We start from the raw sequence: 72,089 nt of genomic DNA on the forward strand, positions 1-72,089 counted from the left end.
ATTATACAAATACACATTAAATATGCATGCTGGCTGCTGCTGGTGACCAGCCTTGAAGTCATCTCTTGATTCTGTTCGTCATGTCTTACTCTCTCTCTCTCTCTCTCTCTCTCTCTCTCTCTCTCTCTCTCTCTTATATATGATGGCCAAGACATAGGAATCCTAAGATTATCTTTTTCTGCTGATAAAAGGTTGCCCTATGTTTCGGAATCTTACTTGGTGACGAAAATTTTCGATACATGGTTGGTGGATTCTCTAAAAGCTAAACAATCTAGTATTGGCATGGTACATATCATGCCAAGCAATTTTAGTGCTTGTCATGCTTGGTAAGCAGTTGCCACGTAAAATGCCAGGTACTAGCATGCGGTGGCAGTGGCACGCCACTAAGGGACGACATAGCAGGTATCTGTCATGCTATCTTGATTGATGCTCGAGTCTACCATAGCAAGAGGTAGGATGCCCTGCTTGTGCTTTTTCATGGTTCCCTTAGTATCTGTCATAATCCTATGTTAGGATTTATACGAGTTTCTCGTTTACTAAGTTTGTAACCCACAAACTTAGTAAACGAAAGGGTGATAACAGTTCACCATATTGGCTTTCGTTCTAATCACAGCTACAGATAAAGTTAAACCGGTTAGCTAATAATTTTAAACAGAAAAGATTTAACTAATGATCATATACTGTATTTAGATCAGAGGTGGCAATCGGGATGGATCGAGCAAGATCTGAATCAGATCGGATACATGATAGATCAATCATTTGTCGATTCGAACCCGATTTGTTTAATAAACGAATCAAAAATTCATATCCGAACTAGACCATTTTTTTTTTATTTTTTATTTTTTGGAAATAATTTGACTATTTTATCAAACTGATAATCTGGTTCGATTTATAATGGATTGAAATAAGTTAAGCGGGGCTGGTAATTTTCCCGAAAAGTAAAGCTCCTGGACGTCCAGAACTGCCGTTCGTTATTAGCATCATTGCTGCAATTTTTTTTTGGCAACCTCGCAGCTCGAGTTTGAATAGAAATATGGTCACAGCACAGGTAAGAAGGCACGGGGATTTACTAAATTATGCATTAGCGTGATGCTGCTATCAAATGATTAATTTTTGATACAACATAGAAAGCATGCTTGTGCTTCGCATAATTTTTGGGGGCTTCAACAACGACTCCACATCCTCCGAGAATCCACTAACCCCGAGTAGTTCCAAGGATGCGGTGGATCGCGCTTAGCAATAATTTTTGGCTTCTAGGGGGGAGGATTCTTCCTATAATTTCCACGAGGGTGACCGGTCACTGGGGGACACAATCGATAAACTTGAAGCAGATGGGTGACAGGTTACCAGACACATGCATGCCTCTCGGCCTCATGCAGCCAGACGCATGCAGCCCGGAAAATCCCCGGTCCCATCATTTTGACCGTCTTCTTCGAGCAAACTCGAGTCAAACAATACTCGTGTTTTGCTGTGGATTTATATTCTCTCTTTCACTGCCTTTCTCCTGGTAAGTTTTAATCGAACAGTGCTCGTTCGCTGCTGCAAATTCTCAACCCTACGTGATTGGTAGTCCTGTTACAGTTCAAGATTTGTTTAGTGATCAATCATCAAGTCCCATGCATTCATTACCGAGTGTACTTTGTAGAGTGGAATAAAAAAATCTATCCTGAGATATTAAAGTACTGATTGAGAAACTTGTATAGAATCTAACCATCATACGAATGATTTATGCTTTGAATAAAGAAATATTGAAAGAAGATATAAAGAAATCAACTTCAGAATGAGAGTCTACTACTCATGTCCCCTTGGAGGTGGCTTTTCGTTTCCCACGACACTTGATTAATGTGCTCTTGCATGCTCAACGCTGGTGGTTGGTGGATTGCTCAATTGTTTTAATAGACCACCGGATTTGCTGGAGTGTAGAGTCGCAGTTTCTTATATATCTATTGGTAGGTGCTGATGAGAACTTGTTGAGGAGATGATGGCGGATGTAAATTTTCTGATATCAACGACATGACAACGAATGCTGGTGTCGAGTCATGCAAATGACCAAAAAGAAGTGAAGAGGAGTCATATTTTTGGCGAACACATTTTTTCTGCTTGCATTATAATGAGAACAGCAACTACTGCAATAGGAGGAGATGTCTGGCCCTGTAATAAAGTAGAGCTAACAAGAAAAAAAAAAGACCTGAAGTCATTGCTACTGTAGGATATTGCAGTCCAACCAGAAGAACTAAAGCAAGAAGAAATTAGTATTCTAAAAGAGCAAACCGCGATTATCTCATACTCTACCCTTTTAATTGAGTGATGGTCTTGAAGCTACCACATGATTGGAAATATCAATATTCCAAGACTTTTATCATGTTGGAGACTACATATTTAGATGGATTCGAGAATCCTAGAAATATTAAAATTGGAAAAGCAATATATCTTTCCTCCCTCTTCTCTTTATGTCACTCAGCAATTCACAAGCGAGCTGGAGTTCCACCTCCACAATGGATATCTCCATCAAATTACCTCCTATATCTTGAGATCCACCATTTACCAAGATTCTTGTACAAGTCATGGGATCACTTCTCCACAGCAACCTTTCTTCCATCAAATCAAAATGTAGATGAACAATAACAAGTAGGCCCATACACCACCATCAATAATGTACTACATTATGGTGATCATCCCATGCCAACCACCCCTCTCTCTTTCTCTCTCTCTCTCTCTCTCTCTCTCTCTCTCTCACACACACACACACACACACACACACACACTATAAACGTTATGTCACCATCACAACCCATAATCACCCATTTGGACCTTTAATCACTTCTTCCCTTGCATTTGAAACAGCCAGTTCAACCCCCTCCAAAGGCATTGACGTAAGAGTAAGAGAACCGCTTGCCCGGCAATTCATTTATTAGCCGTTTGGTGTGAGTTAAACCACCACATATACCAACCTCACCTCCTTCCCTTCCTCCCCAGGTCGAAACGTCTCTCACATTTGGGCCAGTCTGTACCTATCCGGCTTCCCTTTTCCGGCCGCTACACCAAGAAAATCCTCCTCTCACAAAGCCTTTCGACCCCAATCGCACGGCTCCTGGCTCCTCGGCAGCAGAAGAATCCATCTCTGATGGCTCTATGCAACCAAACTGTCACTGCTATTGCATCTAAATCATTAGCCATTCGTGGATTGCAAAATGATGTATTGTTGAATGGACAACTCCAACCCCATTAGAGACCAGAGTAATTTCATAGTATATGGTTGATTAAGATCTATGTTTCCTGCAGCTCAACTCTGATATCTATATTTTTAATAATGCCCATGTTCTTAATTTGTTATAAATCTATCTAAAAAATAAAACTCAGATATATATTCAGTTCCACGTCGATTATTCGTTCGAAAGATGTTGAATACTCATACAGGACTAAAAAATTTCAATACTAGTTTTAAATAATAATAGTTATAATATTTTAAGTGCATCATGCTATTGTAATAAGTTTTTTTGGAAAATGTGTTCTATTTTATATATTAATAATTAAAGTCTAAATAATTATCATTATTTAGCAGTTTTTTATGAGTTAAAGTAAAATAACAATTGCAAGATTTTTAAAACATAATTTTTAATAAACATAGTATATAATTTTTTTTTTCCATCATCTTGTCATAGTCACAAATAGCGAGAGTTATAACTATAATTACCCTACTCAATTAACCTAAGTCTAAGCAAGTTAAAGCGAAAAACCGGCATCACAACAGTTATAACGGCGAATAAAGATTTATTTAATTTTTTCCCATTCCTCAAATACAGCAAATTTTCTTCTCGCAGCTTCGACCCTTCAAGTAAAGGGCAATTTAGTAATTTCATGTAAAATACATAGGAGAGAGGGAAGAAAGAGACAATTCCACGTGGCGGGATGTCACGTCTCATCCAGATGTATGACGTGGACGGCGTGATAAATAGCTCGTGGCATCACCCCCCATACGAATTACCTCCGGAGTTGATATTCCTACCCTGATATTTTTGTGAGATTATCCTCCACCCATTTGACCTTCATAGAAGTAAGGAAATTTCCGTACACGTTCCCCACCGACAACATGTCCTGATGTCGGGACTTTCTGATGCGAGACTCCACCAAATCCTTCCACGTATTTATTTTTCTAATTACCTCCACGTGGACGGCGAGATGCTGATCTTGCCGGTTAGTCTAAAAAATATTTAAAATTTTTCATATTAATCCTTCAAAAAATGATCAGCTCTCTCTCTCAAAAAAAAAAAAAAAAAATTGCACCAACACTGCTCTACAAATTTAATATTTACATACAGAATTTTCCAATAAGTGGTTTATATATTTGACTGTTTTTCATAAAATACAAACGCGATTGGTTCTTTTCAAAGATGAAAAAAATAATTAAATTCTTTCAAAATTTGTATATTCCATATTTATTCTTTGAGGTTTATAAAAAAATATAAAATGATATTTTCTCCTAATATTTTACTTTAAATTTTGCAAAGCCCATTACTATTTTGACTTGTATTATATATGTATCAACTATTGGGATATCTATATGACTACGATAAGTAAATACATCTGCTTAAGAATAAATATGATAATGAAAAACTTTTTTGCAAGTATTTTTTAATTATTTATTCATATGTAAGAAAGTTTATTATCTAAATGGAACTTTTTTTGCAAATGCAATTTTTCTTCAAAAAATAATAAATTATATATCATTTAAATTTAAGTATCTTTGATATAAAATTATAATATATTTTTCATAAAGTAAAAAGTGAATAAAGTAGCCGAATTATATTTATGATGAACTATATATATATTTTTTTTGACCGATATAGTTTCTTTTTAATGCATGGGTTTTTGTCTGTGAAAATATGTTTAAGCATATAATTTTAAGTTTTTTTTATGACGTACATATTTTTTTTCAAGAGGGGAATATGGAATATGTCCATGAGAAAGTCAAAAGGTTTTTTTTAGAAAAGAGAAAAAAATTCTGAGGGTAACGTGAGCAAAATTCCTGAAAAAGTACTCCGAGCAATGACAAGTGAGAGGAATACGAAGGCAATAAAAAGAAAGAGTGAAAATATCAGTCCCTACCATATCTCTCCTCTTTCCCTCGCTCTTTCTCCCCTCGTCCCCTTCCATTCGGATCGCCGTTGCGTCTCTTCTCCCTTCACTCTCACGAGAAAAACAGCAGCATCAAAGAATTCCGCCTTCCAATAAAAAAAGAAAAAATCCCCTTCTATTTCTATAACACCATCTCCTCCGTTTATTTCCTTCCGATCCCAGGGTTTCGGTCATCAAGAAATCGAACGCCACCATAGGTCTAGGGTTTCGATCGCGGCCATGCCCCTCTTCTAGGGTTTCGATCCGGCGATCGTTCAAGAAGCGCAAAAAAATGACGGACTTCCTGCAGAAGGACGCCGATCTGGAGTTCCGGCGGGGACTGGAGGAGCTGGTCCGCGGACACCTCGACGGCTGCATGACCGCCCTCTCTTCTTCCTGTGGAGGAGAGGAGGAGGACGACACATCCGCCGACGGAGGCCCCGACCAGCTCGCCCGCCGCCGCCGGCGCTCGGATTTGGAGGGAGACGACCTTGCCGAGTCCTCGGCCGCCGCCCGCCGGCACTCCCGGATCCTCAGCCGCTGGGTCGCCCGCCAGGCCGAGGAGATGATCACCACCATCGAGCGGAGGAATCGGGAGTCGGAGCTCATGGCCCTTGCGGGGCTGCACACGGTTTCCATGCTTGATTCGTCATTCCTCCGGGAGTCCCGGCGGTCGCCTTCGTCGGTGGAGCGGCCGGTGGCGGCGCGGGCGTCGTCGATTCTCCAGATGTGGAGGGAGCTCGAGGATATGTCTTCCACCAGGGAACGGAGGAGTGCCTCCGCCACCCCTGCGGCGGGTAACCGGAACCGCGTTGAGAGCCGGGAGCAGGAGCGGGAGCTCCGCGGGAGCTCGGAGGATGCGAGCGAGAGCGACTATAATGGCTACGATCGATGGGCTCATGGAACTGTGGGTTTGCCAGGAAGACCGGGCGAGGAGGAGGAGGATCGGGGGTCTAGCAGGGAGCAGTCGCCTGATCTGGGGGACGGGGAGAGAGCGAGGGTGAGGCAGATCTTTCGTGGGTGGATGACGGAGAATGGGATGGGGGACACAGAGTCGAGAGTCACCCCGCGGAATGAAAGCCCGAGGGCGGAGTGGCTTGGTGAGATTGAAAGGGAGAGAGTGAGGCTGGTGAGGGAGTGGGTGCAGATGGCGAGCCAGCAGAGGGATGCCCGGGCTAGCAGGAGGGTCGAGAGGGAGAGGGAGAGGGATGGATCAGTCACAGATCTTGAGGAAGGGCAGCCGGAGCATGTGAGGAGGGACTTGCTGAGGCCCCGAGGGCGGCAAGCTCGCCTTGAACTGATTATGAGGATGGCGAGGGAGAGACAGAGGGAGCTTCAGAGCTTGTCAGGCCTTCGGACAGTTTCAGATTTTGCTCACCGCAATCGGATACAGGTTAGCAGATGATCTTGTCAAATTTTTTCTTTTATAAAGATTAATTCTATGCTTAATAATATAGCAATCGACCTGAAATCGATACAATGTATGTTTTGTTGGAAAGATTCCATGTGTCCCCGAGGACCTCAACTTTGCATTTTTGTTTGATATAAAGATTAATTCTATGCTTAATAACATAGCAATCGACCTGAAATCGATACAATGTATGTTTTGTTGGAAAGACTCCATGTGTCCCCAAGGACCTCAACTTTGCATTTTTGTTTGATAGACAAATTTTCAGTGCCACAGGTTAGGTAAACCATTGTTATGTATGTTTGAGTGTTCAAGCTCAACATGATGCATGCATTTATTCGAGATAAGATGCTAAAAGGGCTTTTATGCAAGAAATATGTACAAATTTATTTTATATGATGTGAAGGAAAGCAATAGTCCATTGTTTATTTCACAAATTCTTGTGATGATCATATGAGCATCAATATGTATAATTTAATGTTTTTGATATGTAAGAGCGAGATAAAAACGTCACAACTATAATAGCAATTTATGTAGAAGCTACTACACTGAATGATTGGCAGAAACCTTGTCTTTTGTAAAATTTGAAATCTGACTTGCTCTATTTACATTGTTGAAGCAACATCGTAGAACCTGCAACATGTTCTTGAATTAAGACACCTTGATGTATCTATTCTATTGGTTTAGCCTAATGAACAATGTGATGAATTTTGTCGTTCTTGGTTTCCAAGGGCTGATGCTTTTATTTGGTGCAAAGTTGAGTCAAGTGAATGATACTGGGGATGCATGGCATTTGGAAGTTGGGAACCCAACATTTTTATTAGTTTAGGGATGGGGCCTTCTTTCATGTAGGATATGCCTCTTTGCAAATGTAATGCTTAAAATATTGGAATCATTCTCCAAATTTGGATCAAATTTTCACATTAAATGAAGTGAATCTTTTAAATTTGATGCCTGTCCTCAGATATTTGTGTGTTCCACTGAGGATCTAGATTTGTGTTGACACATCTCCTTGCTCTTTGATATCGTATTTTAAAGAGATAAATTATTAGACTACTATATTCTGTTTATTTCAGCATTCAATGTTGTCATAGTATGGAATTGTATTAATGTTTACCTCTCTTTTATTTTCCAATGAGAATTACTAGCTTCTCAAAAAAGATATATTAGCGTTTGTTTATGACTAGGGCATTTTCAAAATAAATTTCTTTGCATTTGTTTATTATCATCTTATACATGATGAGGCATTTGTCTTTATGATTATTTTATTGCATTCTAACTATATGCATCTTGCAGTCATTACTCAGAGGTAGATTCTTAAGAAATGGAGGACCTAGTGAGGAGAGGCCACCTTCAGTGGCAGCAAGAGAATTAGGTCAGCTAAGACAACGCCATCCTGTCTCTGGTTTAAGGTAACCATTTTTTTTTTCTGCTGCAAGTTTATTGGATGCCCTGAAGATGGGCTATATGAAAGTCCATTTTTTTATGCTCGATTTTTGTGGGCACAGCTGGGCATATATAAACGAGGATCAGCCAATTGATGTGCTTGGTCATGTGTGTAGGCTAAAGATATTTGTTAACGAGTTGGTTTAGATTTAAGGGTCAAGGCAAACGAGAGTGTGAGACAAGTAGTCCATTTTAAATGACTTCTTGTTAAAATTGAGATGAAACCAATGGGAGGGTGACATATCCCGATGATTTAATGTTTTTTGTTGCATGTTTAAAAATCAAGAGTGTTGATGTTCTGATCTAATAGTCCAACATTAATCATTATCTTTATTCTCATGTTTTTTATAGTCTTTTCAATCAATTGGTTACTTATATTAAAGGTGAGGTTATTTAGTGCAATATGTGCTTGTGATATATATTTAGACAAACTAGATTCTTATATGCTGCTAGGTATATGTCTTTGGTGTACAAAATTTAGTTGTCATCTTTGGATTTTTGTCCATAGATCCAGCACTTTTTGGTTTTGAAAGTCACCAGTCAATATTATGTTTTTGCATATCCAAATGAGAAATCTGACAGGACAATATGAGCAGGTGGGTGGATTGATCAGAAAATGTCCACAGAATTTTCTGACTTAAGGATAAGATTCTAAAAATAATTATTTAAGAAATGGATGCTGGAGATTGCTGTAATTTGTGAGAATGTTTACTATTAGCCCTGCAAATTGCTACAACTTATAGGAAACCTTGCCATTAGATGCCTATGAAAGTTAGAGGACACTGTGGGGTTTATACAGAATAATATATGTTACCATATGAGTCATGTTTGGTATAATGATTACATGATTAACGAATGAGATACATGATCCCCTTGCAAAAAATGATAAGAAGATACCAGCATAATATGTTGTTCATCGGTCATGTTACTTCTTTCTTTTGAAATCTTCCTGATCTTGCAAATATCTATGATTCAATCTAATTTCTTTCCAAAAAAGTATGGTGGTCACTCTGCAGAATGATGGAAACCTACCTACATTGCATATTTTAGTGCCCCCCTATAGAGATAGAGTATTAGTCCGTTCTTCACTTGTTAAATATATATATAGAGTAGTATGTACACACAATAAAATCAAGATCAATTTTACGGCATATTCTACATGATAGGCTTTTTTGTTATGTGATTCCATTGCACGTAGACAATGAAACATGTAATGTATCTGTAAAACACCCGCATCACTCCCACCTATTTGGTTGACTATAATCCTTTTTCGCATTCATTTCAAGCGAGCATAATCATACAATTCTTCAAAATATTAGAGAAATTCTTGGCATATTTTAAATTTTTTTCCATGGGCATATAGTACTTTTTTCAAGTAATTGATTAAATCATGAACTATTTGATTATTGAGAAGTAAATCAAGAAATATTTGTGAGTTACAAATTAGTTATGCTATATGCTGCTGCTGGTGGTGTTTTTGCTATTTTATATTGTTGTCTCTTGTATACAATTTTTACATTATATACATATCAATTATTTTACATTCTTCATATCCGTTGAAAGTCAAAAACTTCTTAGCTTTAGTGATCTGAATTCTTTCTGAAATTTGACGGTTTGTCCAGATCGTTTTCCAGATCTCAGATCTTTGCCCCTTGCTGAATTCTTCTTAGAATGCCAAACTTGGACAATTCTCATCCAGTTTTTGATACATATCCTCCGTCTTCTTTTCTCCAGCTTTAGGATTAATATAGGCCCTGCCTTATTGAGGCTTCTGTAGGTTTCGTTCAATGTGATTGTGCCATCATGGTTGATTCTTCATCACATCGCTCTATTAGTGCAAGTTAAGCTTCCTTCACGAAACTTATTTATATTTCTAGCCTTCTTTGGTTTCATACTAGCTCAAATCTGTGTGCTTATATGCACAAGCGTCACCAACATACTGACTTAAAATACATTTTAGTGTAATACTACCTTATTGGATATAACCATAACTCTCTTTATAAGAGGATTACCGAGCACCATTATCTTATTTCATCAGTCCCACTGTAGTATACTGGGCATAGGTGTTAAAACATAGCCACAATAATAGGACTTAAATGCAAATTTCGTGATTTGCACTAATACTTTTTGCTTGTTTATACCATTGAATGTATTGTGATAGTGAGGCAAATGCAATTCTTTAATATAAATTAACAACGTGTAAGATGTAGATATGTTTAGAATTTATTGTTCATTAGCTGAAGATAGAACAAATTTTGCATGGAGATTGGCAGAGTTCAGATTCAGATACATATCCATGTCTTTGATTTGGCTGAAAAAAGAGGTAGTTGCAACACACAGGGGGGAAATCAATTTTAACATTTAAATTATGTTTCATTGATGTCTAAAAATACCATAAGATAACATTTATAAGGTGTCAGCTTTTGTATATGACAGTGTATAAGGGAAGCGCTAAATATTAACAATTTATTAATTCATTATGTAAATATTGAAAATGTAATATGCATATCTAACTTGTTGATACATTTGCATGCAGATTCTTTTAGCTGGATGCAAGAGTCTGGGTAACACTAGATGTTACAAATTATCTAGTCTATCCATTTTCTTAGACATGCTAAATTAGATTATCCATGTGATTATTTCATCATCTCTTGAACTCAACCGTCCATAATTCTCATAAAACCCATATCATATTTGTATATGTGGTGTTAATACATGCAGCATCAATTCTTTTATGTTTCACTAGTTCATGTTGTCTCTGTCTGTTGTATACTCTCTCTTTCTCTCTCATTTTGTTGTGGTGATTAATTTCTTTAAAATTGATTTCACGATTGTTGTTCATAAACTGAAACTGGTTTTGAAGAAAACTTCTAACGAACATCATAGTTTTTACCTGTTCGAGTATGTTTGTGAGTTTATTGGATAGAAATCTGTGCAGAACTAGTTCAAGTAATAATTTGAACTATTGCTTGTAAGCAGAGAGGGATTTCGCTTCAGATTAGAGAATATTGTTCGTGGTCAAGCAATCAGTCAATCTGATAATTCCGCTAGTCAAAACGTCAATGTTTCTGGAAATAATCAATCTCAACTAAGCACTGAGGTGGAGCTACCTGATGATAACCATGAACAATCTCAACTTATGAGTGAGAACATTGATATGCATCAATCAGCAGAGACACATGAAACAGCTGGGCTGGAAAACAGTATCCTTAACGAAAATATGGACGTGCAAGAATCGACAAATCAAGTGGAGAATTGGCAGGAAGAAAATGTGGACCATGAGAGAAGAGACTGGCAGCAGTCTACTGAAGGTGGTTACAGTGATTGGCATGAAGAGACTGGAGAAGAATCTGATGAGAACTGGCATGAAAATGTAGAACAGGAATGGCTGCATGAAGCACCAGAAGATGAAGATGGAGAAAGCAGTCATCTCCCAGAAGTGCATGAGGAGTGGCATGAGGATGAATCTCATGTTACTGCTGAAAACTGGCATGATGAACATTCAGATCCTCCAAGAGGTCCACGGCCCATTCCCATTAGAAGAGTCAATAGATTCATTCCTCCTGATGACAACAATGTTTACAGTATGGAACTCAGGGAACTCTTAAGCAGGTAGCTGTATATCTGCAACATAAGGGTTTTTTCTTACTATCATTAACAATCACTTCATTTATTTAGTTATTATGAGTTGAAATGGTTATGCTTGTTTTGCAGGAGAAGTGTTTCTAATCTTCTTCGCAGTGGCTTTCGTGATAGTTTAGACCAGTTGATACAATCCTATGTTCAGCGGCAGGGCCATGCTCCACTTGATTGGGATCTGCAAAGAACCTTGGCTAACCCCACTTCACCAGAGGAAGATCAGGACCGGCACAGGGATGATGCAGACCAGGATCTTCAGGATTCTGTTCCCAGGCCACCTCCTCCTGTGCGACCACCTCCACCTTTCCCACCTAGACAACCACTATGGCACTCAGAACTGCATCATAGTAATTGGACCAGACAGAATATGCATCGTTCAGAAATTGTGCGCCACCTTTCCCGTAATGTTTAAATTTGGCATCTGAAACTCCAGCAGAATTTATTTCTTCCCTTCTCGATTAATAATTTATAAAGCTTCATTTTGTAATATAAGATAAGAAATAATATAATAATTTATACATGTTAAGGATGCCAGAATGGAAATTGGTTTTCTGCTTTTTTGAAGCTGCATCTTGTATAGCTTTCAATGTCTGTCATATTTTTTCTATTTGTTTATTGACCTGTGAATGAATCACTCGCTCTCCTGCCTTAGTAATTAGAACATTGATGCATTTTGGTTTATTAATGCCATGCCTGATGCTGCTGCTGAGGCTGTCATCAGAATCATAGTTCATGTGCCATGAGTGTATTTGTTGTTTTGGCATTTAAAACTGTTGTTATTGTTTTGGTGCAGGAATGGGATATTATTAATGATTTAAGGGCAGACATGGCTAGGCTTCAGCAAGGGATGAGTCACATGCAAAGAATGTTGGAGGCTTGCATGGATATGCAACTAGAATTGCAACGTTCAGTCAGACAGGAAGTTTCTGCAGCTTTGAATCGTTCTGCTGGAGGACAAGGTGAGTAGTAGTTTGTCTTTGATTTTACTATTCACAGTTTTAAGTAATAAAAAAAAATTATGGTTAGGAAGTGGAAATTGCTGTAGATATTATTATAGACTATGGTTTCTTTTACCTTTGCATGGCTCTTTTACACTTAAAAGATTTAATACCTCCTGCAAATTCTGTTCCAAGGTCCATAGCATGCATGACGAGTCAATTAATACCTTAAACTCATATTTTCTATTTTGATCTTTAAGTGCTCTTATTTCTCTTAGGCCATTTTTTGAATGACGGGTCAGCTTATACTTGTAATTGGTGGGAAGGTCTAAATATATGAGATGCAAGGATGAGGAAGTCAGTGGGATGATGGGAGTCCAAGACCCCCACAAGTCAAACATTTTCAGAAAACAGGAAGTCACCTTTCTTAAATGAAATCTGGCATTTTTAAAACATGAGATTGTTGGAGCAGTGGCCTCCACAGATTTTCTCCCCATGTCTATTTTTCCCCTTTCTCTATTGCAACTCCTTATGTACATCAGAAAGGTCTTGTGGATGGCGTGGGCATCCAGTAAGTTCCAAATGCCTATGGCAGATTCTAGAAATGCTTGGCTGATTAAATGCAAGACCAGTCTCAAATCTTCTAGCAAGGCATACAACTTACAAATGAATGTGTTTATCCACTAGTTCACAAGGACAAACTATTTCTTGAAGGTCTACTGCCCTGTGGTCATGCCATTACCAATTTACTCCAAGGCCATAATCATGCTTACTGTCCCAGTGGTGATAAGATGTTTCATATTTCCTAGCACGCGATGGACGACATAACTCCATATGAACCTCTCTCTGGTGCCAATAGATATATTTTATCTATAGTTTATAAATCGATTAGAAGCACTATTTCTTTTTTCTAAAATTGTGACTAGATACTTATTTATTCTGCTATTCTATTAAGGCATTATATCATTATTATTGATGAATTAAAGTAACCTCCTCAGGTGTGGGTTAGATTACCTTGAAAGGGCTAGTGGCAGCCCGGATCTTTGCCAGTGTTTCATGGCTGTCTCTGACCTTTCAGTTGAGAGTTGAGACTACTGATACATATGTGCATCAGGTTAAAGCATCTTTTCAAACATACGCATTTCAAAGTTAGTCTTCTGCAGGAAGAACCCTAACTTTCATAATATGTAGCCTCCAAATATGCTCTCAAAAAAAGTGGGGTTGCTCTGGGACCTAGTCTCATGGATTTCCAGGCATGCTTTTTCTTCTTTTTGATCATTGTCACATGCGAAACTTCATGTAGTGCAAGATGAAATGCCTGCTTGACTCTTAAGCCCTCTAGTCCTTACGAGATCAACATGGACTATATTTTGTTCTTTTCAGGGATGAGCCAGGAAATATCTGAGGACGGAGCCAAATGGAGCCAAGTGAGGAAAGGGACCTGCTGTATCTGCTGTGACAGTCATATTGATTCCCTTCTATACAGGTGTATAGCTTTACTTGAGATGCATAACTAGGTTCGCATTTACTTTTGTTGTGATGCTCATATATGCTCTTTTGCTGCCTCAGATGTGGTCACATGTGTACTTGTTCAAAATGTGCTAATGAGTTAGTTCGTGGTGGAGGCAAGTGCCCGCTATGCCGTGCACCCATCATCGAGGTGATCCGAGCATATGCTATACTGTAAAATAAAACAAATTCGACAGAACAAAAGGTAATAAGCTGCTGGATCCTCGAGTTTTGTCGGTGGGAACTATTCTAGGGGCACCTGCACCATGTCTATATAATTGTTCATTTTTTTCATTGCCGCCGTTGTTCTTGATGTTCTTGGAGCATTAACATGTTTCGAGTGGAATGACAAATGGCAGCTTATGTTCATCATTGATGTTACAGATAAATATCTAATGAAATTCTTTCCCTTGTATCTATTTCGTGGAAGATATTGAAAGCCACCTTGTGATGCTCATTCTGAGTGCCCAAGTGTGGGCTAGGAATTATGATTTATCTGACATCGTCAATATTCCAGCCAACTGTAGAGGTACAACCTCCTTGTTGCTTTAGTATGTATTCATCAATGATTATTTGATTTCTGATCTCTGGTGATCATTCCTTTATCGTGCTGCAGTAGAGGCCTCATCTTGGGTGCACATGGTTCAGGGTTGGTCCAGGTTCACCTTATCCTTGATCCAAGATGACCCATCTATTTAACAGGTACGAAGTTAGGGCCAGCTTTGTTTGGGTCGGTTGGGTTCCCTCGCCAGACCAATCGAGTTGAACCGCCATCTGGATCTTAGATTCAGGTAAATTCCTTGTAGATTGGCTTTGTGTAGGCCCAAGTCTTACACAACCACAAAGTGACGACCATCGTCGTCCATGGTAACGATCCCGGTGCTCGGTCTTGCAAAGCTTGGCTGGTCTTCTTCCATCTAACTACTACTGTATTGACAGCCTAAGTCCGGTGAATTAGAGACAATTTGGGGGTCCTAAGGTTCCCCCAGTTAGCTGAGCACAAATTGATCTTGGGAATCGTCTGTCCATTGTTGCGGTCTCTTTTACGGCTCCACTGGGAGACTATCATACGCTTTTCGACGTTGACGTGCTCATCCTTTTTTTTATATAAATCCCTCATGTTAAACTTGAGAAAGTGATCGTCGTCCATATCTAGCCGTCCATCCATTGCAAGTGGCTTCCGGTGGCAGCCCCTGTTTCAGATTACAGCGCATGAAGGGGCTGCCCATCGAAGAATCCACTTGGGTAACCTTTCAGTGATTTGGACTGGCAGGTGGGAATGTCCCACCAGGAACGAGGAAGGTGGGACAGGTCACCTTCCTAAGTCAATCGACCCAAAGGAGGAGATAATAATAGGCACATGAACCACCACTAAGTTTATAATGCAAAAATAATCAAGGCAAGAAAAAGGAAGGACAGCAGGATACGAGATTCTAGGAGCAGTACAACCTTTGCGACAAAATATCTTTGGGCACCAGGCGGCTTTTAGTAATGAGAAATTTTAGTTTGGATTATTCGCTGGAACATAAACGCGTTGTTACTTGAAATAGGTTGACTTCACCGAGTTTCGCCCACGGCAGTTCGACTCTTTAGCTCAACAAGCATGGTCCTGGCAAAATCAGAAACAGCAGCAACAGTTGTTCCACTAAGTTTCTACTACTTCTGTGTGAGATATTTTTAGCATCGCTGCTGGGCCCAACCCATGTTCCTAAAAGTCATACAGCAGAAAGCAAGGATTGGTGTTCCCTGTGACGCAATATAATTAAAAAAAAATCAAAAAAAAGAGTGCGATGATATGAACAAGCAATATCCTTGTGACGCAATAGTTGCTGGGAATATAGGAATTCCTTTTTTTTAACGGTAGAGCTGTAGGTGGCGAAAGCTTCGTGCATCTCAACTACGGGGCCGATTTCGATAGACTCCAGAAATAATCTGATCGACATCATCCAAAGTAAGCAGCTCGACAAAACAAACCAAATGCTAGCCTGAATGCAGAATTTTCGTTGGAAACTTCTGCCTGGGGATATTTACAGAATGAGAAGCCAACTGTTGCATGGGCGTACACTTGTTGAAGATAGATGCCTACCAACACAGACACGTACAGAATCTTCTCTCTCAAAAGCTGCAGGTGCGCCGCAGGAACACCACCCTCTCGCCTTGTACCCACAAACCAGAAGAACTGCTGCTCCTCCCCAACTCCAACACCTTCTCCCCCTCCCCTCCTCTCCCCCTCACCTCCTCTTCCCCTCCCCTCCCTGCCCCCACCTCCACATCCACTCCAAACTCTTCTCCACCATCTCCGACGACCAAATCCAACCTCACCGCTCCTCTCCCAGCACCCGTCGACCCGAACAGCTCGGAGCACCGGCAAATCGGGCACGACCATTTGGACATCAACCATGCATCTATGCATTGGGGGTGGAAGACGTGTCCGCACCCAGGAATCAGCTTCACCTTCTCCTTGTCTTGGAAATCCGCGAGGCAGACCACGCACCCTTCTTTCCCTCCCCCGCCGACGTACGACAGCACCGGCAGCTGCCGCACCGCCGCCGGGTCCAGGCCGCGCGCGGCGGCGGCGGGCCAGGAGCTCCCCCGGAACCGTCGCGGCGGCGAGGTCGCCGGCGGGCGGCGGTGGGGGGCGTCAGCGACGTGGATGCCGGAGAAGAAGCGGCGGGCGACGATGGCGAAGGAGCCGAGGAAGAAGAGCGCGACGAGGATGATAAACGCCGTGAAGGCCATGGAGGACGGGTTGGACTGGAGGAGCGACGGGGCGTCGGCGGCGGTGGCGTTGTGCATGTGCACGCCCGGCTGGAGGAGCGGGCCCGGGGCTTCCCCACTTCGGAGGAGCCTTCGATTGGTGGGTATCATAACTGGGCTACCGTTCTTGTGGGTGGCTCTAATTCTTCTTCGATGGCAGGGGATAAGAGATGAGAGGGAAGGGAAGAAGGGTTTCGGAGAAGGGGAGGAGGAATGGAGGAGGGGTCGAGCAGGGATAAGGGAGAGGTTGGTCCGTAAGATTTGAAGGGGGTGAAAGGAAATACAGATCGAGATCAGGCTGCCTAATATGTGGGCCCCTCTAAGGATTTATTTTATTGTTTTATTGCTGCGGTAAATCGTGGGATGGATCCTGCCGCTGTGAGCATAGCAACAGACAACAGTGTTCTCGAAATTAGATTAAAAAATATATAGTATTTTTTATTTATTTTTTGCACTTGGGTGTTTCTTGGAATTATTCTCGATAAATAATGAGTCAGTTGGTCACAAATTTTATAATTTATTATCGTTTCTTTTTACAACTATTCCACGTAATATGTTTTTTTTTTTTTGGGTACACCGGCTTCTTATACTAAAATATATATACAGTTAAAAAAATTAAAAAAAATAATTGGCTAAGTGAGTAAAAAATATTTGTCTGACTTATTCAAAAAAAATCTCCGGGTGACGCGTCTAATATTTGGCGTATCATTATGACGTTATGTATTATTCCCAGTTGGGTCCTGCTTATTATTGTTGTGGTCCCTTTTGGACTTATTGTAGGATCGAAAAACATCACTTTTTTTTATTATTAAGTGACCTTATATATATATATATATCTTTTTATTTTCTTAAACATTTCCAAGAATGGAAGTTACGGTGGTGCAAAGATACCAAAGGTACGGGCTAGAAGCAATTAAACCAAAATAGGACAGGTCAAAATGATGTATAATGGACGTAGACTACATAGAATTGATATTGTTTTGCGGAGGTTATAATAACACCTTCAAATGGCTCCAAGCCTCCGATTAAATAGTACGGTCGCTAGTATTTTATAATTCTTCGATAGCGTACGTCGTGCGGGTTCCAGCATAAGCCTTGGATGAAATCCAGGGGATGGTTTCTGGGAAGGCCCCAAAACCACCTTTGGGCCTCATCTTGATTCTTAAATAAGTAATAGAAAACAAAATAAATAAAGACACATAGGTGACAGGCACCTTTGACGGGGACATAGGGTTGTGTTGTGGAAATTTTAAATCCACGAATATATGTATATGATCTTCTTGGATGACCACAAGCCAACATCTCTAGCTGCATTTTGATAAAACACTCACAAGGAAGTCTAGAAAGTATTGCACGCAACCCTGCAATAAAACACTCGGGAGAGATCCTTTGGTCGTATTTTGTAGCCATTCCTTCATCTTTACGCCATCTTCTTTCCATTAACTCTATTGGCTGCACTCATTGTAGAACAGTGTAAGCAGCCGTTGTATCAAAAATAATAATAATGATAACAATGTTTTTGCTGTGAAAAATACTTTAAACTGAAACCCAGATACCCTGGTAATGAGGTTAGCTGCAAGACTAATGCTTGTAGAAAAATTAAGGTTGGGTTCCTGCCTATTTATCTTGGGATTCAGGCTTTAAACTTGAACTATACCTCACTTTTAAAACCAATTCAATGTAAAACTAACTCTTTAACAGCTCGAGTTGTTATGTAATGGACATTGATCCTTGTATAAATTAGAAGAAGATTAGATGCTTGTGTAGCTGATGGAGACTTAGTTGAGGATAAGCCACAGGAGCCAAACATATATGAAATCTAGAACTATGATTGTATTAGAAAATTGGACCCTTTTTTTTTCCCGGAGTTTACTTGCATGACGAGTTGGTCCCACTCGAGGGATTGGAGGTTCAGTTATCTATGGTGATGCTTTTTGTGAGGCTTAATAGTTCCATATCGAAAAGACTCGTTTCAGAGTCTAGGTATATGAGACGGGTATCTTCAAATCCTGCATACGCGTTTTGGGTGGAAAACAAAATCGGGAAGGAATGAAAAACGCTTATGTGAAGCCCCAAAATCGGACAATATCTGACAGGGAGCCCCGTGTTCCCCCTCATGTGGCCCCCATGTGGGCACTAGGTGCCTTATGTGCCCCGCGCAGGCGGGGGCGTGACATTTGGTATAAGAGCTGAGGACGGCTTTTGTCTAATGATGGAAAGGGTGTGAAGCCCAATAGTCCCACATCGGAAAGATTTGTTTCAGAGTCTGGGCATATGAGGCGGGTGTCTTCAAATCCTGTAGACACGTTTTGGATGGAAAACAAAATCGAGGAGGGATGAAGGACGCTTGCGTGAAGCTCTGAAAACCGGACAATATCTGACAGAGGAGATCCGTGTTCCCTCCTCATATGGCCCCCACATGGGCATTGGGTGCCTCACGTGCCCCATGCAGGCGGGGGCGTGATATTTTTACCTTACTCTTATTGGTGTACATGATTTGCTATTGGGGTCCCCTGTGGAAGTATCACGCTGCCACCAGGATCATCCGAAGCTATGCTTGCGAGTTGGAAGCAGTATTCCCATTAATGCAAAATATGGAGGTAGTATTTGCCTGCAGAGCTTTGGATAACGAAGCTATTTGATAACCATGTTTTTAAAATATTATGAAATATTAATATTTATTTAATAATTAAATTGAGAAAGTATTTTTAATATAAAAAGAATAATAAAGAATAACTATATAATTATTTATACTTTCAAAAATTATTATTTTAAAATATTCTTAATTTATAAAATTTATTTTTATATTTAACCAAAATAATATAAAATAAAAATTTTAACATTTATTATAAATATAATAGTATTTTTATAGTATTATCATAAAATAACACTAGCATTCTAATATTATTATTATTAGTTTAGTATATTATGGAACTTCTATATTTTAATATTATTATGCTATAATTATATCATATCACTATAATATGATTATTATATTTAATAGCGACAATAATATAATATTATTATATTATAGTATAATATTATAATATTTTTCATATTTTTTATTAAAAATTGGTACTGTGAAGTATTATCAACTCATAAATTCTTTTTAAATTATTCTTTAAAAAAATCATCATCAAAACTCGAATCTGCTTTTTTTTTTTCTTTAAAAAAAAAAGTTTTCTAGCTCATCTCAAATATAATTTTTGCCTAAAAACTCCAAATTAGTGCTCCTCTAGAAAATCTTTTTCAGCTTTAGGAGGAGGAGGAGGAGGAGTGAGAAAATTTTTTTATCAAATATTTTAAAATTATCCAGAAAAGCTTATGGTACTTCAAAAGGTGTGCTTTTGGGCCCTTGAAAGCAATGCCAACGGCCCAACGGGCTTGTCAACCCTGGAATCCCCTTGGTGTCGACTGTCGACCAGTGGGGGACAGCAATGCAGGTGTTTGACATGTAGATATCATAGACGCAAGCGAATCTCAATACCCAGAAAGATAGAGGGGCACTAATCTCAAAGCCCAAATGGAATGGTATATAGGAGGCCAGACCGCGGACACGACGAACCGGACCCAACGCCGCTGACGGTATTCATTTGCCGAACCCTCTTCCGGTTCTTCCTCCTTCGCTGCTATATTCCAAGGCGTCCCCAAAGAGAATGTAGACCGCCTCCACGAGAACGAGGAGCAGTCGTTACCCCCTGCTGTCGATCGTCCTCGCCGGAACCCTAGCGCCACCTGCCGCCTCCTCCTCGGCGCCGCTATTCGTACGCCGGCTTCTTCCGCAGGAGAGACCGAGTCCAATTCTAATCTTGTCGAGCGGTCGCGAGGCAGGTGGAGTTCTTTTTTTTTAATCCCGGTGCATCCGTTTCTTTCTCTTTCTTGATCCCTTGTTCGCTCTTTCTTGACTTCTATCTATTGTTTTCGATTTTCTTAATTTCTTTTCCCTTTATGGGGTCGTTTATTGGACTGGTATCGCGAAATCTTGTTCTTGGTTGGCTTGATCCATGTTTCCGATTTATTGCTTTTTTTTGTCCTGAAGACTTCTTGTGGTGGAATTACTCTTTCGGTTATAGGGTTTTTTTCTTTTCTTTTTTATTGCGTGATTTGAATCTTTGTTTCTCCATTTACCATGACGAATATTTTGTTTGGAGACTTTGACTCGTTTGTTTATGTAGTGCTTTGCAATATTGTCCCTGATTGAGATTCTTAAATGTTCATTTCCTTTTGGAGTCGATCAAGAGCCAAGCCACTTTTTGATGCCTTCTTTTTTTTTTTTTTGATGTCATGTAGATAAATCTCTGGATTACCACTGGCTTTGATTAGTAAGAGCAAAACATGTTAAAAGGTGGATATATAGTTTCTTGAAATGATAAAAAGTGTGAAACATAGTTTCTCTGCATTTTAATAATTTTCCAACATCTTATGAGGACATATAAAGAACATCGACTGCGTGTATTTACTTGGTACTTCAAGTTTCCGGCCTAGTATTTGTCGATTTGAAAGCATTATTTGTTTGTTTGTTTCTTGTTTGAGAAAGACTTTTAAGGCACTAATTGAGCTGAACCAATTAGATGTTGGCAAGACAGGGTGTTCTATGCATACTATTTACATTTGACAGTTGCTCAGCATTACATACTTTCTTAGTTGTGATTTCAGGTTATTGTGGGAAGTGAAAATTCCTGAAGTGTTTATAATATGTGTTTATATCGTGAATAGTGAAGGACTCTAAAGTGATGTTTCTTGTGTGAAGGCATTTGTATTCCATATAATCCATATGAAAATCATTTTTCTTCTTTTTTGGCTGTAATAAGGTGCTTTTTGACAAAAGCTAGTATATAAACCTGCTCGGCAGTATGCTAACTAATAAAAGCTTTGTTCCATCTTTTTTGCAGGTTCTGCACCATGACATTGGACCGTGCAGGTGGATTATTCCGAACATACATTTACCTTGCATTGTTGATTGATTTTGGAAGCATCGCTTGATTGACACTGATGAGTGTGCCACAAGTTTATAGTCTTGTTACTTCGAATTGTGCTTAGCATCATGTATCTTTGACAATCTTATGCTTGGTTTTTGCTCTGTTCTTTTTGGCATTTATTGTTCTAATTTCACATTGTAATTTTTAAGCCTATGTATCGTATGCCTTTTTTTGTCCCAATGATTGAACATGAAGGGGTCTGTTTGTTAAAAATAAAAGTACGTACAAAAGGCAAGAAACTCACATGGCTTCATGTGGAAACTCATGAGACATATTTTTCCCTTCTTATTTAGCTTTCACAGGTCCCAATTGGCAATGTTAAAGCATGGAAGAACTTGAAGTTCAGCATGGTGCTGGAGTCTGAGTATTTAGTTGGGGTCAGCAGGTTGTGCTAAGCTGGTCTAAAATAGAAAATGTTCTTTTGTTATATTGCATTTTAAAAGTGCATTGCAAAACATATATGAAAAACATAGTTGGCTGTGATAAATTGTAAATGTTAGCTCATATCAATGTACTTGGTCCTTAGTTTTGAAATATAACTCTAATATCATGTAAATATAACATATGCTTTGTTACATAATCTTTCTTTTTCTTTAAGATATTGCTATGAGCTTACATTTTATCATCAGATCAATGCTCTGATTATGAGACATTGCTAACGCAAGATGCTATGAAGTTTTAGTTTTTTAAGAGAAGAGGGATATATTATGAACTACTCTATCATTTTAGTAACACTAGATTACCAAGGTTTCATGCATAAGTCTATATATCATGTATAGTAGTGTAATGCGTAATGTTAATTTGGTGGTAAAACTCTGTCTCACTTAACGCCTTCTGGGTCCAAATCATAGGGGCAGGCTGTCAGGGATTGATGATATGTGGTGTCAGCCTGTTTCATTTGCTGTTCCCACTCCTGTTGTGACACATGCTTGGATTTTGGATGATTAGGGTAGGAAAGGAGTGGCTGAAGACAAGACCCTGGCATTCTTTAATTGAAATTTTTTATATAAATTCTGTTTAAGATTATTAGCATACAATTTTTGCAGGGGATATATGTATAGGAAGATTATTTTTCCCTTAAAAGGCTCAATGAGTTGTCTGTGGGATCTGAAAAACACTGACATGATTAACTATGTCTTGTTTATCTACTTTGGTTTGAAATGTTTATGAAGTGGCATCCTGTAGCTTAAACTTCTTCTTCTGTATCTTCTTCTAGTGCTGTGCAAGAATGCAGCAATTTTGGAGTCAAAGGAGCTCAAAAGGATTTCATTTGATTCTGTATTGGTTCCAACTCTCGAGGCATTGCTTCTTGATGTTTATGCCATTCTGTGTCCAAGGCCAATTGACTATGAGCAACGGAGACACCTAGTTCAAACCTTCAATTCGACCGCTATGGATATCTTTGGTAATATTGTAGTTTGATATCTTGAATATGCTGTTAATTGGAGGTATATTTTTGTTTTGTTCTGGATTGTGCGATATTAAAGTACATTATGCTATTGATTGGAGATAAAAACGTGCTGGTTTATTTTCTTTCCATTTATGTAGATCTTGGTTGGCTTAAACATTTCTCATTGATAACAATTACCACCTGAACATATAATTCCTACCACTGTGGGAAGTGTTTTAAGTTTAGATATGCTGTTCCAAAATTATATTCTGATGGGTTAATTAAGTGTGAAAGAAAACTGTTTCTCTGTGAAAGTTCTAATCTTTTTGTTGTTGTTGTTTCAGGTTAGTGAAAGTGTATGATATCCTGAAATATTGCTAAGTTCTTTAATCTTTTGCAGTCAACCTTTTGATTATTTTGAAGTACCATGGTTTTTAGTTGTTCATGTCTAAATAACCATCCAGGCTCCCCCACCTCCCTTGCTTACTCTCCCTCTAAAAACTATGTTCTTTAATTTTTGGTTTTGGTGGATGCCTTCTGTTTTTCTTTTCTCCATTTTTAAAAGAAAACCTCTTGCTGCTTTATGGTTTGTCATTTGATGGATAATGCCTTACTTGCTCAGGTTTAAGAATGTGAGGCTGTTACCTTTTAATCAAATATTTTAAAATTGTGGTAGACACCTGTAGAAATGTACCAGTCATTGGTTGGTATGGTACGCTTGTACTTCATCAACACGGGGCATGGGTTGGCACCTGTTGAGAGTTGTAGCTGGTGATACGAGGCAATATGATGCAATTTGCTTAGGAAATGGTGCCAAAGTGTGCCTAGTGTTGGTTTCTGGTCGGGACAGCACTTTACCAATTGGTACTGGCTAGTATGCTCGACTCCCCAATCCTTACTTTTAAGAGACTTACCAGGTATCATATGGTTGATGTAGGCATGGTGTCGTATGACAACACTTCATAGGTTCTCTGTCTCAAACATTGTAAATATCAAAAGGTACAAATGGGAAGATGTATCTTTTATAATACGGGCCTGTTTGGCAATATCCCACAACAAAGGCCCTACATCAGTTTCTGCATATGGTGAATATGTCCACATTATATTAAAAGAAACAAATGAGAGTTTTAAATGTCAAGTTTTATTTTTGGAAAGTCATTAAATTTTGTTAAGCCAACTTTGTTATAAAAGATAATTTCTGTTATATAAAACATAAGTATCTTAAAAACCTCCCTTCTTTCAATATTGCACGAGATCAACCTATATAAGCCTATCTTCTCTCACCAAACTGATAGTGTAATAGAGAATCCTATTTCCAAGCCTCACCAAATTTTGGAGCTGATGATAGAGACCACAGTCTGGATTAAGGTTTGTGGAATCGTCCTGAATCGTCTGGTTCGGAGCATCTTGGGCTGTACCGGCGGCGGACCGGGATGGTTCCACCATTGAAACCGAGACGCCTTGCTGGAGGAGAAGAAGGAGAAGAGGAAGAGATAGAGAGAGCGGGGAAGAGAGGGAGAGGGAGAGGGAGGAAGAGAGGCCGGCTGGGGAGCCTTTGCACGAAGGAGGCGGAGGCCGGGGAGCCTCCGCCTCCGGTCCTTGTTTCGTTCTAAATAGGGGCCCGAAGAGGGCCCCTTTTATTTTTGAGTTTTTTTAAGTTGAAGTCGGCAAATCCAAAAATTAAGTGAAGTCGGCAATAGGTTTGTTGACTTTAACTTAAAAAATTCACAAATAAAAAGGGCATGCTCCGGGCCCCTATTTTGAACGAAACAGGGGACCGAAGGTGGATTCCCACCTTCGCGCGGAGGCTCCCTGGCCTCCGCGGGCCGACCTCTCTTTTTCCTCCTCTCCCTCTTCCTCCCTCCCCTTCTCTCTCTTTCTCTCTATCTGTCACAAACACACACTCAAACACTTCACCAGTCAATGCTTTCATTATCCGTCAACCTTCTCCCAAATCGTGGTTTTAGGAACATTTGATGTTCTCAAATACCAGATCCATCTCATTATGATATAAAAAATGGCTGTTATCTGCTTGGTCAATCGTTAATTGGAGTTTTGGGAATAAGAAATGACTGTTATAACAGCTTTATTTGCACTATAGTAGAAATAAGGAACAATAAAATTGTTCATGCTACTGTTCATAAAATGATATATATATATATATTTGTTGAATTGTCTATATTAAAAGATTTTTTTTATATAAAAATGTCTAGATATTCGAATTTAGAACATATTATATTTGTTTGATGTATATGAATAAAGTAGATTGTGGCCATTATTTATGTTATATAACAGCTTCTATGATACATAAATGCTCAATAAAAGTTGTTACTTAAATCCCCAATATTAATATGCATCAATTTTTGGTTTCTTGTATTCTATACTAAACTTCAACTTCAGCATGCTCTCATGGGGTTGCATCATCGTAGCTTATCAAGCCAGTCTGAGGTGCATCATCACTAATGGTGTTTGGGGGGGAAAATTTAGTTCATTATTCATGCTCTTTTATAAATTCTCTCACTTTTTCTTGAAAGAGATAATTTGAAAGGCAAGTGAACCAAAGAGAGCATTTAACTATTCATATAAGTAATGAAGGCATAAAAAATTCAAATATATCAACAGTCAAAAAAAATTCAAATATATCGAGCAAGTTTCGCTGTCTCGGTACCGGACTCCGTACCGATACCACACTAGCATTGTGTTGGTACAGTACGGTATGGGATCTTTTCGGCGTACCGAGTGTCGGTACGCACCCGGTACGCCTGCCGTACCGGATATTCGGTATCGAATCGGTACAGTACGATACGCTCTATACTGGCCGGTTTGGGCCGTTACGATAAATTATCAAGAGTCCATGGGATTACATTTCTATGTCAAATATTCTTCATTATGTCATATTCTTAATTTTCTTCTTAACATTTTTATCTTGTTTTTGATTTTTTTTAGTTTATTTTTCATTATGTTTTATTTGTTTTTTTCTGTATTGCATTTTTTATTTTATTTTTTAATTTGTTTTATATATTTTATATTATTTTTTGTTATTCTTCTGTTTATCATCTTTCTTATGGCATTCATTTGACTTGCCAGTTTACTAACCTGTCATGTATATTGATGCCGATGTGTTGTTTGCAACTAAAAAAAGAGTTATTTGGAATGTTAGCTAGATTGGCATACCATATTAAATTAAAAACTTGATACGAAATATAATTCTGAACATATGATACAATTATTTAATAGGTTCAATTATCAAGTCAGAATATATCGTTGTAATAGACAATACCAAGATTAACTTGTGATCTAGAATTAAAATACTAATAGATACTGTATTTTAAGATATGAATTTTATTGCTGGCTCGTTGGCTAGATACTTGTAGAGTTCCATGCTATGAATTGTATCTTCTGCTGTTGCTTTGTATGAGTTGATAACACATATGACTGACAAACTGTGATAGGGCTCTATTGCTACATCTATTTCACGTTTCAGTTGATCTTGGACATTCTAGAGCTCTTTGAATGGCCAGACCAGTCTTTAGGGTGTGACAATGCTCTATCTTGGTTTGAGGCTGCAATAATTACATTGAGTTCATAAGCACTAACTTGAGTCTAGGTAGCAGTTGTTGAAGTACTAATAATCAAGCAGAGTTATTCTTCATACCTGGTATTGATTTTTATATCCATTTCACTGTTAAATGCATATATGAGTATAAATATGTATTGCAAATGCTTGCAGTATAGTATGTCAGAAGTGCATTTCAGTTCTCCCATAAATATTATTTGTTTACTATATTTTTTATCAAGTAGAAACCTATTGCTTTTTCTTGTTCTGGTTTTACATTAAATAGACTAATGAAAACTAGAAACTTTTGCTTGTTTCATTTTTTCCTTTCAGGTAATAAAAATGGATTTCCAGTTGTGGAGGCATTTGGTTCTTTCATAATGGACTTATTTACTGCTACAAGTGATCTGGATCTGTCTGTCAACTTTAGTGACAATGATATGATTGACTTCCCACGTGACAGGAAGATTTCTGTTCTTAAGAAGTTCTCCAGAGCCTTGTATGCTTGTCAAAGTAATATCTTAATGTTGAACAGTTTCTATTTCTCATTTTTCGTTGCACGTGTTTTTATAGTTTACATTCCATTTTGATCAAATAACTGGAGGCAGTAATCACCAAAAAGGGTAAGGGAAAAAAAGAGAGGAGGCAGTCAACAAAGAGGATGTGGATGGAATTAGTGAGAAGATACATCCACTTTCCATGTTAAAGGATTTGACATTTGATAGGAAGCAATATGGAGGAGAATTTAAACCAACCACAAATAGATGGAATTATATTTTTTATGTTTTCTACAAAAGAAACTCGTAGCATCTTTGGCTTATTATGCTTGTATTAACACATGCATAACATTGTCATATTTCACTCTTCACTCATATTATTTTCTAGTTGGATCTTTTGTTAGCCAGCAAAATGTACAAAATAATCCTTCATTAATTGCACAAAGATGAGAGCAAAGAAAAACTTAATACAAAATCTGACACTCATTGTTTTATGCCATTCAAATGTTACATAGAATTTCCATTTTACTGATTGGTAAGTTTGAATTTGTTATATTTTTGTAGATACTTTGAAAGAATATACATAATATAGGAATTTTTCTATTTTAATGTCCTTCTAATATGAAAATTTTGTGTATTATAATTATTAAATGTGCCTCCCCACTAATCTGAAACTAGAATATGCGTGCGTGCGCACACACATATATGTACATACATACAAACATATATGTATATATATAATATTGCAACAATTGCTTTCTGCTTAACTTTTGATGTTTCAGGGCAAGGACATGTATCTGGGGTACTGCCAGTATTGAAAGCTAGAGTTCCGGTTTTGAAAGTTGTGGATTGTCGAACCGGAATTGAATGTGATATTTCAGTTGAAAATAAGGACGGCATTTCAAGATCTGTATTTTTCTCTCTTGTTTCTTCAATTGATGAAAGGTTTCGAATATTAAGTTATCTGGTAATACGGATTAGTTTTGGCTTCACTAGTAATTTTTTTCACCCAATTTCTCTTATTGTTTTATTAGTTTTATACAATACATGTCAAAAAATTAGGTGTAGTAGAAAATTTAGAAAATTTGTTGACTAATATAGTAGGTTTCTTGCTTCTTTTGCAGATGAAGTTTTGGGCAAAGGTACATGACATTAATAGCTCAAAAGATCGCACTATGAACTCTTTATCCATAATATCGTTAGTTGCTTTTCATTTGCAGGCATGTGAATATCTTGCTTTCAATTGAATGTTACAATATGATGAATTTGTCATTTTTACTGTATAAGTTGATCCTTTTTTCAGAATAACCTTAAAATATGCTTACTTGCTCATCTGAAATTATCCATATATGTTTTTTGCTAAGATTGGTTATCCAATTTGCTTGGCCTAGGTCAATCATTATGATATGTCATCAGAATCACCGTTTTTATTTGTTCTAGAGCTTATATCCAAGTTGTCATATTCGATCTCTCCATTTGTAGTTTTTTTTGGTTTGCCTCTCCATGAGCAGTTTGAGGTTTATGCTTCTCTCTTCTATATCAAATTGCCGCAGTTTTGTATTAAACATTTTTAGGTAGATTAAACATATTTAAATGTAATTGTTATGAATTAAGGAATGCTAATCGAGTTATTGACAAATTCACAAGGAACCTAGGAGCACAGACTTTATAGGTATAGCGATTTCTTGTTTCAGCTAATGTTCAAATAATATTATCTATGATTGTCCATATCATTTTCACCAATGTTTGCATACTGCTAGTATTCGCATTATCATGCTAATTTTCATTCATTCAACATGTTAGTGTTATGCTTGTTGATGACAACAGCTACCCCAAAGTTCCATAATTCATCCAACATATGCTTGCTCAATGACTACATTATGGTTTTTTTGTTAATCTTTGTTTCTTGTATATATGAGAGACGTGTACTAAATGAAATTGATAGATTTAGGCTATTTTTTTATTACAAAATTAACCTTTTTAAACTTATAGCAAGATTAAAATTAGGGCTGGCAATTGGATTGGGTTAGGTTGGATATTGGTTTGGTCAAAAACCCGTTAACTCAAATCCGAGCCGTTTATTAAACAGGTCAAAAATACAAATCTGAATCTAATCTTTTTATTAAGGATTTTTTGCGTACATACTCTCCTAAATATTGAAATTTACATGAATAACCTCCTAAAATTGATATTTGCATGTGTACCCTTATAAAATACTTGTTTTGCGTGTATATTCTTTATTTTTTTTTCTTGCATATGTGTCCGCACCATCTAACACTGTCAAAAAATTAGCGGTTTAAAATTAAAAATGATTGAAATATCTTTAATAGGTAGATATGCAAAAAAAATTATTGATAAGGGTATATATGCAAATAATATTTTGCGAGGATATTCATGCAATTTCATATATTTAGGAGGGTTTACATGCCAAAAATTCTAATTTTATTTTTTTCTATTTCAGCCTATTTTAATTCTCAAATTTGTCTAGGATGGCCTTCTACTACATGGCCGTGGAGGTTGTTAATAAGTCTGAAGAGTTCAAAGTCCAATGATTTGCATATATACCTTTATAAATATTTTCTTTTGCATATCTACCTATTAAGAATATTTCAGTCATTTTCAATTGTAAACCGCTAATTTTTTGGTGGCGTTAGATGGTGTGGGCATATATACAAGAAAAAAATAAAAATAAAGGGTATACATGTAAAACAAGTATTTTATAAAGGTATACATGCAAATATTAATTTTAGGAGGATATTCATGCAAATTACAATATTTAGGAGGATATATGTGCAAAAAGCCCTTTTATTATATAGGTAACCTAGCCCGACTAGTATAACCTGTTTAATAAATAAATTGAATGAATTTGAACGGACTAAATGGATAAGTGGGTCTTACATGGGTTAAGTGGTTGTTAAATAGGTTTAGCAGGTCTTTCATGTTAAATGAGTTGAGTCTTCAACTGACCCAATAATTAAACGTGTCAAAACGGTTTAAATGGGTCCAAACCTGAATCCAACTTGTTTAATAGATGGGCCTAGAAGGTTCGACCCGTTAATGACTCGGACCTATTTATGTTAACCTAAACTTGCTTAAAGCAAGTCAGTCGTGGGCTCGGGTTGATGGGTCAGTTCTTAAATTGCCACCCCTAATTAAAATAATGTTATTGTGAGGGGTCATCAATTGATTGGGTCCAAGTCAAGCATATAAAAAATTTTATATAAGCTTGACGCCTTAGCCCAAAATTCGGCACAAAACTATACAAAATCTGGCCTGCAGGTTGGTTTGTTGACATTCATTGTGATTTCCGTACATGCAAGAGTTTGTTCATTAGGCGCATATGGTCAATGCTGGATAAATGAAATTCTAATTTCAAAATGATATTTATGCAAACCAAGAATGCATACTTTGATGCATTTTCCAAAAAGAGCCCAAAGGATCTTTATGGGTTGTCTTTAGGACATTTTACACTCTTTTAGACCAGGCCCAACGGTTAGCCCATGGATTTAAGTGTCTCTTGGCATGACATGACATGATATGTACTGCACCAATGCCTTACTGGTACACGACACCAGTATACATTTGGCTGTTGCAAGCACATGGAATGCTGCTGTGCCAGTGCATGCCAAGCAGTGGCATGGAAAAACATGATATAGCATTGGTCTCATATGATCAACTGATTTCTTGTCTTTTGGCTTGCGGTGCAATGGGGCAAACAACCATCAGATTGTCGAGATTTGACACTTGAGTAATTGATTGTTAAAATTGTTTTCATATAGATTTGATTGATGGAAATGCTTTATTAATGCTTGTAACTTGATAATGACAGAAGGTGTTGGATGCAACAGATGTAGGGTAGTTATCCAATAAATGGAGATTAACCTAACAACCAGAATGTGTTATATAGAACAATACTGTCTGCTCAGAGTTGTTAAACATATAGCTAAGCATAAGCATGCATGCTGAGAAGTTGTTTTCCAACTTGATGCATTATGACAGGAGAACAAAGTAAAGATGGTAAGAATGTGTTATTTCCAGCATTTGTATTTATCATTTCAGCACGAAGAAGTAACCAATATTCTGATTTACACATTTGTAATGTTGTCTTCCTCACATTGGCATTAATTTATGGCTAATGTTCAGCGATCACTTTTACATTTTCACCAAACTATTTAGATTAAGTCAAGGTCCAAAACAGTTAGCTTCACTTATATATATGTCCATTGTGAGGCAAAATATTAATGTAACCACCAATGCTTAGTTGCTGATTTAGTTCCTGTACTTCAGAATTTCATAATGTCTTCTAATTTCTTTTGGAATTGTATGAATGCAGCACAGACTCGGAATCCTCCCATATTGCCTCCTTTTTCTGTCATATTAAAAGGTAATTGGTCTTAAAGATACATACTGTAAGCTTTTTGAGAAAAAGTAAAAAAAGAATACATCCTTCCAGCCTTCTTGACAAGAATTAACTATGATGTTATTATACTTTTGTGATCTTCACTATTTTGTAGTTAGAGGTAGTGAGGTTCATTTTTTGAGATATTTGTATGGTCATGTGCCTTACCATCCCTTTTCCAGTGCATTCAGAAACTGTTGACATTGCTTGTATTTTAAGTAGACAATATAATGTAACAAATAGACTTGCTGACAAGAAGATAGACTTCTGCAAGTACATATTTAATGCTTCCTGTTTTGTTTTTAAGTTTTTTATTAAGTTTCCTATTTTGTTTTTTAAAAAGTTTCCTGTTCTCCTCATCCTTTTCCTGCTCCATTTTCTTCTTCTCTTTTCTTTTTTTATTTTCCCTTTTTCTTTTGAGAAAGACAGTGGGAGTTCTCACTTTCCCTAGTTGAACTCGAGACCTCTGCTAAGGAGAGAGGTGTCACCTGTCTGACATAAGTCTGGTTCGCTGGCGAACGCAATATAGTTTAAAGTCCTTTGCTATTGCTAGTTATTTGGTCTGTGAAAAGATTAGTTGTTTGCATCAATGAGTGCATAAAGACACAACAAGATTAGTCAATTAGATTCTTGTACAAGTTTAGATATTTTATAATATTCAAGAAAGGAAGTGAAGGGGCTTTGTTGACTTGCGGAGGAAGCCCTTGATAGGAGTAAATTGTTGTATATGAGTGCCCAAAGATACAGTAATGGTTTAGATTCTTGTACAGGTTATTTATTTTGAAAGATTCAAGAAAGGAAATGGAAGGGCTTTTTTTGACTGGGGACGTGCCCCTTGATAAGAATAAATTGTGAGACATAATAATGAATCTAGTGATATAAATGGATAAAGCTTGTTTGATTAGTTGGTCATTGAAAAGTAGCTGATTCCAGTAGTGAACTTATATTGGAGTAATTATTTCTCTGGTAGCATGGTCAAAGAGGCTTTGATTACACTGAGGTCCAATTCTTTTTGCTGTCCTACTCCCTGTTTTAGTAAATCTGTTACTCCATGACAAATTATGGAAAGTTGTAAGTTCATGCTTCTCCAATATCGCTGTACCCTCATGATCAAAATGACAAATAGTGAGATGGGAAAATATATGAATTCTCTGCTTGCAATCATCCAGATTTGTCATATAAATAGAATCACATTGAATTAATATACCACTCTTTATATGAGTTCTTCCCGTGATAACTTCTGCTACATGTGTCTCTTCTTTTTGTATCAGTTTTCCTCTTTTTACATGGAGTTGAATCATTATTCATTTAGTAGATTAATTTGTTAAAAGTTTCTTTTCTCTACAGATGGGACTGGTATCTCAAGAATACAGAACATTACCAATGGATTGAAACAGTTTGGTAGAAGAAATCGAGAATCTATAGCTGAACTATTTGTAGCATTATTGGGTAAAGTAAGTCATTTCTTTCGTTGATTTGAGATACTCCTGGTCCCAAGGTGGTGGGTTCATTATGAAGAATATATACTTAGAAAAAGTGTTAAGGAAATGAAAAACATCAGCCTAGAGTTTTTCCAGAATTTTTTAGCTAAAAAAAAGAGGAATAACTTGTGGAAGAACTATCGCTTTTCACTGTTTTTGATTTAACCAAATGCAATCTAATTGTATACCCTAATTGCATACTGGGGATTCCTCATTTTTTCCCTCTTCTCATTGGGAGTTTATAAGTAGTTCAGGCATTGAGAATGAAGTAAACATTAGGTTTAACTGGAATCGGACAATTGAAAATTTTTATCCATATTAGTTGACATTCTTTTTTATGCAGAAGGGTGTGTGTGTGTGTCTATACACACATACACATACATACACACAGACATACACAACATACATACATACATATATTATATATAGAATAAAGATAAAACTGAAATACTTTAACTCCAAGGTAAGATACGTATATTTTCTGGTGTTAAGATGTTTACAAATTTGCTTGATCAAATGCTAGCAACATTCCTTTTTCCTCTCTTTCTTTTTTGGCCTTCCCCTTCATCCTCACTTTGGAATTTCTACATCATGTCATGATCATGGAAGCCTGTAACGAAATCATCTGATAGCTGACGAGACCATATCCCTCGTCTTTGGTCAGGCAGTTATAGAAACTACCTATTCTAACTTACTTCTAGATTTCTTCATTGTCATTCCTTTTCTCCCCTCATAAATAAAGGCCCTTTTCTGTAAGGGATCAAATTGCAAGCTGGGATCAAATTGCAAGCTTATCGACATTCACTTGGTGATATTAATATCACATTTGCTTAGTGATATTAATGTCACATTCACTTGGTGATATTAATGCTACATACACTTGGTGATATTAATGTCACATTCACTTGGTCTTGATCAGTGATTATGAGCAGCCTTCTATAGCTTGGTAGGTTTACTGATTTCTTTTCTCCCCACTTTCTCCTCAGCTGTCATCAGTGGAGAATTTATGGCGGGATGGTCTCTGTGCCAGTACGTATGAAGGTTCATGGGTTTCAAAGACATGGGAATCAGGAACTGGCAATATGAATGTAAGATCTTAACTAATTGAATGTTGAATAATGTAATGTGTCCAACAGGTTTTCTGTTTCCACTTCTGGTTCAGGTTGAAGACTTTCTGGATCGATCTCAAAATTTTGCAAGATCAGTTGGAAAAATTGAGATGCAGAAGATCTACAGATGCATTCGGGGTTCCCTTGGTAATCTATCAAGTTTCTTGATGGGTCAAATTGAAGCATCCAAGTTGAAGACACTCTTGTTTGGTTCCATGCATCTGGATATTCCAAGTGATCAACTTCTTTATGGTGAAGGGATGAAGCATAAAAGGAGATATCCCTTCTCCGACTCTGCTGCTTCCCTCAACCCAATTACAACAAAGAAGATGAGATACACTGACCTTACCAGAGAACCATATGGTTATGAGATTCCAACTGCTCTACCTAATCCTTCCATTCCCCTGCTTCCTCTTCTTCCATCCCATCCTAATAATGGTGCATATCATGTAGGACCATCGGTTATTCCTTTTCACAAGGGTTATGGATTGGAGTATCACCCACAATATCTAACTGGCTCTTCTCAATTGGCTTATGGTTTACAACATCAGCAGCAACTTCCATTTGCTCAATTAGGTTGGGGATCAACCTTTCAGTTCCACCCTGGATCTCAGCTTCACCAGCATGAGCAAAATCTGATGCATCGTAGGAGATGAAATGGCAGTCATGGAAGTTGGTTCACATATAATGTGCTTGCAACATAGTCGATATATATTTCTATGTCATGTATGTAAGTTTTGATTATCATCATCCACAATTAATGTTCATCTGTGTAAGATCTCTTTTGAGAAAAACTGAGCACTCAATGGAGTCAAGCAATCTGGTTAACTGCCAGTAACAGCATTTCATCAGTTATAGCTGAGGGAAACATTAATTTGTATGACTTTATCGGGCAATTTTTCTTCTTTCATGTATTTAATTTTCATGATGTTCAATGAGCTTGAGATGGCATTTGTGATCTTTCTTGTTTTAAAGGAGAAGTTTAGTTCTACTGTTGGAAAATGCAGCAAGAAAACTCAGTTTATGGTTAACTAACTTGTACAGAGGTAATGTCTGAGGATCAAAGGTAATGTCTGTCTGGCAGCCTTTTGTACTGCATACTGTGAAGTAGGTTTTTCGTTTGATCAATGAGGGTGTCTACAATCTTCTGCTTGGGCTTCCTGGAGTGACGTTAAGAATTTTCATCCATGTTAAAGTTTTGCCCTGTAGGATGTGCCACATTAGTGTATTTATCAGTATCCATGGCAACATTGCCTTGTGATCTGGATGATTTTGTGTAGTGCTTCTTTTTTTCAAATATTAATTTTATTTTGCTTTGATTCAGTGTTTAACAATTTGATTTTGCAAATTATCTGTAGCCTTGAGGATAGGGCTTGCCATAACGGTAACTCTACTGCGATTTGAGTGTTATGGTTCAGTTTAATATGGAGACAACCTCCTTGCCCACCAAGGGACCTCTGGGATGCCCTTTTTTCGAAATTATGTGTAGCCATACTTTTAGAGCAGTTTCTACGGTAGAAGACGTGCCATCTGGTTAGAGCCGTAGCATTGTGCATTTAGCCATCTGGCGCTATCATGTATGTTTGACTTTGTAAAAATTTTCAGAACTAGAGTTTAGGCAGCCAGTTGGTATCATGTTCAAAACTTCAGTTATTTTTCCGTGCCTATCCTCCAAAAAAATGATAAAATTAGTCAGATTTTATTTTATTTTATTTTTGCTATAATGACAATGTTCTTAATTGGCATCAAGAGCCATGTGAATCTGCCAATACCTACATTCGGGGGTACAAGTTAACTTGAAAACAGGAAATTTCATTTTATAAAAATATTTTTAAATTTGGTTTTAATAAGTCTAGATTGGCTTGTGATTTTAAGGATATATTTTGAGATGCTTGACATGAATTATACTTTCTTATTTAAAGGATTTTAGAGAGATTTTGGTTTTTTGCTATTTTTGGCAAGTTTGTAAGAAAATGGCTGTGAAGGGGTAGGGACAAAGATGGGGAATTTCATTTAGGACTCCTTATTTTATTTTATTTTATCTTTTTTGCGCTTAGGAAAAGGAAAGAGGGGAGAGACGAAGACCTCACCCGCGTAGCAACACCCGCTGGGCTCTCTTTTTACTTGAGAATGTTCGATGCAGGTAAACAAGTTTTACTTATACCCTTCCCATTCGTGGGTTGTCCCACGTGTGAGTACATCACACCAGCACTACCTAAGTACCGGCAGACCAGATAGAAACTGTATCGGGCAAACCAGGCGGGGGGTATCTGGTCCCCGCATTTAATCGATGCCCGCACATTTCGAACCTGCGCCACTCCGGTGGAATCAAAGCTCCGTTCCCACCGTACTACCACCTTAGTGGTATTTAGGGCTCCTTTGGTTTGCAGAAAAAATGAGCAAAAATGTGTGGTTAATGGAAAAAAAAGAAAAGAAAATGAATTGATTGGAGATTTCAAAGGAGAAAAAAAAAGCAGTGGCCTTTTTATGGGAATAATTTTTTTAAAAAAAAATCCTTGTAGGGTATAGAAAGTTATTTTCCTACGGGCTGACAATTATGGTAAATTTTTTATTTTTTAAAAATAATTTTAAACCATCATATTAAAATGGACTGAATTTGGCCTTTTCAAATAATTTATGCAGACTAGTCTTCTTCCACCTATCTGGTCGATTCATGTGTTCCTTCCTTTTCTCTTAACAAATCATTCGTCATGTAGTTGCACCATTTTATAAAAGAAAATAATGGTCAACTAAAAGATTTTCCAAATATTTGTTAATCATTTTTAATACTACAAAAACCCAAATTTAAAAATCTTATTTAACGTTATAAATAGTACTAGATGCAAATTATAATGTCCATAAATGAAACTTCATTATGTGCCTACGTGCAACAATCTGTGGTATAATTTGTTACTGGTTCGGAGCAGCATAAATATGTACGTTATGGCCATAGTAGGCAACCAGGCGCTACACTGGATTCATATTGGACCCGCAATCTGTTAAACAATGCTGAATACCAATTTTTCGTTGAATTATGAAAAACAACACCGACCCTGACTCTCAGGTGAGCTACGGTGGCCGCTGGTCCTCATTCTAAATATCTGCATTCTCAGCTTTTATTTTTATTTTTATTTTTATTTATTTATTTATTTTGGTGCTAGATCGGATGATTCATACAATACGTGTACGGATGCACCCAATAACAGCATCACTTGCTAGTTTATTTGACTTCCAGGACATTACCTTTTTCTTTTTTTTTTTTTTAAATCTTGCAATGCTTATCGCCACTGTCGCGTAAATCCTATTAATATTCTGTCTGCAAATATAGAAATCGGCCATCCTGCACTTCATTTTTGGCAGCAGTGCCCCCGTGGTAACCCAAAATCCAACCAGAAAACCTGTTATTATGCCAAAATAGAACCATAGAACTCCAGTCTCTCATTCATCTTCGAGTCCTGGAACCCTTCATCTGGCAGCTTGTCGTCTTGGCATTGTTTGGCTAAAGGAAGCTCGCAATGCTTATAATTGCCGATGTAAATGCAAGAAGGTTCAACGGGCGTTTTGAGTCGGGTACTGCAAGGAATCGTTCGGATCCGAACTCGCCTACCACCCGCTTGAGCAATTGCCTGACTGGCCTTTGCACTAGCCTGCACCAGCCCTCCAGGAAGCCCACAATCCAGGCCCACTTGGGACAGGCAGAGCCCACGGTCAAAGTAGAAGAGGGAAGCCCAGTCCGCACAGAGTAGCCCAACTAGCTGGGTTGCCAGGCGCGGCCACAGAAAGCCAGCCCAATTTCATCACAAGCAGACTCCCAAAATAAATCATTGCCATTCAAGACGACGCATAAGAAAGCCGAAGACGCCTGAGAAGAAGGAAAAATCTGTCTGATGGAGGAAGGAGTAGAAGACCGCTAGAATGGTCCGCTCTCATTTCTCTGACGGCAATCTGGGCTTTTGTTTGAGGTTGGATATTTGCCCCACCCTCTTCTCTTTCCCTATCTCTATAAAAATCTTGTCATCAAAATGATCCTTGGAGCCACCAAGATGGTAGCACAGTTGGAACGGGACTTTGGTTCCACCGGAGTGGTCCAGGTTCAAAACGCGCGGGCGTTGATTAAATGTGGGGGCCGGATGCCCCCTGCCCTGGACATGCTCATGCTCGGTGGGAGTGCTTCTAGTCCAGCTGGCACTGAAGTGGCGCTGGGGTGACGTACTCAAACGTGGGGTAACCCACAGGTCGGAAAGGATATGAGCAAATTTTGTATCCGCATCGAACATTTCCTGGTGGAAGAGGGCCCAGTGGGAGTTGTTATGCGAGTGAGCCCGGAGTTGTTGTTATGCGAGTGAGCCCCCCCCCCCCCCCCCCCCCCCCCCCCCCCCGCGTCTTGTGTAGCAAAAAAAAAAAATGATCCTTGGACCTTGGAGTTATCGCTCTAATGGGCCGGATTCAGCCCAAAGGATATGGGGCCAGGCATTATAACTGGACCTCAATGAACCGGTTCAACATATGACATGGTCTGGCCTAATCAGAAAACTTAGCACATATCGAGGGATAAGGTGTATTTTACAAAGATCTGTTCATTAACTTTATTGTTCATTTCATGAATCTTAGTACGTTGACCTTCATCATAAATAAGAACATATTCTGATGTTATATTATACAAATTTTTAAAATTATATCTTTATCAAGAAAAACCTAACTACTGAAACCAAAAAAGAAAAAAAGGAATTGAACTACATCACTAGGTATTGCCATTGATGAACAAGAGAATGGAATATGTAGATAACTTCTTAGCTACTAAAAATTATATGGATGGGCTCTACTTGATAGATTCATCGCGTGACCTTGGACCATTGGCCAATTTCTTCATGCACTTGTTTGATGCTAGACAAAACAAAATAGGGGTGGCACGGCGTGGTGTAGGACATCACGCCATATCCACACGTTTGTGAGTTTCCATGGCCATGGACATGATCTAACTTGTGCACAAGCAGAGTTGGTATTTCGAAATTCCTAACTCAAACTCATAGATAATTGAGTTTCTAGTTATTAATTATTTTTTGGTAAAATAAAAGGGAACAAATATGGATGTCCAAGTTATGCATGATTTTTTCTATATAAATGACTTGCAAAGGAGTTCATGCATGTCAGCTCCCAATCTTGACGGGCAATGCAGCGGGACACAATGGTTCGCTATCAAGATGCTCTGCTGACTTGTATCCAGCCTTGCACAAGTACTATAATAGGAGTCAGGTACAGGTGATAAGGATTCCTTCAATTCTCAATTCTCATCCATACCACACCCACTCCATAGCCAAAAAATCGTACATGCATATATACACATACATATACATATACGTATATGTATATGTATATATTGTGAAGTTGGAACACCTCAAACTTTTATTTGCAAGGTGTAGGCTGGAGATGATGCTAGTTTGTTGCTATAGTTGTTGCATAGCAGCTTGGTGTTTCAACACTTAATGACATCAACTGCTGATCGGATCCCCATCTAGAAACGCACATTTATGGTGGAATCTACCTCTCCTGGGCTTGGATTGCAGTGCCACGAAGAAGCTTGGGAGATCGCCGAATCTTAAGACTCCAAACTTCGAGGAGGGTGATGCATGCATAGCATGGAAGATTTGACTCGTGAAAACTAATTGAAAGAAATCCACGCAGATTGGCCTTGAAGAGAGCAGGAGCGCTCTCTAATTTCTCCCTCGACAATGAAGGCGAGCACTTTTTTCCTGGATTCCACGTCAAGGTGAGCCGGGTGAATCGCATGAGGTTAGACAAATAGGTTGCTCAAATTATAGAAAAAGGCTAAGAGAAGAAAACTTATTTCTAGAAGCACCTTAGAGACCAAATTCTCGTAAATGTTGAACCATGCATGAGCTGAAAAATGGAGACTAGTCTATTTAATTATATGCATTCAATCAGTACGTGTTCAACCGATCGTAAACTAGGAAACTCATGGACATGGACTTGTTCGTAGCTTCATCTCTTATAGATCTGTTCTTTTTCTTATCGTGATGACTTCATGGCGCGCGTTTAAATTCTGCGCTATATGATGGCGGGTTTGAGAATGTCAAGTCTAATTAATGTGTGCAATTCGACTGACCTGCGCTTGTTCAATCTTGGTTGCTTGACTTTTGAGACAAAACGACCCTTTCAAAAAAAGACTCCTGAGACAAAGCCGACATTCGCAGTTGATTCGTTTGGTTCGTTGACATCTCCATTCTATATGCTTTTCCTTCCTAGTTTCTCTGCCTATACATGTCTTTTGTCAAAACATACAATTAATGTTGAAGTTTGTTAAGTCGAGCCGACGCCAATAACGAACAAGAGTCGACGGATGCAAGCTTTTATGATGTTGGATTTGATACTTGTATTTCAGTCCAAGTTACAACTGATTCACGAGGCTTTCCAAATGATTACGTATTTTTTTTAATATAATATGTATGTACATGTATGCATGCATACATACATATAAGTATATATATGTATGTATGCATGTACGTATGAGAGAGAGATTTCAAATTAGTCATAAAATTCATTTAATCAAAACACTAAGCCAGGTTCCAGGGAAAAATTCCATCATTAAATTGCGACTAATTCTAACCAAGGAGAGTGACAGCGAGAGAGAGAGGAAGGAAGGGGAGAGAGAGAGAGAGAGAGAGAGAGAGAGAGGATCTAAGTAGATATGGGCATTGGAAAAAGGAAACGAAGACTTAAATTATTGGGTGGTTGATGCCGATTCTAACCATGCAATGCAACGAATGAGGAACGAAGGACAAAAGCATCCCAAGGAGGGCAGTGTTCACGAGCCCCAGCCATGGACCCATCTCTTTTTATTGAAATCGACTTGGATCCAATCTTAGGTCTCGTGCTCGCAGAATAACTTTAATTTTAAGGAGCCTAATCCACCGGTCCCAGAAACCAAGGGATCCAGTTCACAGGAAATTTTTAGTTAGGGAACAAGACAAGCCCGTGTTATAGCCATGGGATTCTTATGGGTCATGCGTCCTAATCCCCCAACTATTGTCAAGTTCATTGTACTTACCTCGACAATATGATTCAACAACTGTACATCTGAAAGATTTGTGATAGTGCCAAATGAAGAAAAGGGTCCAATCCCCACAAACCGAGCCACCGAAAATATCTAGTTCGTTTTGAGATTTTTTTATTATTGTTTGAATAGAAGATTGTGCCACCCTTTATTTTATTAAATAAGAATTATGTACATATTGGATTGCTTCATCAGCGATATGATCTTGACCGAATCTATAGATATATTTGTAGCTTCTAGGACACCTTCGTGGAGCTTCCATTTTTTTTTTGCCTTCATCCGTATATATGTGGGGCAAGGCTTATGCTTGGGGATGTATAATTTATGTATCAAGAGAATTACATGAAGCATATGTATTCGCGCACATAATTTCCGTTTTACTAAAGATATAGCTAGAGAGGACAATGCATCCTCAAGCAAGAGATTGTAGTTTATGAACATGATTTTCGATATATAAAAAGGTAATTTGAGTCTCCTACTCTACCTCTCCTTACAAAGAGGGAGCTGCTGTCCTAAGCTAGCTCATGAAAGCTCAACCTTGTGAGCAGGACAAGCTCTATCACCACAACCACAATGAGATGAAACTCTCTAGGTTGAGGTATTTGCAGCAATGATGTAAGCATTGCTTCTTGATCTTCTAGAAAATAAATCAACTCTGTCTCTACGCAGTGCTCTTGGAGATTTTACAATGTACATGCTAATAGTATACATGCAGCTGGCTTGAGATACATACATAAAGCATTGACTTAAGAAGAACTAGAGAAGTAAATGATGATGGCTGGCATGATTAGTTTTCGTTTGAACTGATCAAATATTTTAAGCAATAGAATTTTTTGCATAAATATATTTCTAAAAATTTAAATTTATCTGAATATCCTCTTAAAATTTATTTTTATTTCTGTATCGTCATAAAATAATGTTTTTGCACAAATGTCTCGGTTCTTCTAACACATAATTTTAAAATTATTTTAACAGAAAGGAATCCCGCAGAAAAGAACTCACTGGCGGACAAACTCAGGCTCAGCCAGGGCCCTACTCTCTTCCATCAAGAGAACAGCTCCATCCCTCAATTACCCTATACGGGATGAAAGACGTAGTTCCATCCCCTCTTCTCTGTTGGTTGAGAAGCTCCACGCCCTTCCGGAAGCAAGGCGCGGTACACTTTGAATACACTCGTTCAGTTGCGTTAGAAGAGGGGAAAGCAAAAGTGTTTTTGTCTCCCATCACGATCGTGTTATAAATATTTTTATATGCACATCTACCTATTAAGGATATTTTAATTATTTTAATTTGAATCCATTAATTTTTTAACGGCGTTTGATGGTGTGGGTATATATGCAAAAACAAGGATAGAATAGCAAAACAAGTGTTTGACGAGGATATACATGCAAATATTAATTTTGGAAGGATATCCAAATTCGATATTTAGGAGGGTATTCATGTAAAAAATTCTAAGCGATGTGACGTAGCGTTTCTTAGAAGTAAATCATCAAAAGGAAGTGAAAATTGTATGTTTACATTCTTTCATCAAAAGGAAGTAAATCATCAAGAACAAATAAGTTCTCAGAAAAATGAAGATCAAACTTTAGAAGTTCGAGTTGATAGAATTTTTATGTATCGTATGCCTACATTCTCGCTCATCTTTTCTTTCGATAAAACATCATATAACCCACACACAAGAATGATGACAAGCACAAATCAGCAATGATCCACATGCATTTGTCATTTTTCAAGACAAAGAACACTAGTTATATGTATATAGACAAAGTATACTAAATGTTAAATGCTTTATAAATTATTTGTATTGAATTTATATCATCATCCATGATCTACACTACTGAAAATTCCAAAAAGATGTAACTAGTGATTTTCTATCTATTTATCTAATGGTTGCAATAAGAATAGTGTTAGCTGCACAAGTGTGCTATAGTGCATGACATAAATCGAACAAATGCATCAGACCATGATTTACCTATCTTAAAAGATGTCTGAATCGAATCTAATGAAGTTTGATGCTTAAATCATTATATAACATCACATAATTAATATCAAAGGTTGCCTTTGCATCCACGATATATATTGCATTCATTAAAGAACTCTGAAAACTTCATGTAAGGGTGCAAAAATTGGATTTTCAAATCTCCAACAACTCCATTAGAAGAAAAAAAACTCCAACATTTAAACTATATTATTCTTGTTTGCGAGCTCCTTCAGAAACAAAAGTAGCATATATTGTCCTTCGACGACACGAGAACATGTAATGATCACGCTGTTTTTGGCCCCCAGAGTATTCGGAAGGTGACAAATCCGGGATGCATCCGATGAATGGACAGTGGACAAGAGTCAGAGAAATCGTTGTCGGCTGGTCTGGCCTCTTGAGAGAGAAATTATATCTATATAGCCATGTCCGCTGCTAATTACAGTCGCTCGATGCTATAGATCCTATTTATCAAGCACTCATCTTAATGTAGTACTACAACAACGTGCGGCTATAATTATTGGCACGCATGATTATATGGTGCAAGATATAATTTCTCGTCTTTGGAACCCGGCCGGCAAATACCTCCCATCCAAAACCAGCGGCCCGGAAGATGGAATCCAATCGTTGTTGTCACGAAGTTTTGTTCCTCCTTTGATCTTCCATCAGTATACTAAAATGCCAAATCTTGAGCAACCCAGGAGCAGCTGCACTCGAGCCAGGCTCAAAGATGCCCAGGCTTACCACATCTATATATGGGTCCACCAGGACAACGCCCTTAACCAAGATCCAGCGTGGATGCAGTGCATCTCCCACCAAATCTCTCGAGAGATCGTAGTTTACAAAGAAGGACAAATCTATGGTGAAACAAAAGCCAAACAACAAAATTTGGTTTGTGGTGAATAGTAGAGATTTTGTTCCACTAGATCAAGACCGATGCGAGAGCGAAACAGATTCCTTGATACCCATATCTTTGAGGCATTGGCTTCTTATAAGCAAAGATCCGGTTCATCTTCCACCGCGGTGGATGTTGTTCTTTTCTACTAACAACTTTGTAACGATGCTATCCCGTCTCCACGGGCTGGTGTTTTTTTGTGTTTGTTTTTAATTAGGGAAACTTATTGACCGGTCCTTCGGCAGATCATACTCTAACAATAAGCCCCTCTTGACCATATAAACGGATGTTTTTCGACTCTCAACCATTCTCAACTAAGATTTGCCATCTGGGTACCGGATTTGTACCGATGCTATACATCACAATATCGATATGGTACGAAATTTTTTTGGTATATCGTGTATAGGTACGTCATCCGTATCGGATATCGATACCGAACTGATACTATAATGGTATACTTCGTACTATGCGGTTCATATTCTCAATCATACACAGTGCTGGTGAATAGAAGAGGACTGCAAATTACATAACTAGTCAACAAATCTTTATCCTTACACGCGAGTCTGCAGAAGGGGTGTACTTCTCGGATGCTGAGCGGGATAAGGAGTCGACTGGAAAATTCTTTCATTACGGGCCACCCAAATCAACCACGCAATGCAAGACTATACCTCTACCTCTCGTTCCTGCCTCTACCTGGGGCATTAGAGATATATTGTATTAAGGCCAGCAAAGACTATAAGAAAGAAAGCTATGCCTACCTCTGCGTTACAATTGACCCCAGCAACTAGCTACAAAAAGAATACTGGATAATCACATGTTCCGAGTCTTCTATCATTGACTCGCAAAAAAGACATCATTTATGATACCCCTGCAATGCAAAAGTTTTTTACGAGGCAACCGGTCCCATAATGTACAGTCTCTACGTACCACGAGGTTTTTACCCTCATTGGCATATTCAATCTCTAAATCCATCTGAAATCATGTAGAGTTTCAGCTGGTACGTAAGGCACAATCAATCCATGCATATCTTTAATAGTGACTTGATATTAGGCCTACTAGTTCCCCTACCAAGCTGATCAGACTAGCTTCCCTGCGCAAGGGGAATGCAATAAATTTGGGTCATCATCTCAGCAGAAAACATAAGAGGCCAACAAGTTGCGGTTCCGTAAATGGTCAGGGCCTAAGAGATTTTGCACATGAATTTTTGAGTTGCACTATTCAACATTCAATCGAGTAGGCCACATCAAAAGGGGAGCAGTGGATAGCTGGGGGTCCCTAAGGACATTTATGCTCGAGCCCGTCCTTGTGGTCCATACAAAATGGGGCTGAAACAAAGAGTTGCACTCGCCAATTCTCCTCCAAATAGGGGAGCGCCTTGGTGGTTTCTGATCTGAGTTTGGTCCTCTACTATGTCCCCTCAGCTCATCCGGCCGGAGTCTCATGATTCTATTCTGCCTTCTTCTAATAACTCTTGATTTATAAAAGAATTAAGTGTTAGCATTTTCGTCCTTTAGCCATATGGTCCTGGCCTTTTATCCGTAGAATATTTTCTACATATGAAGGTTTCAATGATAAGCTCTCAGCAGGGATATGAGGTGCATGTGTTGCTATTCAATTGTCTGCAACATATGTGTCTCCTCATATAACTACCACCCCTTTTTAACTAAATTACCTAGGCTTTTCTTCTAATGCTTAATAGCTTGTTTTGTGTTCCAAAGGAACCTTATCAACTCAACTCCCGGGAAATGATGACCCTCACAATGCCAAGCTCGTTTAATAACCCCTTGAATGTCTTCATAGAATAGCCAATTTTTTCAAATCTAAAAGGTATTGGCCCTCCAGATCATGTTTCCCCAATTCCAAATACAGTATAGCGCACTGATCAGAGGTATATTTGGTTAGATGAATGAGACACGATTCAGGAAAGAGATCAATCCAAGTATCAAAAATAAAGGCCCTATCCAACCTTTTCCATACCTAAGCAAGACTCATGTGGTTATTGCACGAAGTGTAATAATTAGACCCCTAGTAGCCCAAGTCTATAAGGCTTGCTTGCCACCGAAAGAAGATATGAAATTCACAAACTTCTCTATTAATTTTAAAAGGTTGACCACCTTTCTTATCTTCAGAAGAATTATGCAATTGAAATCACCAATAAGAAGGAAGAGTAAGCCCAAAGACATAACCATACTAGCCTCAGTCTAAAGGTGTCGGTGCTCAATCTTATAAGTACTAGCATACACTACCCCTAGAATCTAGGTTGGCCTTGAGTGTAGAGTGATGACATCAAAAGCTACTTATCTCTCAAAGTGGATAAAGGTGACCAGCCAACATCTTTATACTAGCTTACAATAACATCCTCTGAAAGGCCAAGTGCCCTATACACATCCCACAATGAACCCATCACCCTTTTGATTCGATTCATGGCATTTTTAGAAAGTCTGGTTTCCAACAAGCAACATATAAAAGGACCGTGTCGCTGAATTAGAGTTTTAGTGTGGTTGACAAAATGGGTTTTGGCTAACCCCCGATAATTCCAAGCTAGAATTTTCACGATGACTGTGAGGATGGAGGGTCTACATCCTTGCCAACCATCATGGGTATTTTAACAGCCATATCATTAGCCTCTTCACATTGATTACTTGAAGAGGGGTCCTCAAGTGGAGGTGACACTAGAATGGGCTCACCCTTTAGGTTCTCATTATAATGAAATATCAACTTTAATTTCTGGACATAATTATCATGAGATAAAGGAGCATTACTAGATACAATGTTGGAAGAAACAACCTCCTTCTCTTTTGCAGATGTGATCTCTGAGTGTATCGGTGCCTCCATGGGTCTCTATACTATTTTCTGAGTATGCAATATGGAGACATGTTGTTGAGGGGTAGAAGATGTTGTTGCTTGCATTCTTTTGGCCTCCGCTCTCTTTTGCAGATTCCTCCTGCATAAGTACCTTGATTTGCGGAGGACATTTTGATCCTAGAGGGAAAATTGTCTTTTGAGATTTAGTTTGAGATCGTTTCCTTTTTTTCCTTTGTTGATGGAATAGCCACAGCCTCAATAGCTACTATAGATGCCACTATGATTTCCATATCTTGAGGATCTGACCCCTCTTCCATATTTGCAACTACAAAAGGAGTAAATAGGGACCCTAAGTCCTAAGGTGGAGACTTTGACCCTAGCGGCATATTTGGTAGGGAATTCTTTCACACCAGTTTTGGTTGCACCCATCCTCTAGTTTGTTGGCCAGTCGAAGGGCTCGGAGTCGGTGATCTTCTACTCCTTACTGGTTGAGATGTAGTGACAGGAACCCTGGACGCATAGATAAGGTTCTACTGCTATAAGTTTCTTCACCCATTCTGGCAATTCCTCATAGGTGAACTACTACCATGGAACAATATCATCTACTCTCACTTTGACACTCGGGCAAATGGGCTTGGTGTTGTCGATGAGTACACACATCCTGGCGAAATCCATTCGAACCGAAGACTTCGTTCATTCAAACTGAAGACTTCGTTCATTCGAACCGAAGACTCCATCCATCCGAACCAAAGACTCTGTCCATTTGAATTGAAGACTCTGTCCATTCGAACTGGAGATAGTCATTCGAGGTCCATCTCAGCCGATTTTCTTCCTCCGATGTTCTCGCCAAAACCCTCACGATGGTTTTACTCGAGTTGAACATAGTAGACTGCCGAGACTTCCATTTTTGGTTGAAAAGCTAACTTGAGAACGTTTAGTAGAAGAAGTGCATATCTATCGATATGCCCATAGATAGAAGTATGCAGTGAAATATTTAAAGATGTGCAAATGAATGTTTGGTATTAGGCCTAAATAATCAACCAATGTAGTCTAAGCTTAAGACATACCTGACCTACTAATTCAAATCTTGTGCCTCGGTCAGCCACAAAGATAATCATATGTATGTATGGAATCCCTCATGTATCTACATGCTTAGAGAAAATAAAGAAGCATAGATGCAAGTCCGGTCCTTCGTCATACTAAGATCTACATTATCTTACTGAAAGTTTCATTCCTATAAAATATGTAGAAAATAAATGTTACAGAAAATATAAGTATTTCCTGCTAGCACGCATGTTTTGCCCAATTCAATCATCATAGGGGATACATGGGACACTTATGTGGTGGCAGTAGGTGAATAATTGAATGGGTTTTTTACATATATACTCTTCTAAATATTGAAATTTGCATGAATACCCTCCCAAAATTGATATTTGTATGTATACCCTCATCAAATACTTGTTTTGTATGCATACCCTTCTCTTTTTTTTTTCTTTTTTTTGCGTATGTACCCATGCCATCAATGTCATTAAAAAGTTAAGGTTTAAAATTGAAATAACAAAAATATTCTTAATGGGTAAACATGCAAAAAGAAATGTTTATAAGGCTATTCATGCAAATGGCAATTTTGGAGGGTATTCGCGCAATTTCATATATTTAGGAGGGTATACGCTCAAAAAAAATTCTTGAATTTTTGTATAAATACCTTTCTAAATATTAAAATCTACATAAATGCTCTCCAAATTGATATTTATGTGCATGCCCTCACAAAACACTATAGCAATTCAGCGAATATAATTAGCTAAAATTATATTTATTTAAATCAAAAATTAATTAAAATTATGAAAGTACTTTTTATTTTTGAAGTGAGTAATAGGTTATTGGTCTCACTAAAAACTAATATCTCTACCTCTTTTGAGAAATTTTTCAATCTCTCTCGCCCCTCTATTTTATTTCTCCATCAGAAATTAAAAACATATCCTCGACTTCCTTCTCCACCATAGACAACCCTTTATTGTATTATTTTTTACATGAAGATGGTCAAGTTCTGCCTTTAGCTTTATAAATTATTTAAAAAAAGTGCTATAAGAAATATGCAATATTTATCTTTTAGTGTATGAGATGGGCCCCATATACTAGATTTTTTCTTCTTCTAGAAAATTGAAGCTCTAAAAAAATGGCTTAAGGTATACAACATAAGGGGTGATCTTCTACCATATGGTCGCGGAGGTTTTTAATAAATCTGAAAGGTTCGAAGTCCTTCAACAATTTTGCTTGGAGATGATTGATGCTGTTCTTCCACCCATGAGTATAGCAGTAGTAAGGAAGCTTGATTATTGCAATCTATTGTATGTCTTTAAGATATTTTAATACATATCCTCGTATATATATCTATAACAATAAATATTACAAGTTATATTTTGATAAAATAAGATATACTGGTTGTTATAAATAAAGAAAAATAAAGTAGAATAATCCTATAATTAGTAAAGGAACTTCCATAACTCATTTTATTATCTAATTGTTGAATCAATATTTTTCTTAAGCAATATTTTTACAAAAAACATTGAGGAGCAGATACTAGACAAATTCGAGTGTTAAAACAGGTTGAAATAGAAAAAAATCATTTTTTTTTTGCATGTAAACCCTTCTAAATATATGAAATTGCACGAATACCCTCGCAAAATGTTATTTGCATGTATACTCTTATAAATATTTTTTGTGTGCAAATCTACCCATTAAGCATATTTTAGTTATTTTTAATTTTAAACCGCCAATTTTTTGACAATGTTAGATGGTGTAGGCACATATATAGAAAAAAAAAGAAAAGTATATATGCAAAACCAATATTTTATAAGGGTATATATATAAATATTAATTTTGGAAGAGTATTCATGCAAATTTTAATATTTAGAAGGAGATGTAGACAAAAAAACCCTAAGTGAATCATCCAGCCAATTCAAGCACTAGAGAGATAGAGGAATAAACCATAGCCAACGTCCACAATTCCTTGTGTTGAACATTAGGAAGTCAACTATCTTCTACATACGTAGGAGCCATAGATTTAAGAACAAGCTTGTCCATAAAAAATAAGTTATTGAGGTTCCTCAACGGACTTCATTCCGTGCATCACATTTCAATCCAAATCAGCGAATCGATCAGGCGAAGGCATTGCCATGAAAGGGGAAAGAGATGAGGTGTCGGCCGCAAGATCAAATGAGAGGACTGAAAGCTGTTTGGTACCAAACAGGAGATCTTCTGCTCGGTAATACGAAGTCATCGTGCGGGGGCCGGGCTCGTGGTCTGACCAAATACCGCGTCAACGGATTCACGGCACACCGAGAAACCATCTCCGGAGCCCGTTTTCCACCAGCTTCCCCCTTCTCCACCTATATATAACCCTCCTCTTCACCACTTCCTCCCCATCCTCTCACCCACATCATTTCTTCTCTCCAGTAGACTAACCTGTTTCTTTCTCATATCCCTCACGTTTGTTTCGCTCTCTCTCTATATATAATATCCAAAGAAAATGGTAATGGACCTGGTGATGGAAGGCAAGAAGGAAGAGGAGTCGCTAGAGAGCAAGTACATGAAGGGAGTAAGACACCTTTGTGAGAGTGGCATCACAAGAGTCCCAGGCAAGTACATCTTGCCGGTCCCGGAACGGCCCCAAGTGATGGGAGAAGAAAGGAGGACCAGCAGTCTCAACCTTAAGCTGCCGGTCATCGATCTCGCTCGCTTGCATACAGCCGACCGGCCCCAAGTTCTCAAGTCCCTAGCGAAAGCTTGCGAGGAGTATGGCTTCTTTCAGGTAGTTGTCATGTGTCCATTTTCTTCTTTTAATTAAGAACATTTTAGTGGATGATCGATATATGTGTACTTGGTGATTAGCTTAATTAGTTCGGGCTTTTATATCTCTAGGTTGTGAACCACAACATTCCTTGCAATGCTACGAGGAGAATCATCGGTGTGGGGAGGAGGTTCTTCGAGATGCCTTTCGAGGAGAGAGCAAAGTATATGTCGACCGATGTAAGGAGTCCGGTGAGGTATGGAACCAGCTTCAACCAGTGTAGGGATGGAGTGTTCTGTTGGAGGGACTTCTTAAAGTTAAGCTGCCATCCCATGGAGAGCGTTCTACCATACTGGCCTTCCTCTCCCATGGACTTGAGGTGAGGCCTCGACTTCTCTCTAGCTTTTGGAAGTCTTAACCGTGCAGAGTGTTTATTCTTTACGGCACCCTAGTGATGTTGCGTGCATGCCAGCCGACACCGTTCGTTTGCTTAACATTGCGTTTTGTTTCAAAAAATAAGACTGTAGATTTAGGTAATTATAGGAATAGAGTTAAATGCATGCGCCATATATGGTTGTAGTATGGGCTCTACAGCCGCATGCAATGGATCGGAAAGCTATCTAATAATTGTCCGAGAATCTCCCATGCTGCATTCAATTCCACCATTGAAATACTTGTGTCATAGATCCTAGTACAATCTGTAGCCACAAAAATACTACTGGCACTTCTAATGATAAAGCTTACTGCACCACAAATACAAAGATAACCTCCTACACTTAGCTAGAAGAATTGACCAATCGAACAAGTGGGACCTGGGTGGGCTCACTACTATTTATGACGCATAGGCATGGAAGGGTTGGCTATTCAGTTGGAAGTTGTTGGATATCCTAATTATTATCCAATATCACCACAAAGTTGGTCAAAACAAGCTACATCCTCTTCCCATCTTTATAGAAGTTGCCAGAAGTCGTTCCATAGCCATTCGCAAATCCGGCACCAACAAACCTTATCTACCAGCGATACATAGCATGGAGCCCATATGCCAGATTGCGAGTTGCTAAACTAATTTGAGATAAACTGAGAATAAGTGTGATAAGCGAGCGCATGAATAGGCAAATAATCTTTCATCTAAATGAGTTCCTGACCATTACAGAAAAGATTAAAAAACAAAAGACAAAATTATATTCCAATTGCACACATGTTTCGCTGCATCAAATAATTTTGTTTAACCTTTTGCTTGTCATGTTGTTCTTCTATTAGATAGATAGTTATATTTAAGAATGGGTGACGAAGTGTCGGCTATAGAAAGTTGCCATGGTTATTGGATATCTTCTCAGCAAAAACTTGTTGCCGTCATCTGGCGTTAAAGGGCATGGTCACGAAGGGCAGCTCTTTGGACAGCAACAAAAAGAGCCTCGAAAGACAACTCAACCCCCATAACATAGGAAGTTTGCTTTGGGCATATGACATCATGCAACCTAACAGAGAGTGGACTAGCTATATATATCTTGGTCTCATTTGTGAGGCCAAGGCATTTCCCGTAACCTAAAGGGAACCATGATATATATCGCCCACTTCAGCCTATCAAGGCATGCCACGTCTCTTCCTTGCAAGATATTCCTCCAGTCTGTTACTCCTTTAGTTTACTTTGATCGAGTATTACATCACACTGTCTTAGTCGAGGTTCGAGATATTTCCTTCCATTTTCCTAGTTATTTGTTCTCCTCCTTTTTCTTTTTTTTTTCAAAAAAAAAAAACATGGACCACACTTCATTTATAAATAAGGTTTAAGTGACACCCTGTAGATTCTGCTTAGATCCACGTGAGGATTAGGCCTGTAGATTCCCACTTTGTGAACTTAGGACCACCAATTCATTAATTAATTAACCTCTAATTGTACTCTAGTAATAGCTTTTTCTTCTTGTTATCCTTTGAAACTTTTGATCTTGCTGCAGGGAGGAGGCCATGTCATATGCCATGCAAGCGAAATCCTTGTTCTTAGTCCTCATGGGGGCCATCTTTGAATCCTTGGGTGTAGACGCTAGCATTCTCCGAGAATTCGACGATGGGTCGCACCTAATGGTTGTGAATTGCTATCCGGCGTGTCCCGAACCCAATCTTACACTTGGAATGCCGCCCCACTCCGACTATGGCTTCCTCACCATCCTCCTCCAAGATGATGTAGAGGGCCTTCAAGTCCAGTCTGGGGGAGAATGGATCACCGTGGAGCCCGTCCCCAACTCCTTTGTCATAAACATTGGTGATCATCTTGAGGTCGGTAATTGATTAATCTTTTTATGCTTTCTAAGCAATAGTATATCTCGATATGGCGTAGCTATCAGCTAATACGTGAATTATACGTAACAGTCATGTAGGCATGAGATAAACTATTTAATTGCATGTTGCTTTCATGAAAATGAATGGTTTGTGTGATAGGTCCTTTGAGTCGAAAATATGGGATACATCTATAAATTTTTGTTCTTTCAATGCTTATACAACGTTGATATAGTAGTTAAGACCCAACTTCGGACTTTCGATTAGACATAACATAACTATAGTGCCGCCTACTTTCACTATCATAGCCTTCATATGTTTGATTAAACATGATGTAATTATAGGCCTGCTTAATTTTTCTGGTGGTGTTTGGTTACCGGAGAAATATCTCTTGCATCATTGAAAGAACGGGTCAATTTCACGAACAAGAAGTGTCTTACTATTTGCTTGAGAAATTAGTATAGAGAATAGGAGGAGAGAAAAAATGACATCTAATATACATTGAAATTTGCAATTGTTTATACTTCAATACAGAAACCAAATTGTGTTTTTAAAGTGGATAAGGACAAAATGATAATTGAAGAAAATAGGAGCAAGCTTATTACATCAAACTTATACCAAGGCAGGATACTGTGGCAGAGGGTGATAATATCACCCACCATGGTATCGGCCCAGTTCTTTTGCTGTTTGGCAAGAATTTAGGAGGAAATTCCCATATTTATTCCATAACCAACCACCTTAAAGTCTAATACTTGCAACAAGGAGGTTATACATTTATAATCTCACATACATACCATAGAAAAATTTTGAAGACTAGATCAACCTTCTCATGATGAGATGGCAGGGTTCTCTGGGGTAAATTTTGTTTTTTTCGGTTGCCTGTGGTGGTCCACACGGGCTTAGGTCTGTTCAGCATTGATTCAAGATAGTCATTCAAAAAAGAAATTTCCAAGAGATTAGTGTTTGCTTTTGGACCTTGTGATGCATACGATCTTAAACTCGAGGAATTGAGCCAAATAACTATATATATATATATATATATATATATATATATATATATATATATATATATATATATATATATATATATATATATATATATATATATATATAAGTATTTCTGTTCAACTTGGCTTGTTTCTTTTTCGATCTCTTGCTTGTTTTTAAGACTCAAGACAAATTAATTTCATGTATATGTTTTCTGATTCAGATATTCAGCAATGGAAGGTACAAGAGCGTGCTGCATCGAGTGCTTGTCAACTCCTCAAAGTCTCGGATCTCGGTCGCATCTCTCCACAGCCTACCGCCCGAGAGAATGGTAAGCCCCTCGCCTGAGCTGGTCAACGAGGAGAACCCAAGGATGTACGAGGACACAAACTTCGCTGCTTTCCTCGATTACATGTCCTCCTCTGAGACCAAGAACAAGAACTTTCTTGAGTCCAGGAAGTTGACTCAGGGAAAGGAACAGGCCAAAAGTCAATGACAGCTGACCTTTGTGCGAGTGATGGCAATTTGTACTAGTTTTTTTTATTTTTGATGAAAAGGGAGGTGTAAGCCGCCCACAATTTGTAGTAGTTTGAAAAACTAGAAAGTCCACAAGTATTAAATGGGCTGGTGGGGATTCAAATAAGCCCCACCACCTCATCTCCTCTTATATAATTCTGCCTCTCTCCTTCACCTCATCTCCTCTTATAAAATTCTGCCTCCCTGGTTTAATTTTTTACCTAGCTAGGTTCAGTGCAATTTATGCATATGTGATGATATCAACATGAGGGAATGATATTAGACAAGGCTTGATCATTTCGGTTGACCTTACGATGGATCGAAATGTTGTCGCTTCTAGCTATCTAGTTTGTGCCGTAAAGATCAGGCCCATTGGGAGTAGATTTTATGTTCAAATCTGGGAGAAGGCATTGCCAACATTATTATTATTTTTTTTTTTGATGAACATATTCACTATATTTATTCCCAAGAAATTGAGAGGATGTCTAGGACCACTGCCATCCTGGTCGTATTTCATAATATTTTATTTTCTAATTTTTTAAATGTAATTATTCTTGTATGAGCCCTCATCCTATTAAAAAAAAATATGGCTTACATTTCATTATAATTGAATATGTCACAACCTAGGACCTCGACAATGAACAAATCACAAACCTAGGATCTCATCCAAAAAAATTAGTCAGAAGATATTATTTACATTTTTTGGTCTTATATAAAGACAAGTCTGCATAAGTCCCTACATACCTCCTCGTTTAAATCATGGCATCCTCTTATAGACTAAGGATCCAAATCCATTCAATTCTAATTGTAAGTATCACAAATTCAATCCAATTATCATGATCAATACAAAGTCGACCAAATAAGTTTTTGCTACAACGTCCCATAGTTCATATGGGCTATAGGTCTGGTCCGCCCTCATACTATTTGTCACAATTAAAAATTTCATCCAAAAAGACTAGCCAGAAGATATTATTTGAATTTTTTGACCTTATATATATGTATTTAACATAATCCAGTACATAGCCATTGAAGAATTAAAGTTATATCTCTACATGTCCTTGCAGAGCATTTTGCTTTTTTCTTCCTTTTTTGAAATAAGAGAAGGCTGAGGGATGGCTAGGCCACCTACATCCACCCAAGTTTATTAGAGGCAATGATATTCCCCAAAGAGGTCAACAGAAAAGGAACTGAAGAATGTACATAGTAAATAATAGGAACTGAATGGATGATACAGGATAAAGTAAGCTCCAAAAACTAGATAGATAAAAGAATAGACCAAGATTACTCCTCAATTGAGCCCAAGCTCGAGCAGACACCTTTTCCCATACTTTACCAAAGCCTGGAAATCCCTTGTAACCACAGAGAACAAACCGTTCATTAAGGAGATAAATCTAGCATTTTTCTCATTCCAGCAGCTCCAAATAATAGCTGCGATAAATATAAAGATGACACGTTGCATGTTTTTTTAAAAATGAAGAAGCCTCTGGGAACACCAAACCCGAAGTATCAGGACATTCAGAAAGCTTTTAGACATTAGTGCAGGTTTTGATGGCTTGTGGGCGTAAAGATTAGTGTCCAGTATCAAGTGGTTGTTTTATAGATCCTTTCTCACGAACAACTCTTAACCGACCAAAATTCAACTAATAGCAATTAAAATATAATCTTCAAATAACCTATTCCATTACTCTTATTTAAGCCCAACATAAAACTCAATTGGATCAAGTGCCATCCATGTTGCATTAATTAGACCTTATAAATAAAACTACTCTAATTATTCTTATTTTTTTGTCCCTTAATATTCCATGGTTATCCAAGCATCTCCTCCCCCTTCCACTCTCATCTCTTGAATGAGCTTAAGCAACTTTTTAGCAACTCATATACTATTTGACTTACGAGATAGAATTTTAACCACGCATTTCTAATCCTTTATGCCTAACTCTTGATGCAAGTGATGGTCTCAATCCATCATTCTTGCATAAATTCTCCATTCATAAAGAGATTGCAAAGGGCAGGAAAGGCCTAAAGCCATCCAATCCTTATTACTTGAGTTCCGCTTTTTATTTACCTAGTATTCCTTCTCTTTTTAATAATCTTGGAATTTTTTCCATCTGTTATGAAAATACCACCTCAATCTCACCGAGCAACCATAGAGCTTAAGATACTTAGCCCCTATAACGACCCTCCTACTTTGTACCCTATTTTTTAAGTCCAAATATCCTATTCCATTTAACAAGAAAGAAGTTATTAACGAGGGTCTACCTTAATAGAGCTTGGAAGGAACTCCCTTTAGTCTTAGGGATTGGGATTCCTTTCAAGCCAAATGGCGATGACTCAAGTATAGGGGGGGCAATTTTAATTAGTAGGTTTAGGTTTGATGTAATTTGATTTGGGTTATAAACGAGTTGGCCCATCTCAATCCAACTATTAAGTGGGTCATGTATAATTAGACTTTAGGCCTATTTAACCTATTTTGATCTGTTTAATAATTAGGTGAATTATAACCTAACCCATTTAGCCTATTTGAGATCTGTTTAACCCATTTAAAAATTGCTTAACTTGTTTCTATCCTTTTCAACCCAACCTGTTTATCCTGTTTAACCTATTTAAATTCATTTAATCTATTAAAACCTTCTTGACCTATTTAACTCGTTTAACCTTACTCGACCTGTTCGATAAGCATATTGTGCAGGTCGGGTTGAGTTATCTATATGATAAATAAATTATATTTAGATTTGAATTTTTAGCTTATTTAATAAATAGATTAGGTTAGGATTGACAAATTTGTAATTAGACTCGCATTCGATCCGACTCATATCCGACCCAACCCAACCTGATTGCCACCCATACCCGAGCATCGGCTTTCATAAGGGATCCAACATCGTTTCGTCATGATTGGCATCCAACATCCTTCCCTTCACCTCCCTTTTTATTATCTATTTCTTTTCTTGCTCTCTTTGCCTCTTTACTTTCACCCTTTCCCCTTTGGTCACACTCGCTCCTTGTAGATGCCTTCTATGGAGCTCCAAAAATCATCCAGAAATCTCACAATGCCATTCTATCTTTTGTGAAGATGCATGCAATAAATAAGGTTTTGCTCCGAGATCTGCTGAGTGGATCATCCAGCAAAGCCATTCTTCGCAGATTTTAGAGAGAGGATGATGGGAGGGCGGACCACTTCCAGCACTAGATGTATTCAATCACTTGCAGGTTCTGACTTCTGAGAGAAGACGTTGCAAATGGTCAACTAAGCTCTTTAGATTTTAGACCATTATCGATCCTAACAACTTTGAGGTGCCTTGCTTCTTCCTATTCCACTCAAACGAAGAAAAAAAAAGGGACCATTATCGATCACCTTGGACCGGCACCTCAAGTAAAGCCCAATGGGTAAGACCACGAGAGAAAGGCTGGCTTGCGGTCACGACAGGATCAGCCCATATCCAGCAATATTAGCCTCCGAGTGGCATGGGCCGTCCTAGTGCTGATTGGCAAATTGCGCATGAAATCCAGGTTCAGATTTTAGGCCCTTTTTTTTTCCGGATACAACGGGGACTCACATACTACGTGTGTGGGTATAGCCCATAAAATCAGAAAAAAGTACCGAATGCAAAAGAGAAAGAACAGATACATAATTTTTCCATACAAAATTGTCGGACTGATGGGCCGCATAAGACGCCACCTAGTCCGCAACACTTTTCGCCTCCTATAGACTATGTAGCCCGATAGACAGAATACGATAGATGTCGGAGAGCAGCCGTATCCTACTAGCCCCCCCCCCCCCCCCCCCCCCCCCCCCCCCCCCCCCCCGATTTTAGGCCTTCGGTTTGGCAATTTGTGGCAAAATGAAGTGGCCCGAGTTGGGCCAGACCAACAAGCAATTGGTTCGAACAGGTTGCCTCACTTTAGATAATAAAATAAAATTAGCAAGTTGACCTGGGATATTTTATCTTTGTCAAATCAAGAAAATAATTAAAAAAAAAAGAACTTTGATCCTTATTGGTCGCAAAAGCCCAAATAATTGAAGGCATCGGTCCTTGCCGCTGGACCTCTCCCAAAATCCAAGCTGCCGTGCGTTCGCTTTCAGAATGGTCCTTGCTCCTCATTGTCGCCGGTACCACCATGTCTTCGGCCGGAACCATTTGCAGGTACGAGTCTGAACTCTGAACCGGGCCGTATCGCTTCGTTGCTCGGGCCGCGAGGCGCAGGCCCTGTGGCTCTAATCATTTCCGCTGAGCCACCTTTTCCCGTGTCCCAGCTTCCAGAGGGAACAGGGCCCGTGGGGTGCTCCTCCTCTCCTCTCCTCTCCTCTCCTCTCCTCTTCTCTTTGTTTTTTAAACTCGAACGAGCCGTGACCCACTCTTCGCAGAGAAGGGAGAATGTTGCAGCTCCCAAGACGCAGCACTGGGCCATGGCCAGGCCTTTCTCGTGACGCCGACCTTTTTATATTTATCACAGCTTTCTTCAGAGAAATTAAATGCGGTAAAACTAGCGACTGTCCTTGTATTCAAAGAGAAACAAGCGCAAGCATTAATTAACGTAATTGAATGACGGAATGGAGCCATATTACTTTACGGTGGACGTGATTCCAGAGTTCAATGGCAAGCACACATCTTTGTCTCCCCTAGTATATATAATACGAGTTTTATTGAGGCACTGCGAAGGATTGAGGATTATTGGCCTAAAATTGGGAAACAATGGGTTAGGTAATGTGTTTCGCAAGCTACGATGATGTATCAATAGGTAATGGCTTATTTGCATCATTGTTATATTTATGGAACGCGTGCGGTTTGAGATCCCCTTGGGCCATTATCTTATAGGGGGAACTGAACTTGATCGTACATTGTAGCATAAGCCACTTAATATATGTTTGAAAAGTACAAGATTCATGGCACCGAGCATGACCCAAGTCCTACATCCAATAAGGAAATCAATAGGTTGTTCAAAGTAAACCAAATTTGAAATAAATATTTTTCCTATTCTTGGATGACTGAGTCATCTCTACTGCAAGTTTGCTGAAGACTAATACCAGCCATGAATGTTGTGTAACCTTAAATTTCCTAACTTTGTGTGTGTGTCTCCGTATTTTGTTACATTTATTTTTTTTTTCTCGGTATTTATAGATTGCATATATAGTTCAAAAGATCATTAGCCGTGTGATTGTCTTGAATCATAAAACCCTATTATTACAAAATGCTTGTTAGGGTTTATGTTACTTCACACTATGATGTAGTGCTTTCCAACTAATTAGGCTTGGATAGGGTTATAATTGCCAAGCCCACATGAATAAATATGTGTTGTCGCAGAGTCAACGCTAGCTTGGAGTCTAGTTAAAGGTACTCATTTGACATGCCTAATCAAAGTACACAGAGTTTTTCAAACTTAGTTTTGGATTACTCTACCCGGTCCATCAAATTAAATTGATTTAGAGCAGTATTGTATTGTAAATTCGACCAGCCTGGATTCCCTAAAAAATTCCAAATACAATTCCAAAACCCAGATTCTAGCCGCACCTCAATGGCATCATGCCCTGGATTCGGGTGGCATCTTCACGCTAAAGAATGATGGACGTTCTTTCACGAGATCGATAGATAGGATTGCACCATGCATAGATTTAAAAGCAATTCAAACTCCTTCATCTATCTACCTACTACGCATAACTTGCAATGTAGGCATCGACGGCGAATTTTGGCCTAAATTAGAAGGTCGCTGGGTAATGTTGCAACAAATTGAAAAAATATAAGGTTGATGTAACAGCAATTGAAGGTGCAAGAAAGTATTTGCGAATCGAGATAAAATATTGGGCATAAGCCTAACATATATTTATTTACTATTTTTTTATTCGTTTATTTGCATGAAAACATCCTTTTTCTCGTCACTATCACGAATAGGCGAACGCAATCCACCTTGCTTGCTGAGATCGAGAAGCGAGCAATCCAATTTTTAGCAGGACTTCTCGCATCCCACGTGCTGAAGAGCATCGTAAATTTTAAAACGGTAAAAGAATGAACAGGTCCACGGGCCGGCATTTAAACCCCCAAAACGGCATCCGATGCGGATCTGTTCACCGATGGGCCCCACCCCGTTACAATCAGACGGCTGTACGCCCCTGTTCCGTTCCCCTCTCCAGAAGCCTCTTAACCACCCCAAAGGTATCCTATGAAACCTGTCGGGAAGAATAAAGGCCCATCCCCTTGGATATATGAACCTACTACGGCTCTACTTCGCTAACCTATACCTAACCCCCCTTGCGGTCCCATCTTCGGTGATGAGCTGCCACTTGGACGACCGCCAGTTTGTGGTCCATGATAGGCCAAACTCGACAGAGATGCAGGTTAACACATACGTTCTCGCTATTATATGAATTGGGAGGGCATGGGATGTAGGAAAGAGAGGAGATAAGACAGCTTCCAAAGGGCCCATGCAAGAAAGTAAAAAAGTTGAGGAGATCATCATGGAAGAAAGCGTTTGGAAGAGAGAGACTAGAAGGAGAGGGTAGTAGGGGGTTAGATGGAAAAGAATTGCATATAAACATATAAGAAGAGTAGGATACCAACCACCAACCTTTCTTTCCAAATCCCTACCTTTTCATACAGTTATATATTTAGCCGGTAGTTCCATTTTGGTGATCTCCTCCGCACCATGTCGGCCTCCCCTGAGCTAACCGGGGTGGCGCCGGAGTTTGTTCTTAGGCCCATCGCGACGACGGGCCGGTCAGCCGAAGACCGAGGAGAAAACCCTTCGCCTTCAAAAGATGCCGACGAGGAGTGCCGCACACCGACCTCCAAGGAGAGCAAGCTGCCTTCGATTCCCAAGAGCTGTCCTCCGGCGCCGAGGAAGCCGAGAAGGGTGCCCTCGTGCAAGAGGAGGCGACTGCAGGAGTCGGAGGTAATCGCGGTTGGAGCGGAGGAGATCGAGCGGTTTTTCCGGAGGAGGGGTGAGCGACAAGTCGTGGCTTCAGGGCCATGCCATGCGGAGAAGCGAAGATGTTGTCATGGTCCCGATGACAAATGAGATCGATCTATGATTAGATTCTCTCTCTCTCTCTCTCTCTCTCTCTCTCTCTCTCTCTGTTGTCGAATAGGGTCAGATCTATAGGGTTTAGTGGATGTAAGATAGTTCTTTTTAATTTTCCTTTTAAAGTTTTTCCTTTTGTTCCACTTTGGATATCGATATGAATAAGATTAATTTTATGATGAAGACAGTAGATAGGAGTTGCATGGTGTTTCAGTCGTTCCTTATGACATGGTTTATAAGATTTTATTGTGACAGTAATGGGGCACCTACCTCAGAACTATATTTAGGTGTTGTACATTTAAGAGATCGCTTATTAGGTGTTACAAATAGGGTTCTTCTCTTTCCAGTAGTCAAAAATTGTTACGAAACTTGCTGCACTAGGAATTTGCGAGCAGAGAGAGAGGAGGAGGAGGAGCTATCATCCTCGCTGGTTGAAGGTGATGGGAAGGTGGGTGGTTTTGGCCGCATCCAATGGTCGTGTTTCATGCAGCTTTGACATTTTATGGGTTTGTTTAGAACTCAATGAAGTTGGAGTGAACGACACGTCTCTTTGAATTGTTTTAGAGAATAACGCATCCATCTTCTCGCAGGGTAAAGTCTCAATTCAAATCCTGTACCCTCTCCATGCGCACCTATATATATATATATATATATATATATATATATATATATACAAAATGCAGGCCGGCGCGTAAGGTTAATTATAGAGTAGGTGAGATATTGTATAATTCTAGCAAGATCTTATCGCCTCATTTCTTCAATTGAATGGTTGGCGATATTCTTGCAGTCAATATCTAAGGAAATACGGAGATGTTTACCTTCCAATAAAATCCGAACCTAAATATAGAGTGTTTGGCTTGCACTGCACCATCAGCCATTAGAGTTTATTTGTTAAGATAAAGAAATTAACCTTTCACAAATAAGAATAGCAAGTGTCTATTTTCTCACGTATTGGTAGATCATTATATATACATAAATATATGTATGTATATATAAGACTATGAAGACTGGAATTAATGGATTTAACCAATCATAGAAGAGAAATAACCCATAATGGATCAAACACATTTTCAATATGATTCTTGTTTAAAGCAGCGACACTAATAAATGGAAGTTAGGCATAATTGAAACTAAGGAGTTCAACGATAATGCTATATGACGACTTTTTTTCTTTAAAAAATAGAAAGAGATATATAAGAACCCTCCCAAGCAAGTCAAGATTATTAGTTCTTGGCCAGCATAATCGGTTGGCATCTCTCCATTAGGGGCTTGTCTTTGTAGGATGTCCAGAATTCAAATCCCAAGTATTGCCTTTTCCTAATAAAAAAAAAAATTAAAAGAGTATGGTTCATGCTACAAGGATTAAATTGGGAACTCTAGACACGACGACCGTAACTGTAAAATTCTTGCTTAAGTAAGAGGATCTTCCATATGCTTCATTCAATTTATTAATGCCCTCTCGATGAAGTTTTTAAATTATAAGCTGCCTTGGTTTGCAGATACATCTTAAGCTATGCAATAGGCACCCAAAGGCACAGTTATAAAGGAAACCCTACTAGACTATCTCAGTTTTAATTAGTAGCCTAATATAAGTAGGGTTGGATGTATCATAGAGCTCTCATTTACAACTCTAAAGCTTCAAGGATCGATACAATAGTAAAAAGTTTCAACATCTGGTAATCTAATGGGCTTTGATTGTTGGCGACAAAAAGCACTCCCTTCTAAGATAAATTAACTGCGAGAATCCGACATGAGCTGGACTATTTGTTCATCTTCTCAAATCAACGACCTAATTCCCTGCAGAAGTATCAGTGTAGCGGAGGAGACCATGCTATGAACCAGCTCTTGCAATGTGAAAAAAACTGTCCATTACTCCCTGTATTCACTCCAACCTGCGGAGCAAAGACCTAGCTATATATGATTGTACATGATCCCTGCAGCAGTGACAGAGTTTGTCTATGGGCATTTTTGTGCTCTAGGTTCCCTTTTCTTGTGAGCTCATTCATGGCGATCCATCCTGTGAATTTGGAGGAGTGCTTTGATAGTGGTGCCCCGAGAAGTAAATATAATATGATATAATAAACCATGGGAAGCAGAAAGGACCAGTCCATGGAAGTTTCGCTGGTCCGAGATAAATATCGCAGGACGCTACTGCAGCTGGCTGCAAGTCCTTCCTCTTCCTGTGCGCACACGGAAGCACGGATCGGGCCGGATCCAAGACGGTGGCTGTGAGCGACGCAAGCTTCGCGGGACGCAGCCAAGTAGGATAAGACCTGCTGCAGTTCTTTGTTGCGGTTGGAACCCGACACCGACACGTGTGCGAGTCCAAATCCTCATAGATCACGACGACCGTCCGTCCCATGGAATCCAAGGAACGGGTGTAAAATATAAAAAACAGTACCGTAGATCCGGTTCGGCAGGTCCAGCATCCTGCTCGCCCAAACCGCTTCTTCTATCTAACAAGAGAGCAATCTCGGCATGTCTTACACTACATGGAGCAACATTATCCATCTCGAAAATGGATAACTTTTCTTCAAATTATAACGCACTGCATATTATACTAAACATGGCCATTTTTGAGATGAAGGAAAGTTGTATGCCTTAGAGATGGATGATGTTGCAGCTATTTAGGATTGTATAGCTCTCTGTATTGCAAAGCACACATCGTAGAAAATCCGAACTTGATCTGTTTGATACCTATATTTTAGTAGTATAAATATTCAATTTTATCTCAAATGCACTTTGTAGTTCTATTCTATTTTATAGTTCTTTTGAAATATTTTTAATATTTTTATCTTAGTTCATTAAATTTATTTGGAATTTCTCGAGTCTAATGTACACTGTTGATAAATTTTCTATTATTAATTTTAAAGCTTGTAAGGTCAATAGTCCGTTAACATGATTCTATAATTGAAATCTTACCCCTGCTCTAGCATCCGTAGGTGGTGATCCACAACATAGATAAGGGACAAGGGTCCACACATGCTATCAAAATTAAATCAATTGGAGGCTCTTTTCTTCATGAGTAAAACTATTTCACGATCTCGACTCGACAAGAAATGCTTTGTGATGAATCTGAATTACTATTGTACAAGCTAGAAATATACCAAATCTGTAGCCTAGGAGCAGACCGGTCTAGCCCCTCTCAAGTGTTTGCTAGGGATCTATCAATCTTGCATTCTTTCTAGATGGTGTTGCTGTTCAAAAGAATCCAATGAATTGTACATTAGGCAATCCTCATGTAAACTTACTAGTTACTTCATCTGTGTAACAAAACTATTTGCTTCCTCCTTGCGGATGGACCTCTGAGTTTCGTGGCATCCCTGTGGCTTCCTTACCTCTTTGTACATTTTCCCACTGCTACTACGAAAAAAAAAAAATTTCATCTTAGACCATAAGCTACTATGGTGGATAAATCTAGTTACGGGGGAATAAAGCGAGGTAAACTTTGCGGAACCCAGAGAGCGCAGATCAACAGATACGACTTTAAAGAAAGAAGGGGATTGGCGGGCAAGGCCGCTGCATAAGCGTGGACTTTTCTCAGAAGACAAAATTAGTCATCGTCAAGCTGCCGAAAGATCCCATAAGCAACCAAAACAATAGAAAAAGAATACAAACATGAAAATGTTTTAACTGCTAACTGCTCCCACCATGTATGTTTTATCTTCCCAGAAATAATGCATTAGAAGTCATTAGCTCTATGCTTCCAAAAGTATTCCAACGCATCATGCAGATTAATGACATTTGGTAGTTGTAACTTTGTGATGATCTTCATGAGGGCTTCCAATTTCTTGTATAGTATAAACTCATTGTTTGCCGATATATGAATATATATTTCTTTCTTTCTATTTTATTTTGGAGCCGGTGTTTGTGAGAAAAACAAATGGCGTAATCCAGTAACAACCAAACAATAATATGATGGGGGCAGGCCAATTGATGGCGATATTAGTTATGTGCAAGCATGCACTAAAAAATTAAATGTTGCATTATGCATCATAGTGCGCCCTAAAGTTTGTGACATCAATCTCTCATAAACTAAAAAGCCATAGGAATCAGTAAATATAAGTTTCCTATGATTTGGACATCGTAAAGTTGTAGTCCCAAACATACTTTCACTGGGTGACTGATAGGCCCACGTCCAGTTCTACTTACAGGCCGGCCCGAGAACAAAACCGATTCGCAGTGGCTCGGGACGCGGAGTCAGATATGGGCCGGTCCAGGTCCTGCAATTGACCCAAAGCCGCTTGCTCACCGGCCTTCCACGTGCCCTCTTCCAACATCTCTACGCGCGGTTCCTCCATGTCCCTCGTCTTCCCCTCTGCTTCCTCCCACTCCAACCAAGAAGTAAAAGAGTTCTCAATTTTTTCCACCAAAATTCAATTTTTTTTCTTCTAAATTTCTAACTTTTTAGAGAGGAGAAACCATAAAAAGAAAAATGGCATCGTTACCAGGTATATGGCGGCGAACTTAGGGCCTCTACTATGATACCATGTTAAAATCACTACTTGTCTCAAAAGCTTAATCTTATAGAATGAGGTAGATTTATTTATATATTTTATAATTTCTTACACTCCTTCTCACATGTGGGCCGGATTTTTCTTTAATGAGTGAGTCCAACATGCGAAATTTTTAATAATGAGGTTAAAGAGTACGAAGACAGAATTCGAATTCAGGACTTCTATTCTGATACCATGTTAAAATCATCACTTGTCCCAAAAGCTTAAGCTGATAGAATGTGTGACCTCCCTCTTCGGCTCCCTCCTCCGTGCCGTCGCCCACCCCCGCCCCTCTCCTCTGAAGACTGGGATAACGACCGTACGGATATGGCTGCGGCGGCGACGGATGGTCGTGCCACTCCGGGTTGTCGGGGATATATTGGCGGCGATGGTAAATGGGAGTGGGATCCATAAAAAGAGATGTTTTTTTGATAAAAATGGAGAAGAATAAGCGGCTGCTGGAAGGGAAGGATTTGCCGGGGTCATGATCTCATCTCCGACGCTGTAATCGCCATAGTCTGAGGTGAGCTGGTAATTTGGTGGTGGAGTTTATTCATACACAGGTTTATAATTATTATAATTACCAGTAATAATTAAATAATTAAAAGGACTTTACGGTAAGTTGTTGTTCTACAAGAGGTGGATGTGATGGACTGCGAGTCTCTTTAGCAAATATCTAGCGGTTTTCAAAATTCCTTCACACTTTTGGTATAATTTTGTCATATAACGAATAGAGGATTGAGATCAAACTTCCACCTGTGAAAGGGCAGATTAGAGAAAGAGATTAGGATAAATAATTTTAAGAAGAGGAAAATTATACATGTTCAGAAAACAAAGAACACAAGAAGCATGGTCCTGAACAGATGGCTGATTCTATGGGTGAAAACTAGAGGAAGGCCGTGAAAAGGCCTCAAAATTAATTAAAGCCAGCAACTTTGTTTACATAAAGACCCCCCCCCCAAAAAAAAAAAAAAAAAAAAATAGTCGCACATTTGCTGTTTCAAAAGACTTCCTCCTGTCCACCCTCTAGCTTGCACCCAAATTGATAAACTTGAACCAGAACATTTTAAGGAAGAAATGAGTACGGAGCTGAAAGCTCCTTTCTCTGCATGGAGATCTAGCCGCATAACAAATTTTTTTTAATATTTCAAGAAAGTTATTGATTTTTATGAAAAAATTTACGATAGATGGAGATTCCATCATGGAAAGGTTAGATTCGATCCATTCTTTATCTGGCAGTGGAGATGAGCAGTTTACCAGTTTGGTTCGGGATATTTTCTTCAGTAGGTGGACTTTGTTTCTAGACCCGCTTTAATACAAATCAATTGTTTGAGCCTTCCATAGGGTTTCCAATATTTTTAGTCTCATGAGACGAACCTTGAAGCCTGGCTGAGGAAGAGTCATAGGGAGTAAAATACAAATGTGCTAACTCCAGACTTGGTAACTATATGTAATCATTGAATCATTCATAATAAATAAAAAGGAAAAAAAGGTCATTCCATTTGGATAAAAGACCTATCACGCCAATCCCTCAAGCCCCTTATCTATTCTCCTACGCTCGAACCGATGATTTTCCTTCCTTCTAAGATTTCCGTTTCTCTTCTCCCTCTACTTTATGCTACAGTTCCTCTTCAGCGCTTTAATGGCTTTTCAGTGCCACAAATAAATACTTTACCAGCCAATTAAAGCACATCAAATTTAATTAGTGATATTGGGATTTAACTCTATGCGGACGTTCAGATTCCCCTAAAGTTTATTCATTGAATTCAAAGGAAAACGTGCATCAGTGTCCTTTAGATCATTTTTATGACAAGATTTTTTTTTTTTTTGGATGAACAGGGAGGCTCCACCCATCTGTTGACATAAATTTACAGAAGAGGTTACAGGGGTAAAATAGGCGTCAGGAAGCCTGGTAGATGCCAATCTAGAACTACAAGGGACCCAGTGAAGATCTGAAGGAGGCAAGAATCCTGGTAGATGCCAACAAATCTTTCTGCTTGCAGAGGAGAGACTCCAGTCAATGAAGAGACTCGAGGCTGACTTCAGAACAGAGTATTCTGTGGACTGAGTTTTGAGGAAAACCCTAGCAGTGCGTTGCTTCCAGCATGCCTAACGAAAGAAACTGCAGAATTTTTTTGGCACTGCAGAACTCCAGGACGTCCACAATGCAGTGAAAGAAACTGGAAAAGACTGACCCCGTTGCAATGAACAGCTTCGACAAAATCTTCCGGATATACCCAAGTACCCAACAAGTGGTACACAGAGAATGCAAGAGCTTGTTAATTTGATACCCTAGCCAAAGCAAGAGCTTGATCTTCACGGGGGAACAGAGAATGCCATGGAACTTGCATCAAATGCATGGATGGAGTATGAGGATCTGTATGGTTGTGTGTGTTTAGTTCCATATAGGCTATGCATTAGAGAATTCTTGGGTACTTGTATAACACCAAAAAATCTAAATAATACTTTCCGGCTAGTTTTTTTTAGTGAGATCTTGAGTTGCGATAAATGGTATTAGAGCGAATTCGGTCAATGACCTATATGGACTAGAGGATACTGGCTCACGGGCCGATCGTGGTACTTTTGATTAGATTCGAATGGATTTGAACCTTAGCATGGCAAAAATGCCGGGTTTAAATGGGGGAGTGCGCCGGGTAGATCTTGGGTGCTTATGCAGGACTAAAAAATTTTCAAATAGTACCTTCCGACTAATCTTTTTGGATGAGATCTTAGGTTGTGATATAGGGAGTGCAAATCAGGAGATTTTTCATATGACAGGTAATTTCATTCAATGATTTATGTGTGATAGTTGAAGCTGCAGGTTATGCATGCAATCACTATTTCTATGTTAAAATACAGGGCAGAAGGTCGGCGAAGATCTAACTATGATATTGGAATGACATTTCACTCTGTAAGTCGCATCCCCCATGGACTTCTTTTCTAATGCAGATGCTTTTCCCTGCGTTTCAAGCATGCATCTTCCTGTGCATACAAGCTACAAGCTTTCTTACGCCATTTTTGAACAAAATATTGCCATCTTCTAAGAATGCCGTTTGAGGAATGAATAAACCCAGCCACCATGGGACTGAATCTTCTTTATTCTGTCTTCCAGGGCCTTGGCCGGTCATCAGTGGTGGCATCATCTGCTGTACTGTCTGCAGCTCATACAGTTCAGACTGGAACCGGGGAGCTGACCTCCAAGGTAATCAGGTCGACTGAAATCTTCACTTTATTAGATGATCGCTCACTTTAACTGAACTACAGACACTTTAGCGTAATGACGAGTTTTGTTCTCAATACAAACGCAGATAATCCTATCTTTCTAGAAGTAGTTGCAACTTCTGCATGCATTATACACAAAGCTTAAAAGAGGATGAGAAATTTATGATCATTTCCTCATAACATAGTTTTATGAGAACCAATATCACAATTATAATAAGCGACAAATATATTGTGTATGTTCTTGTTTTAATTTTATCAGTGTAGAGGGGCAAAAAGGAAACTAATTATATTGGCTAATGTCATGTTGTGAATGAGTAGCTGTAATTTGTAAGGTCATGCCGGGAATTTGATTATGAAGCAGAATTACAGACGTATGTGCTATGGTGAGAATTCTTTTGTCAGGCTACTAGCAGCTTGAGAGAAGACAGGTCTGTAGATTTCTCTCTTCATCAACAGTAGGAAATGTTCAATGAGGGGAAGGGTGTGAGCTTTTCCGCCTAGAGGACAGAGCTATAAACTTTGGCCAAGATCCTCAATTGAATCTGCTGAATCAGAACAAGAAATTTAGTATAAAACTTAATGACAAACGGCATGCCAAGAAATCAATTATATTGCAGGGAATTAATAGAAGAAGATGAGACATCTACGATTAAAGGATAAAAGCAACGAAAGACCTTTCCCATTATCAGGGAAATACGAAGGGAACCGAGGTTTGAAGTGAAATCCTTCTTTGATGGTGAAAGCTTCTCCTGTCAGCCCGAGATGAAGGTGAAACAGAGACTAAGCTGAAGGTTTATGTCAAATTCCACTGCAACATGGTGTAAAATTCTTCTAGAAAGTAGAGATGAGGAGAATATAATTGGATACAATGAAAGAAACCAAAGTCTTTTACAGGCACCAAAACATCACATACCCAAGACCTCCTAAGATCCTTAAAAGTAAGAGCCATGCAGTCCTTCACCCACATAAAAGACTAGGTGCCACTCACAGCTGATAGTTGATCAAGGCTTTCGTCCCCTCATAAATGTCATGCTTGCGGAGCTCGCCGGTTAGCACTAGGCGCACTGCAACATGGATCTCCCTTGACGACGGCGTACATCGCCTTCCTCGTATACTTGGATAGCCGTGCAGCCTCGTCCACCGGCGTCTCGAACATGTCGGTCATCATGCCGTCGAGCACCACCACCGCCCTCAATGATGCTGTGTGCACCTGCTTCAGCACCTCTGACGCATTCCTCTTGTATCCACCTCCAACACCCTCCTCACCATTCCTTTCTCCCCTCTCTTCTCCTTCTACTACTCCTTCCTTCTTTCGTTTCTCTCTCCTTTTTGGAGGCTCCACCTTCTCTTCTTCTCCTCTTGCTTCTTTCTCTTGTTTCTCATCCCTCTTAGGAGGTTCCTCTGCTACCTCCTTAGCATATTCTTTACACTCTTCCTTTCTCTTGTCGGCCAGCCTGGCCAACGAGGGAACTGAAGTTTGGGACTCTTGCGCTTTCTTCTCCTCTACCACCACCTCAACCACCTTGGACTCTTCGGGAGGTGGTTGTTCCCAGTTCCCTTCTCCATCTTCGACTGAGACCTGGAGGGTCTCCTCTACCACCTTCTTTGTGTTCTTCACGAGGGTTCCCACCACCATTGTAGGGCCACTTCTTTCTTACTCTTAGCAGGGTAACAAGTTTGGTAATGGGAAAAGAGTAAGACTATCTTACTGCCATCATCATTCCTTAAAGAAGGTGTGAGGTGGTAGCCTTGGCAGCTTGACACTTGGGTACATGCGTCCTGGAGTTTGGAGGCAATGGAGCCGCGGGGAGTTATTGGGTAACTTCTGAAAGAGTTCGGGAGGGAGAGTTGGAATCATTTTGGACTCAAAACACTTTGCAGGACCCATTAATGCATGTGCGGTCGCAGACGGGAGATAAGGATTTGGAATTGGGGTGACTTTTCGGACCCATGGCTAATCAATTATTAGTTCCGATCTCGTCGGGGATCCCGAGCCTCTGAAATTTGGGTCAGCACGCGCGGGTTCGGGCAGGACATGGTACAAGTAAACGTGATGGGTCCGACTATGAGTTGAGATGGGAAATTATAGGAGGTCATTTCAGGACCAGACTAGTATTACGATATCAGTTGTATTCTGGTATATCCGCCTACTAAATTTCCAGCTTACAAGTCAAAAATGAAAAAGAAAGTCTGATTGCCATGTAAATTGGATTTGAATTATGTCCTAGAGTGGAAACTTTGGTTCCATTGGAAATTTGCATCACATATAGAATGTCAAAATAATCATGTTTGGCATCTCAAGTGATAAATTGCACGCATTTCTATGATACAAATATCATAAGGCTCTAGTTGATGAGGTTGTAAAAATATTTGTGATAAGTTTTTTTTTTGAGAAAATTACTATTGTAAAGCTCGACCCTTTAATTTGCTAATTCCTATCTAACATGGTGAGGAGATTGGATTGATATGAGTAACTCAATTTGCATACTTGCTTAGTTTGAACATTAACCCAATTAGGCTCAATTTGAGCCTGACTTGAGCTTGGATATTTAGGACAAGATCATAGCTGAGCATGGGCTAGCCCGAAGCCTGATTAATTAAAAATGAATAAGTTTAGGCCCGAGGCCCAGCTCTAGACAAGATTAATTTTGAGTCAAAATACATGAAAAACTTAGATTAGTCCAGCACAACCGATGGTCGTTAGGATGCTAAGTGAGGCTAAGGGTCTATTTATTGGATTATTCAATTGTTCAGATTAAGTCAAACTTTGACTTGAGCTTGGATAAACTGGAAATTAGGTTTTATTTTTTTTTAAGAAAA

General features: G+C 38.8%; 3 protein-coding genes and 1 pseudogene across 3 annotated transcripts; 2 read left to right on the plus strand and 2 right to left on the minus strand.

The window, feature by feature from the left end:
- Positions 1-5,129: 5,129 nt before the first annotated feature.
- On the plus strand, positions 5,130-35,183 carry LOC103705514 (annotated as a pseudogene).
- LOC108511234 (RING-H2 finger protein ATL57-like) lies at positions 15,702-17,294 on the minus strand. Its single transcript, XM_017842367.2, has one exon. The coding sequence runs from the start codon at positions 16,921-16,923 to the stop codon at positions 16,171-16,173; it is 753 nt and encodes a 250-aa protein (XP_017697856.1). The 5' UTR covers positions 16,924-17,294; the 3' UTR covers positions 15,702-16,170.
- A 14,993-nt stretch (positions 35,184-50,176) lies between the features above and the next one.
- On the plus strand, positions 50,177-55,480 carry LOC103705574 (protein DMR6-LIKE OXYGENASE 2-like). Its single transcript, XM_039115202.1, has 4 exons — positions 50,177-50,784; positions 50,895-51,142; positions 52,719-53,037; positions 54,248-55,480. The coding sequence occupies exons 1-4, from the start codon at positions 50,503-50,505 to the stop codon at positions 54,518-54,520; spliced, it is 1,122 nt and encodes a 373-aa protein (XP_038971130.1). The 5' UTR covers positions 50,177-50,502; the 3' UTR covers positions 54,521-55,480.
- A 14,816-nt stretch (positions 55,481-70,296) lies between these two features.
- LOC113462606 (histone H2B.2-like) lies at positions 70,297-70,905 on the minus strand. Its single transcript, XM_039115231.1, has one exon. It carries the CDS (start codon positions 70,903-70,905, stop codon positions 70,297-70,299), a length of 609 nt encoding a protein of 202 aa, XP_038971159.1.
- Between the last annotated feature and the right edge of the window lie 1,184 nt (positions 70,906-72,089).

The sequence above is a fragment of the Phoenix dactylifera genome, chromosome 17, assembly GCF_009389715.1.
Source record: "Phoenix dactylifera cultivar Barhee BC4 chromosome 17, palm_55x_up_171113_PBpolish2nd_filt_p, whole genome shotgun sequence".
NCBI lineage: Eukaryota > Viridiplantae > Streptophyta > Magnoliopsida > Arecales > Arecaceae > Phoenix > Phoenix dactylifera.

Coding starts and splice junctions, on each gene's coding strand:
- LOC108511234 (XM_017842367.2), bottom strand. CDS start 16,923: ATGATACCCACCAATCGAAGGCTCCTCCGAAGTGGGGAAGCCCCGGGC.
- LOC113462606 (XM_039115231.1), bottom strand. CDS start 70,905: ATGGTGGTGGGAACCCTCGTGAAGAACACAAAGAAGGTGGTAGAGGAG.
- LOC103705574 (XM_039115202.1), top strand. CDS start 50,503: ATGGTAATGGACCTGGTGATGGAAGGCAAGAAGGAAGAGGAGTCGCTA. Junction 50,785..50,894: donor AGGAGTATGGCTTCTTTCAG/GTAGTTGTCATG, acceptor TTATATCTCTAG/GTTGTGAACCACAACATTCC. Junction 53,038..54,247: donor ACATTGGTGATCATCTTGAG/GTCGGTAATTGA, acceptor TTTCTGATTCAG/ATATTCAGCAATGGAAGGTA.